The sequence below is a fragment of the Littorina saxatilis genome, linkage group LG6 (genome assembly GCF_037325665.1).
Source record: "Littorina saxatilis isolate snail1 linkage group LG6, US_GU_Lsax_2.0, whole genome shotgun sequence".
NCBI lineage: Eukaryota > Metazoa > Mollusca > Gastropoda > Littorinimorpha > Littorinidae > Littorina > Littorina saxatilis.
The window spans coordinates 43,919,109-43,990,630 of NC_090250.1; the positions used below are offsets into that span (position 1 = coordinate 43,919,109).

The 71,522-nt window shown below is 41.5% G+C and overlaps 4 protein-coding genes across 7 annotated transcripts in view; 1 reads left to right on the forward strand and 3 right to left on the reverse strand.

Moving 5' to 3' along the window:
- Positions 1–7,978: 7,978 nt before the first annotated feature.
- LOC138969303 (uncharacterized) lies at positions 7,979–11,892 on the reverse strand. The gene is made up of 4 exons (XM_070342061.1): positions 10,920–11,892; positions 10,110–10,212; positions 8,822–8,872; positions 7,979–8,114 (listed from the first exon to the last, which is right to left on the reverse strand). Exons 2-4 carry the CDS (start codon positions 10,185–10,187, stop codon positions 8,004–8,006), a joined length of 240 nt encoding a protein of 79 aa, XP_070198162.1. The 5' UTR covers positions 10,188–10,212; positions 10,920–11,892; the 3' UTR covers positions 7,979–8,003.
- Positions 11,893–11,976: 84 nt separating this feature from the next.
- Positions 11,977–35,284, reverse strand: LOC138969302 (jupiter microtubule associated homolog 1-like). Its single transcript, XM_070342060.1, has 4 exons — positions 35,125–35,284; positions 28,914–29,092; positions 16,277–16,347; positions 11,977–14,298 (listed from the first exon to the last, which is right to left on the reverse strand). The coding sequence occupies exons 1-4, from the start codon at positions 35,178–35,180 to the stop codon at positions 14,155–14,157; spliced, it is 450 nt and encodes a 149-aa protein (XP_070198161.1). The 5' UTR covers positions 35,181–35,284; the 3' UTR covers positions 11,977–14,154.
- A 1,388-nt stretch (positions 35,285–36,672) lies between these two features.
- LOC138969301 (protein cramped-like) lies at positions 36,673–57,356 on the forward strand. Its single transcript, XM_070342059.1, has 20 exons — positions 36,673–36,832; positions 37,219–37,559; positions 39,281–39,411; positions 39,626–39,779; positions 40,243–40,311; positions 40,679–40,727; positions 42,104–42,160; positions 42,411–42,466; positions 42,767–42,963; positions 43,762–43,912; positions 44,477–45,168; positions 45,695–45,922; positions 46,803–46,943; positions 48,712–49,006; positions 49,421–49,464; positions 49,976–50,126; positions 51,131–51,193; positions 51,865–52,019; positions 52,527–52,802; positions 53,636–57,356. Exons 1-20 carry the CDS (start codon positions 36,765–36,767, stop codon positions 53,750–53,752), a joined length of 3,435 nt encoding a protein of 1,144 aa, XP_070198160.1. The 5' UTR covers positions 36,673–36,764; the 3' UTR covers positions 53,753–57,356.
- A 5,729-nt stretch (positions 57,357–63,085) lies between these two features.
- The window catches only part of LOC138969300 (E3 ubiquitin-protein ligase HERC2-like), a 156,792-nt gene continuing 148,355 nt past the window's right edge, over positions 63,086–71,522 (reverse strand). For all 4 annotated transcript variants that reach the window (XM_070342057.1, XM_070342056.1, XM_070342054.1 and 1 more), the window contains 5 exons: positions 69,339–69,473; positions 68,667–68,829; positions 67,552–67,657; positions 67,062–67,274; positions 63,086–66,025 (listed from right to left, as the gene is read on the reverse strand). In XM_070342057.1, the coding sequence (XP_070198158.1) occupies positions 65,750–66,025; positions 67,062–67,274; positions 67,552–67,657; positions 68,667–68,829; positions 69,339–69,473 (893 nt within the window). In that variant the 3' untranslated portion in view covers positions 63,086–65,749. The remainder of the gene's footprint in view (positions 66,026–67,061; positions 67,275–67,551; positions 67,658–68,666; positions 68,830–69,338; positions 69,474–71,522) is intronic.

A 71,522-nucleotide genomic window follows, 5' to 3' on the forward strand; every position in this document is an offset into this window, starting at 1 on the left:
TGGACGTTCTATGTGACAGGAGAGTTTGCTGATTTTGTGTTAAACATTGGAGAGATCGTCTGCTAGAATCAGAGATAGGTCGCTTCAGATTGCAGCTTCTGGAAATTTGCAAAGTTTGTTGCCTGTTAAAGAACTGGATTTTACACGTAATGTATGTCATGTACAGTAAGCAACAACAAAACCACACACAAAGCAAATGGCATCGTCTGTCGACTTGTCACATAAACAAACCTGGCGAGGTATGCGTGTACTTTATACACGTGGAAGAAACCGGAACCATGCGTCTTTGTTATTGGCAATATGCTTTTGGATATTGGCAAAAATGGCCGACTTCCGTAGCATTATGCTTTGATGATCGGAAAAGGGATGTGTGAGACCATCCAATCACAGCCCCCGAATTCCCCCACGTGTCCATCAGAATAGCTATATATTTATATGTTTTTTGGAATCAGAAAATGATGAAGAATAAGATGAACGTAATTTTAGATCGTTTTATATTTAACAAAAATTTAATTACAATGTTCAGATTTTTAATGACCAAAGTCATTAATTAATTTTTAAGCCTCCAAGCTGAAATGCAATACCAAAGTCCGGGCTTCGTCAAAAATTGCTTGGCCAAAATTTCAATCAATTTGATTGAAAAATGAGAGTGTGACAGTGCCGCCTCAACTTTTACAAAAAGCCTGATATGACGTCATCAAAGACATTTATCCCCCCAAAAATAGAGAAAAAAAACGTCTGGGGATATCATACCCAGGAACTCTCATGAAAAATGTCATAAAGATCGGTCCAGTAGTTTACTCTGAATCGCTCTACACACACACACACAGACACACATGCACCACGACCCTCGTCTCGATTCCCCCTCTATGTTAAAACATTTAGTCAAAACTTGACGAAATGTAAAAAGAGAATTAAGCCAGGGCTCCCCACGGACACCCGTCCTAGTGGGTCCTGGGACCCCCACTTTTATTGTTTAGAGGGTCCATGGACCCCATACGCGGAGTTTTAGAGGGTCCCAAGAGTACATGGTCCCCAAACCCCCTGTGTAAGTGTGTTTATATAACGCATTGTTATCGCGAATTGTGTGATACGAAGTGTCTTTTTTCATCAGAATATTCGAAGAGGACACTTCAACTATACCTTGTTAAATGACACACACACACTCTTTTCCATATCGTTCCGGCGGAAAATTGGCATTTGTGCTTGCACCATAATTGACCGACGACTACAGTCTGAAAAGAGTACCTACAGTACAGTACGTACGATAGCGGAAATTTAGTGCGTCCCGGGACCCGCTTTTTGACTCACATGCGAAGCAAAAGTGAGTCTATGTACTCACCCGAGTCGTCCGTCCGTCCGTCCGTCCGGAAAACTTTAACGTTGGATATTTCTTGGACACTATTCAGTCTATCAGTACCAAATTTGGCAAGATGGTGTATGATGACAAGGCCCCAAAAAACATACATAGCATCTTGACCTTGCTTCAAGGTCAAGGTCGCAGGGGCCATAAATGTTGCCTAAAAAACAGCTATTTTTCACATTTTCTCTGAAGTTTTTGAGATTGAATACCTCACCTATATATGATATATAGGGCAAAGTAAGCGCCATCTTTTGATACCAGTTTGGTTTACCTTGCTTCAAGGTCAAGGTCACAGGAGCTCTTCAAAGTTGGATTGTATACATATTTTGAAGTGACCTTGACCCTGAACTATGGAAGATAACTGTTTCAAACTTAAAAATTATGTGGGGCACATGTTATGCTTTCATCATGAGACACATTTGGTCACATATGATCAAGGTCAAGGTCACTTTGACCCTTATGAAATGTGACCAAAATAAGGTAGTGAACCACTAAAAGTGACCATATCTCATGGTAGAAAGAGCCAATAAGCACCATTGTACTTCCTATGTCTTGAATTAACAGCTTTGTGTTGCATGACCTTGACCTTGGGTCAAGGTCACATGTATTTTGGTAGGAAAAATGTGTAAAGCAGTTCTTAGTGTATGATGTCATTGCTAGGTTTAGTTATTTGACCTTGACCCTGAAGGTCAAGGTCATGTAATGGTCGAGGTCAAGCATGTGAGTCCTATGGGCTTTGCCCTTCTTGTTATAGGTTTAGTGCGTCCCGGGACCCTCTCAATGAATTTCTAGTACGTGATTTCGGCTTCTAGTGCGTATAGGACGCAGGGACGCGCACTTTGGGGAGCCCTGATTAAGCCTTCTATATATAAATACAGAAAATTAGAGCTAAGGGGAGCCAGATGTCCAACAGATCATAGCCTTCCTCGCCAGAGCAGTTCCCAAGAAAGGCTCTTACCCACATTTACTCGAGCAAATCTAGCCATCTGACTGTGACAATAGGCATTAAATGGACAAGCTATTTGAACACTTTTTTGTTTTTTGTTTGAAAATTAAAGTGGCAAAAAACAGCTCTGCATAACTTCAAATCACTATTGTTTCAATCTAGAGTGCTTTTGTCCCTTTATAATTGATTTTGGCAGTCTTCATGACAGGGACATTCGAGTCAAGACAACACAGTTACAACAGAATGTGTCCTTTTGTGGTAGGTGTTTTCTGATTGAACGTGCCCGACATCACAGGTACTACTGTACAACATTACGATAAAGTATATATATATCCTTTGTTAAAATGGAAATAATATCATGGATTTACAGAGAAGATCTCACAAGAAAAATGTCTTGAAAGAGAACAAATCTTAACATAAAATGTCATAAAACAGAGGTTCCACAGCACAATCAAAAACACATTGCACACGAGTGGCAAATTGTAACATTTAAAGGATTTCAAATACTGACAAGTAAATGCACACACACACAAATAAAGTAACATTAATAATATGTAGCACGACAAGCAAAAATGCTTAAAGCTGAACACACATAAGATTGCACATGTATCCATATAATACACACTTCACAAAATGCACAGTTTTTTGGTTTTGCTGGTTTAACCTGAAGCACAGTTTTCTGTGAAATCCTTCCATATTCACAAAACTGTAACTACATGTAATAAAAATAATAATAATAATAATTGTCAGTAAGTACTGGTGTCACATGACTGATGTGAACCAGTTGATTGGCTAATGGCGATGCGCTAAAACTGTTAGCGCACTCTTGGAGTGCGCTAACTTTTCCACAGAGCGTATTCTTCCGCCCTTTGCCTAAGCGAGACTGTGCTCTCATCCTCAGAATTAATTAATGACGTGTAGCTTATATTCTCCACAATACCAAAATACTATAAATTCCTGCTTCTCAATTAAAGCAGAAGTGGTTTTTTTCTGACAGATTGCATGTGCCTGTGCCACAATCTAAAAATAGAACCCGCTGTGTCTATTTTTCAGTTTCGACTTGCGAAGAATCTTCTCATAATTATGCCGTAGCTTATTATCCACATTACCAAATGATGAGTTAGTATACAATTCCCAGCAGCTAACAGAAAACACAAGTGTTATTCCGATAACGTACCACTGAACTAGATCAGCATTTGGAATATATATACGTAGCAGACTAGATTACACTGAAATACGACTGCATCAGTTCAGTACTGAAATGAATGGTTTCCGAATTATTATTTCAAGGCAACAACAATCGGAATCGAAAACGTGTAGGGTTAAGAACGTTCTTACCATGTATAAAACTTATTACCAGCGTGCCTCATGCGTGCAGACGAGCAATTGTTGTTTTTGAAATGAGACTGCAGTGCAGTGCCGTGGTTCGCTTGCCCTTGCCGCCCTAGCAGACGACATAAACCTTGCAGCAAATTAACATGTTGGGCAAATGTGAACAAGCAAACGATGGGGACATACTACGTGTAGGGTTCACAGCATTCTTACGGTTCATATATAATAGTACCAGTCTCCCCGATGAGTGAAGATACAACAGAAGAAACATACCACATTTACTTTGAAAATCCGAGTCTGCTAACCGTGGCCTTGGCCGGAGTCAATTCAAGGGGCAACACTCTGCACAGTCAATCTGTCGAAGCTCGATGAAGGTTTCGAATCGCAAATAATTAAGAGTACAGTCCTTTCTCCGAGTTTAAATGAGGTCTCTGTGAAAGGTCATCACTTTTTAGCTTAACGCTTCACTGGAATTTACCAACAGAAATTAAAACAAGAGTTTGCGTGTGACGAAAGCACGACACACTTGAGACATCCCACACAAAAGTAGATCCAGTGACACAAACCTGACCACACAGTTACGCCTATCCAAATGCGCGTTGCAAAATGTGCGCTTTGAATCTTCTTTTTTCTCTGGCGGTACTGACAATATCGTTATTGAAACAATCCCAGTGCACTAAGGGATTTATAGAGCAAATCTCGAAAATAATTATTGAACTCAGCGCTATGCGCTTCGTTCAATAATGAATTTTCTCGATTTGCTCTATAAATCCCTTAGTGCACTGGGATGTCTCAATAACTTAAATAATAATAAAAATATAATAATGAACAATTATCGGTCACCCCTTCTAACAAGAGCTCACTGCAATGTCATTAGTATCTTGAGTAGTGTGTGACACACACTTAGATATAAATAAAGGGTCAAAACCCATACCATCCAAAAAATGGATGACCTACATTTATTAGCAACCCCAATTCCACATTTGACATACTCATCCCAATCATCTGCACCATATCTTTCACGTTATCAGACCATCCCACTTTTAAGACCCTTGCCTAGTTTCTCAGATTTTCTGTTCAAAACGTCAGTAAAGTCCTGATTCTCAGTGTTTGTTGACTTACACTCTAAGAGGCAAAACAGCAGTATAAAGACGAAGTGACAACACAGCCAGTGTGTAAAGAAATTAGCTAGCAAAGATTATTTGAACACAGTGTTTAAAATTTGAATCATAAAACATTCAATCCCTGTTATATCATGTTATTTTTTGTTGTGACCTCAGTCCAAAACCCCAAACCAAACTGTGAAGCTATTGGGTCGATTTGAGACATTTTGACCACTAGTATCCCATTAGCGGTAGCCGAGGTACGGTTCAGTACGAGTACTTATTGATGTTATCACAAGAAGAAAATGTATGTGGACAACATAGGGTACTGCAGTTAACTAGTTGAAAGAAACCATCTTAAGCAAACTTGTTTTTATTTGGTCAAAGCACTTTCAAGCATCTTCAGCATTCATTGTATTTAACTCTTGATATGACGGGCGCAATAGCTTGGTGGTAAGACGCCGACCTCCAAAGCGGAAGGTTGTGGGTTCGAATCCTGGCCGCGCCTGGTGGGTTAAGGTGGAGATTTTTCGATCTCCCAGGTCAACTTATGTGCAGACCTGATAGTGCCTTATCCCCCTTCGTGTGTACACGCAAGCACAAGACCAAGTGTGCACAGAAAAGATCCTGTAATCCATGTCAGAGTTCGGTGGGTTATAGAAACACAAAAATACCCCGCATGCTTCCTCCGAAAGCGGCGTATGGCTGCCTAAATGGCGGGGTAAAAACGGTCATACACGTAAAAATCCACTCATGCAAAAACACGAGTGTACGTAGGAGTTTCAGCCAGAAGAAGAAGAAGAAGAAGAAGAAGAAACTCTTGATTTATCGAGTTCCGGCAAACCGTATCGATTTATCGTATCAGTACAAGTTCAAATCAATATGTATCAATTGTATTGTGCAACATACTTTAGGCAGTCAAGGGGGTCAATACATTGCCATTAAAGGCACAGTAAGCCTCCCGTAAACCATCACAGATACTGTCAGCCTTTTACACACAGTACAAACACCCTTTCATTTAAACACTCACCGCTTGAGAACATCTTAGGTGCCCTCCGTAAAGAGCGAGCAATTTTCAAAGAATTTATTTTTGAGTGGTTTATCTTACCCCTGAGTCATCGTGAACCCGTGTGATCCAGTTTTCTTTTTTTCACAATGTAGTCATCGGTTTGTGATTTCCAATGCGACTCGCTGTAAGCTTATCTGCAATAGCACGTTATTATGTACCTCTGAATCTAAACGCACCAAACAGCTGTGATTCACACGGACTCTAGCGATGGCTTTTGACTGTTCAGAGGAACTGGCGATAGGCATTACTGTCGTCTGCTACGAGAACCACGACCTTGCGTGACCCTGCTTCCGGGCTTTTCTTTTTTCAAACTTTCAAAACTTCGAATTGTTCTGATCTTGTCTTGATGAAAAAAGAATTCTTTTATGATTTAAGAATGTTTGTGTAACAAACTGTCAATTTATTATTTAGATTTTAAAGGTACTGAACTTGTCAAATCCAGGTGCACGGAGCCCCTGTTTTTTTTTAGTCATACCTCAGGCAGCTATCCGTTAGAAGAACTACCAAGTTTCATTGACTTGCACCCAAAGAGTCAAGAACTGCGATTTTTTTACGAATTAATTTCGTACTCGGACCCGGCTGGTCTTGACCTATTTTTGGATCTAAATTTAGATCAGGTAGATCACCACATCATGCACAAAAAGACACGTCATTAGCAAACTATGTCAGACGTCATCATGAGTTTATGTAAAACAAAATGGAGGCCGGAATCACTCAGTTGAATCGAACTCCGACCAAACACCACGTAATAACTAGGTTAATTTATGCACTCGCGTGAACAAGAAACTGTCGAGCTTCACAGATGTCGTCGTTGGGTAGTTTTGGGTTTGTTTTACTACCATAGGAGGATTTTTGAACTGTAAATGCACTCAGCTGCAACAAAAACGCAAAACGTAGGCTGTGAGCTGCACTGTGCCTTTAAAAGTTAGGTCTAGCGCCAAAAAGCACCGTCCAATTTTGTTATCAGACAATCCGCAAAATTAATTCTTTGAAAATTGCTTGCTCTTTACATAGGGCACCTAGAATGTTCAAAAGCGGTGAGTGTGTAAATGAAAGGGTGTTTGGACTGTGTGTAAAAGCCTGACAGTATTTGTGATGGTTAACAGGAGGCATATACTGTGCCTTTAAGACGTACATGAACATCTGAATCCACACACGTTAGGTACACTATCATTGCCTGATCTTTGACTTTAAAGTGCACATGTCAATTTCTAGTATTGTTAAAAGTATTGTAATGCCCTTCTTTTTCCCTGTTGTATCATACATTTATTGTGAAAAACACAATACCTTCCTTGAAAGTTATGTCAATTTAGTTAATAAAATGTTAGGTTAAACTGTTTGAATAATACTCTTAATCAAAACTAAAACACACACATATGTAGCTAATACCTGACTTTCAAAGGCATATAAATACAGTGGAACCCCCCTTTAAAAAAACAATTTAAGACTTAATCCCTTTTAAAGGTGGTCGTCTACATTTTTGCTTTTTTTCAATAATCTTATGGTTAGATTTCGCTAAAAAGTTATGTCAGATGATGAATGAACCATGGGGAAAAAAGTTATAGAAAAAAAAATATATGTAAAAAAAGATTTTATTTTGGGGTAGCGTGACTCACGCTTCCAATATTTTGTTTTCTGTTTGCTGAGAACATGTGCTTTGCCTAAAAATACTGACCAATCAAATTCATGTCACTATGCTTATAGCCACGCCCAAACAAGTGCAGCAACAGTTTGACACTGGAGCGCTGTCCACGCTTTTTTTTAAACGCACGAAATGCACGGGATTTGAGAGGAGTTTTGCGCTTGGCATTTTCCAAATAAGGATATCCTACTATGAGTACTACGCTGGAATACTACAATGAATTTTCAAACAGCTACACTGGCTTCGTCTTTCCTGATCGAAAGGGGGTGTATTAATGATATTTGTAGATAATAGACTCTGCATTTTAATGGTCAAATGGCGATTTCGTAATAAAAATGTAGACAAGGACCTTTAAGACCTTGTTTTCACAGATTTTTTGTTCATAAGCTCTGTAAATATACCCCAATTTGAAGACTCCCTCCTTTTTAAGACCTGATTTTCTCAGATTTTTGGAGGTCTTAAAAGTGGGGTTCCACTGTATGACATAATCTCATCTCACTGTCTTTGTTTGCACCAAACACAATGTTCTGGAATGTTACTGATGTATGTCATCCAATGATGGGTGTCTGAATGACCTTGCCTTCTGCATCTACACAAATTCGCACTCTGTCCGGTCGTTCGTTGGGCGTCACCTTGATCCCATCTCGAACAACCTGTACCTGCAATAAGAACACACACACACACACACACACACACACACACACACACACACACACACACACACACACACAATGATATGATGTATGTGTAGTATGACACGCACACACATAGACAACACTCACAGTGAAGACGTGTATATAAGTAATGATTATATACACTGTATTGTAGATACAACTAAAAGGTAAGGCTGAATATATACAAGCACAAAGTAGAGAGTACTGCTAGTAATAGACTGGAGGCTGTGGAAGCTGAATGCAGACTGCTGTCGAGGCAGGGCTATAAGCTGAGGCTGGCTGTGTGGCCAGGTAATATGGATAATCATGACTAGTGAGCAGATATCACTACAATACACACACACAGACACATAAGTAAATAAAGATTTTCTTTCAAAGATACATTTAGTCAAAGAGTTGTGCCCCAGCTGTTAAGATTGTATGGTTTGATTTTCCTTTCTTTCACTGCTCATTTATCAGCCTGTTTATGTTTACGTTAATACAAACGTTATTTTGAATGATAATAAATCTGAAATTTAGATATGATAATTAGAGCGCACTTGAGAAAATAATCTCTTTTTTTCCTTTATCCCAAAGGTGACTGAATATAATATGTGCAAAATCTGCACAGATGCTTTACTGCTCTCAAATTCACATCGATTTATTTTTTCTGCCTGGCTTAACTACAAATTTGATGCAGACAATTAACTCACCATGATATTTGGAAACTCCTTTCGAATATATGCACAAGCCTCCTGCCAGGGCTGAAAGAGTTCCAGAATTTTTTTTAATTTGCAATGTATAAAACGTAAATGACTTTTCATTTTGGGGATTTTTGACTGGTGTGGACAGTCAGCAAAATGCGGACATTTATTTCAAATCACTGACACTTTTGCCGTCATTGGGCACAATTGCCAAACTTTTTCAACTCGGGGGGAAATTAAGTTATGTGGTGCCAAGGACTACCTAAAACCTTAAATAAATACCAGCAACATCCTAGCTGGCACATATATTTGTGTTGTACACATGCAAAAGTATCAAAATAGTCATGCAAACCACATGTATATAGATACAACTCCTTGGACAACTCCTTGGACCCAGAGTAAAATAATGATACCCTATGATTTGAGAAATCATTCCCCCCCCCCCCCCCCCCCCCCTATCTGTCCAATTCCCTCAGTATCTACGAGCCTTCCCGTTCCCTCAGATCCTCCTCTGAAAAACTCCTCCGCATCCCCAAAACCAGGACCAAAACCTTTGGTGAAAGAACCTTTCGGCATCGGATTCCCACCGTGTGGAACACACCTCCAAATTCTATCCTTGACTCCAGTAGTTTTTCCTCCTTCAAAACACAGCTCAAAACATACCTGTTCCGTAAAGCCTTTACTTAACCACCTCTAGACTCTCCACAACTCTGTTTCTGCCCTGTATGTCCTAGTTTGCTTGGTGATTTTGTTAGGCCAAAAAAAATAAATAGTCTGTTTACGGTAACCCGACCGACCCTATTTTTTTTCGCGCGACCCTAGACTTTTTTTTGGCATTTGGGGAAAAAAAAAAAAAAAAAGGGTTTTTTTGCAAAATAACGTAAAAATGTGGTTTTTTGGAGAAAAAAACACACAAAAAAACATCCCGACCTACCGACCCTATTTTTTGGGCCTATGTTACCGTAAACAGACCTTTTTTTTTTTTGGCCTTATTGTTTTATCCCAGTTATTTGTGTGCTTTGTATGCTCATTAAATGTTTGCTCGTTTGTTTTAGAATGAAATTGTAAAGCGCATGCATGGAGCCATGCAATTGCTGGGACTCGCGCTATAGGAAAAGCTATTTATTATTTTTATCATTATTATTATCAAAAAAATTGTCATCAGTGGGGAATTAACTTCTATTTGATCAGACAGTCTCAACACATAAACTGTCTGGAATCACTATTTATTTAAATCAATTGTTTTTTTCTAATCCAATAAAGTTTCTAATGGTCAAACTGATGAACCAATACTCACCCTGCCCGTCAATTCTGGCCAGGATGATCGAGACATCTTTATGGGCTTCCCTTGCTGGATTAAGAAATGCGTTGACATTTATATCATCTGCATGCTTTTCAGGCTGAAAATGACAGCATCATGTTACGTATGTTTCCCAAGTCTCCTGCTCCAATACAATATGCAGAAATGTAGTACACAGTGAATCAAAAGGTTCATGACAGAGTTAAACCGCTGAAAACTGCAAATGACCAATTAGCTAAGATACAATCATAGACTTGATCATTAATTATCCTCAGGCTGCGCATTTCCAGACTAAAGCTTTGCTTCTCACTAACAGAATCAGCAATATAATTGGAATTATTTACTTGATATTGTTTACTTGATAATGTGTCAGCAGGAAAATTACAAAGTAATGATGAACACTGGAGGCAACCCTGATTCAAGTAATCAATCTATTCTGGTGCATAAGAAAAGCCTGTCAGTGTAACCCGATACATGCACTCTGTCGCAGAAACCTGACATTCACGCCCTGCGCTGTGAAAAGAAAATGTACTGAGCTGAAATTACATCTCGCCAGCCATGCAAAACGCCACAAGTCGATATCAGTACATGTGTGCTGTACAATGGCATGCTACTTGATAAATGTATAACTATAAGATGATAGGAAAATAATCGAGAAAGGATAGCAGCCGAGTGACACTGACAGATGTTTCTCTGTCGACAGCTGAATGAGATTATCGATAGATGCAAAGTATGGACATCCGACACACAGCACTTGTATTAAAGGGTTCCTGTTGAAATAGATTGCCGTGTAAAAACAGCCCCTACCTGGCTTCATTCAATGTTTTTTTTTCTTGCAATTGTGTCGAAGCGAAACCATTGTTTACTACAGTTGCGGCCCTTGATGCACAGACGTGTTATTCTACTTACCCCCCCTGCTCCGCATGGTTACATTGGAAATCATCTCCCGATTATTTAAAAAAATAAATGTTTCTCACAGATCACTGTGTGGGGTGGGGTGATATTTTTAGACAGCATGTCACTGTCAACTAATAAGATTATTTTGTGAACGCACTGCATGGTGTGTTTGTTAATGTGGGCTGATTGTTTTCATCGGAACACTGCAAGTTATTCTACAGTGGTACCAGTCTAAAGTGACCACCCAAGGGACTGAGCAAAGGTGGTCTCTTTAGAGAGGTGGTCTTTATGGACAGGGCCGCAATTTGGCAAACACCCCACTTCCTAGAAACGTATGTCACACGTCACACTCGCAGAGCACTTTATCGGCTTGGTTTTAATGCCAGTGCTGTTAACTTGAAAGATGTTCGACATCTTCTCATTATTCATCCGAACAATTGCTGTTTATTTGGGTTGGACAGTTCTTTGCTGTGGTAAACTGGAATTCCCTGCCCACTCAGATTCAACACGCCCCCTCATTCTTTTCTTTCAAAAAACTGTTAAAAACACATCTCTCCCGTCTTCACTGCAACTAGGAAAACAATTCTTCCCCCTTACATTGTGTAGCATTGTAAATATAGCCTTGTTTGTGCCCGCAAGTGCCTGTGTGTGTGTGTGGTGTGTGCAAAAGTGTCCCATCATTATGTGTAGCGAACATCTGAGACTATAGTTAATAACGAGATTCATTTGAATTGTGTATGTGATTGTGTTTCCATTTATTTAAGGTTTATTTGTTTTTAATGTGTATTGTTGCTGTTATTAAGATTAATATATTTAAGATTGTAAGGCACTTACAACTATTTTAGGATTTGCGCCCTATAAATACCCTTATTATTATTATTATTATTATTATTATTAAACATTGGCTGCTTTCACATCTTCGCAACCACCAACACACAAACACATTCTCAATGAACAAAAACACATGGTATTTTGCTGCCAAGCAAGCCAGAGTTATATTTCTCAAAGCTTATACATGCAACTTCAAATTAGTTATACCTGAAATGAAACTGTGGTACAAAAAAAACACGCCTTCAAAGCATGAAATTGAACAAGCTTGTTAGTGTGTGCAGCAAAGTCTTGAGATTCGAGGACAGAACTGAAACAAAAACCGCACCCAGATGTTAAGCTCTATGGAAATTATTTAGCATCAAAAGAATTAGCTCAGGCAGTGAAACGGTTTTTGAAAAGAACATGCGTGTCATGCACTTCTTTCAGGTAGTGAAGGAAGTAGGTGTATGTTTTATAATTACAAACCAGCAGCAGTAAAGTAAATGTGCAAAGTGCCTTCAGCCTTCTTTGTGTTCTGACATTTTCTCTTCATACTCAGATATCATATTTGAATTTATACAAACACTTGACAATCACAACAGAATTGTCCAAGAACCAAAAAAAGGTTTAAAAGTCTTCAGTTATCAGTGTATGAGGCATCATCTTCATCATTAGCGTACCAGGCACCCTTCTACTTTGTCATTCATTCTCAATGTACGAGGCACCATTCTTAGCATTGTAACATAGTCATTGTCAATATTATGAGGCATCTTTCTTTGCCATTGTAACTTAGTCTTTCACGATCAGTTTGCAAGGCACATTTCTGTGTCTTATCATTTAGTTTCTCATTATCATTCTTTGTCCTGTATCTTTTCATTATCAATGTTCGAGGCACCATTCTATTTAGTACCAAAGCTGGATATAGCTGCATGTCTGAGGAGAAATGAGAGATCAAAATAAAGAACATAGAGCAAGAAAAATTTTGGCGACATAAGAAAATATAAATTCAACATTTGTAATACAACACACCCTGGCAAAAAGTATATACACACATCTAATGCCTGTGTCAAACTGTCAATGTACACTGTAGAAACATACAAAATACACATAACTCTAATGACCTGCAAAGCTTCACAAATTATATTCTCTCCCCGCAAAAACAAGAGGAAGATGGGAAACTGAAAACTTACTAATCTAGTATTAAACGAATGACACAATTTCCAAAGTGAAAAAGGTTCTAAGATTGTCACCAATATAATTTCATCATACACTTTACTCAGGTGTTGAAGATTTAACACAAACACTCGCAAAACAAAAGCTAACCTAACTTCTGAGTTTTAACCATCATTGCACATGAAACACCAACTGAACCAGTGCTGAGAATTATTCTAGATACCCTTCCTTCCAGTCAGAAGAATTCAAGCAAAAATCAAACATTCACAACTCGCAGGATTAAATTTTAATTCTCCTCTTGGCAAGAAGGACCGAATATTTAAGCAAATAAATACAATCACAAGAGAAACCACATTACATTTCAACATAACCACATGGTCAACACATCATGATGTAATTTGAAATTGTGTCCATGCAGGCTACTTGATACCAGACACCTCTGTATTTTCAGACACACCGTGACAATTTGTTCATTTATTTCTAGCTTAACGGCACATTTTTTTTTCAAGTCAAAGCCAAATGAATCAATGTAAGAGCAGCATCCATTAAAAACACATTTTCAGCTAGATACACACCAAAAAAACTTGAGTATCACAGAGAGCAATTAAGCTTTACAAAACAATGAGCATGACTTCAATTTTAAAGCATATTTGATGTAGACTGGAATACACACCACGAGACTGACTCTGTGCAATTGTTGTACATACCAAATTCAAACCAAAAGCATGGCCTGAACACCAAAGTATTGTTACGTTTAATGCTGTAAGCTTTGGATAACTGCTTACAATGTCCGTTCAATCGTCACTGGCATCATAACCCCATTGGGTATACAGAGCTGTGTCAAAACGCGTTTGCTGTAACCCGTTTATGACGTTATTCCTCTTTAAACCGATTATCACAGACCTTTGTTCATTTACTGAACATGATCAGTTTAAACTTGTGACCGTCTTCTGCCGAAAAACAAACATAAACTGTAACTTAGCACAAACATCACAACTTACAGTGTCCCTATCAGAAGATTTTTTTTTTAAAAAGGACACTTTCACTTGATCTGCTCTTACGTAAAAAAAAAATGCAAGACCAGATTCAGATCATTGCAAAATCTCTTCCCTGCAATTAAGAAACACGGACAGAGATAATGTCTTTGAGTGCAGTACTGTGTCTACCACAACTTGGTAGTCTTCCCTCCAGGTGGGTTGGTGACGCGGGTAGAGGTCTGAACGTTTTGCATCTTCCCTCCTCTGGCCTGGTACTGGTCATCAGAGCATGGCAGTGGTGGCTGCTCCTTCTGGGCCTTAGGTGTTTCCTGGACAGGGACATTCGAAACAATAACACATTTTAGTCTCTGATTCTCCTTGCAACCAATTCAGGACCTTATGAACAAGCAATGTAACTATTGCAATTTAAATGCATGCCAAATTTGCCTCCAAATAGACATTTTCCAGAAATAATTGTGTCAGGATTTGTAAGCAGTGAGGCAGAGTAAGAATCTGTTTTACTGACCCAAGCCTTTCAAAGCGAGTCAAAGCAACAAGCACACGGTGGACCTGCTTTAAGTTTTAACTTGATATCGCCACTAACAACCAACTCTGATGTGTATGTTATGCAGTGTATGCTCAATATGATACCCTTTTCTTTTAAAAAATATATATAGCCACATCAGGGCAACGAATCGCCACCGATTGCTTGCCGATAACTGGGAGTGATCGCTAAGAACGCGTGTTTTCTTAAACTCAGATGACAGTCAAAACATGTTGTCAGCTATCAGTGCAGGCCAGCAATCATTGCAGCAAAGAATTGTGACATCCGATCAGTTCATTTAAAAAAAAAAAGGGTATCATATTCAGTGCATGCTGCATAACATACAAATCCGACTAGTTGATCGTCGCCATGACAGATTAAAGCCAGCCAGTAGCCAGCTACCTGCTTCACCTCGCTTTGAAATGCTTGGGTCAGTAAAAGGGGCTCTTACTCTGCCACACCGCTTTAAATCCTGACACTTATTTGCGAACATCGTCTATTCCTGCTAGAAGTTTCCTCATATCCCATTTCATTTAGCAGGCAAAACACATAACAGTAAAAATAAATAAACCTTCGCAAAATGCTTGTTCATGACTTGCTACTACAAATTCATTTGGTTAATGTGTGCATCAAGCAGTTGCTCAACTATCTGCCTAGTATGAGCCATCTGCAACCTGCCAGTCCCCTATTACTGTCCCCTGGTTATTGGAAGAGCAAAGTCACGGAATGTCAGCCCTTGCTCTAGGGTGTCCAGGGGTGAACTTGGTATCCATCAACTACTGTAAACGTAACCATATATACCCAAAAGTATTTTGTAAGTGTTCAGTGTCTATCATGTAAGTCAAATACTGAGCTTGAGGTATGCGTATAGTTCCCAGTTATTGTCCATTCCCCACTGTGGTGTGGTGTGCTCCACTCAGTGAACATATTTTTCTTTGATAACCTTATAAACTTATAGAGCCCCATACGCAAAACAGGCATTTCGTCTGAGTGAATGGTGACAAGATACTGTGAAACAAGGTTAAAACCATCGAGTTCAAACACTCAGCATCAGGGTATGTGGACAACAATGCCAAGAGAGAATGAAGAGTTACAGTTAGGAGATTTTTTTGAAGTTGAAGAGTCGACTTTGAGTGATTTAAGCAGAAGTGAACAGACTGGTCTTTTATAATATATGCTACGCTGTCTCAAGGGAAGAGGCCGTCTCTCAAATACATTCTATCCCCGTCTTTGCTGGGCGACAAATGTGATCTTTTGTGTGAAGGACGCAATTGCCTAGTGGATTAGACGCCAGCCTCCAATACGGAAGGTTGTGTGTACAAATTCCAACCAAGAATGGAGATTTCCCCAATCCCACAGGTCAACTTATGTGCAGACCTGCTAGTCCCTTCGTATGTACACACAAGCACAAGACCAAGTACACACGGAAAAGATCCTTCAATCCATGTTCGAGTTCGGTGGGGTACAGAAACTTGAAAATACCAAGCATGCATCCACCTAAATCATGTGGCTGCATAAATGGCAGGGTAAAAACAGTCATACACGTAAAAAATCACTCCTGCGAAACACGAGTGTACGTGAAGAGTTTCAGCCTATGAACGCCAAAGTTTCACACTTGCAACAAGTGACTTTCGTTTACTCTCTCGACTCCTGAAGTTAAAGAGAGTCGGCATGAAAGACCATTAGCTAGTTGTTCCACATTCTTTTCTAAATTAAACCACAAGCACACAAAATACAAGTAACAACATCGCGGCATTACTTACTTTGACATGCAAGGCATGGTGGTTTGGAGCCAGGTCCTTGTAGTCGGTGCCAGTAATGGGGTTGTACGCACCTGTATTACAAACACCTAATCTTGAAAATCTTAGTTGACACACCCAAACTCATTATGTCAGAATCGACTACATATTTGACAAGTTTCCACATGCTGATTCACATACAAATCTTGGTTACAAAAAGCACTGTCAAATTCCCCTTATCAGAGGATTAACTTTAAGTTTTACCAGCAACCAAAAAACACACTTTACAGAACATTGAAAACTGGCTGCTGTAAATATGTAAGTTACAGTTGTTTTTTAAACAAACAATCTATCTGCATTACATGTTTGTGCAAATTACAGCACTTTGCCACCGTCCAAGATAAAACACTATAAAAGAGTTTTTTTTAAAGTTAAGTCAAATGAAACTGGACTGGATATTTCTCCAATAAATTAATTATGTACAAAACTACGTGGAAAAACAAAACGAACAAATCCCAAATGCTTACAAGCATTAAGGCACGGAACAACACAAAACACAACATGCAATAAATAACACAAACTGGCAAGAACAAGGTGTAGGCATGCTGACTTCATCTCTCACTCACTAGTGACTAGGTCAGGTCAAGTTTCTCCAGACCAATTATAATTCTTTAGCGAGTGATAACGTTAGTGCTTCTAAATCAAAGCTCATATTATGAACAAGTTGTCAGTGCTTAATTTAAGGATGTTGTTATTGTTACGGCTACTTGTCAAGTATGAACAGAGCTTTTGTGAAGTAAAACAAGCAAGAGAGACACTGCTAGCAAAGCTTCACACACTTGCATAAACAATTAACATTCCAAACCGCAAGTCAAATTTACTTTCTTTGTTAAAACCCAATACACGTACTTGTAAAGCTTGAATACTTACCACAAATAATATTTAACAATATCATGCAATTTATCCATTTGTTAATCTAATAATACCCTTAACCTTACCCCAACCAAATCACCGACTAAAAAAGATGTAATGAAGTAAAATTGAAAATTTCAATAATAAATTTTCATTTGATTAATATACTTACCCGAATCACAGATAGCATTGACGCAGTCTGAGATGCTAAGGTCTGAAAAACGCTACCCGTCTTAAAATATTTAAAGGGAAGCAACCCCACCACAAAAAGTGTAAACGGATGCGTTGGTAAGGACGCCAGACCACGGGAGTTATCTCCCATTGGTATGTGTGACGTCACTACCGCTCCCAAACACGTGGTCTAAGTCATACGACTTTTTATAGAATACCGATCTCCTCACAAAAAGCGAGAGTGACACCTGAGTACCTGATACGAGAGTCCTTCTCGATGGAAAAAAGCTCATGATAGAGCATAAGCGTTCCTGAAGTTCCTTCACCTTAAGAACGCTCACCCTCCTATGAACCGAGGCGGTGAAAACAGACTGTTCCGATCCGGTTAGCCAAAAGTAGGCTCCTGCTGGTGCATGGCCTGCTTCGAGTGCTTACCCAAGCATGACCGGGAGTGTGACGCCGTACTGCTTTTCTGCGTTAGAGTCCGTGTCTAACCAAGACAAGGACTCATTGTACTCATGGGTTGTGACAGAAAACGCCAATTAAAGAACATGGCTGTGATCTTTGGACGTCGTTCCCGTCGAGTAAGCTTGACAAGGGTGCCGTAGACCGGCAGTCCTGTTGCGCTCAGAAAAGAGATGGTCGGAGGAACTGGAAACCAGAACCACCCGACAGAAGAATCTTCTACCACTTCCTGCCTCAGAAGGCAAGGATGGTAGAAGGTAGCAGCTTGCCACAACGGTGTGGTCGGCGTAACCGTATAACGGAAAACCCAACTGACCGCAAGTTAATCTCTACCAATCCATGCTAACGCAGAGGGAGATAGAACTAGGAAGGAGCGACTTCCAGTTGTGCGTCAGCAACCAGAAGTGCTGAAAACACGGTGTTTGTTTGTTTTTGCTGGGACAAGCTGAACTTCTTTAACCCAGTGTGGGATTTTCAGTGGGGCGACCACCCCCAACCCAGCGCGTCCCCGGGTGGCGGATAGGGGAACGGACTTCAGATATGAAGACCAGCCGCTTGCGGCCGCGGACCAAACTGGCAGTGTTTCCTACAAGGTGGAGTGGGGTAGCAGGCGGCACTGCTACTCTCTTCGAACTGCTACTCTCTTCGACGGGACTCATCCAATGCGATTATGGGCGCATTAAAACCCTAGCTCCGGGTGGGATCCCGACAAATCCTCCCCCCTGTGCTCTCAGGGTAGGACGTACGGGCCATGAGCTAAGGGTGAGGTAACCCCAACAGAAACCTCGAGTGCTGAAGACTGAGGTACTGGGCTGCATGGCGCACTGTAACAAACCATGGTACCACGCATCAACGCCAACCAAAAAAACGGCGAACGCAAAAAGAAGAAGAAGCTTAACGCCCAGCTGACCATGAAGGGCCATATCAGGGCGGTGCTGCTTTGACATATAACGTGCGCCACACACAAGACAGAAGTCGCAGCACGGGCTTCATGTCTCACCCAGTCACAGGACCAACCAGTACTGGCACTAACCCCATAATGCCAGACGCCAGGCGGAGCAGCCACTAGATTGCCAATTTTAAAGTCTTAGGTATGACCCGGCCGGGGTTCGAACCCACGACCTCCCAATCACGGGGTGGACGCCTTACCACTAGGCCAACCGTGCCGGTCTGAAAACACGGTGGCCGAAGCCTGGTGTGACTGGTGACCATGAACAAAATAGCTGAAAGCCGTAGTGCCCGTAGGTCAGTCTGCTTGTAGGCAATTGACTGTGTATCAAAAGCCAAAACAGAAATCAACGAAAAGCTGGTCGACATAACCGGAAACCGGGAAGCCAACCTGCCAGAAGCCTCCAAAGACGAAGTGTTCTTCGCAAATATCTGGAAGTTACTTTCGCCGCCAAATCAAGTGCCTCCCTGAGTTTGGCCGAAAAACCAGAACGCGTCTGTTTATCGCTGAAAGACTGAGAGTCAGACGCGGAGACCGACGGGCAAAGCCGTAGTCATAGTTGCCTATGAAGGTAAGAATTCTTTCTTTATTTGGTGTTTAACATCGTTTTCAACCACGAAGGTTATATCGCGACGGGGAAAGGGGGGGGGGGGGGGGGGGAGATGGGATAGAGCCACTTGTTAATTGTTTCTTGTTCACAAAAGCACTAATCAAAAAATTGCTCCAGGGGCTTGCAACGTAGTACAATATATGACCTTCCTGGGAGAATGCAAGTTTCCAGTACAAAGGACTTAACATTTCTTACATACTGCTTGACTAAAATCTTTACAAACATTGACTATATTATTCTATACAAGAAACACTTAACAAGGGTAAAAGGAGAAACGGAATCCGTTAGTCGCCTCTTACGACATGGTGGGGAGCATCGGGTAAATTCTTCCCCCTAACCCGCGGGGGGTAAGGTAAGAATTGTCGAAATCCAAAGCCACAAGAACAGAGAGTGCAGTAGCCGACACCGCGGACGGGTGGAATGGCCAATGCACAGGCTGAGGCTGAAAACCCGGGTGCCCGTAGGCCAGCCGTAGTTCCAAAAAACCCGACGTACATACGTAACCATCAGTGAGAGGAACAACATTTCCGGTCAGAACCGGAAGTGTGACAGACGAGGCAGCCAGTGGCTGAAACGACTGTTCAGACACGGGATTCAGAAAAAGTGATAATTAAGGAAAAAGAAGGTGGGGGTCGCAGAAGGCCCCCAGAAGCTGAAGGTTTTTAGTGTTTTAGACACACAAAAATGGCCCTGAAATGTATATTTCAGCTTAATCATAGAGCTTCTATATCAATGGCAATAACAACAATTCAAACAGCAGGGAAACATATGAAAGAAAATTGATTTTTTTTTTTACCTCACCTTGAATTAAAGCAGAACTGTTTTCCATGAGTAGAAAATAGTTTGTCAGAGTCCACGGCAAGTTGATTTTAGCAAAAGCATCGCCAACTTTCACGTCTTGTGTCTTCTGGCCTTTCTCGTCTTTCCAGCTCAATGATACAACTTCATCGAGCCAGTCGAATCTCCAGAGATTTTTCTTGTACTTCTGCTGGTCAATTTCCCGGGCTAGAACGGTTTCGTCTCGCTTTAGCTTCCTCATCATTTTGGCAGGTGGCTCGAAGCGATGTAAAAATGGCGCCGAATCATTCTCATACGGTATGCTTATACTGAATCCCCGATAGCTACGTTGAAACGGTGACTGTAGGAGACAAAGAGCGCGTTCCCATACGGATCGACCAGCTGGTCGATCCGTATGGGAACGCGCTCTGACCGTTTTAGGAACCAACCGTTCAAGAATAGTATGGAATGGAGCGTCGCGATCAGCGGACCGGCCAAAAAACTTGGGTCTATACCTACATATACCCCCAAATTTTCTCAGCAAATTTGCACGAATCTCAAGAATGATCCCTGGAGCCTAAAAATTTACGGAATTCCGTAAATTTACGGAAGAATCCCATGTCTGACTGTTACACGGACTGAGGCAGAAAGCCAGAATGCCCGAAGGCCAGTCTTAGATCCGACCCAGAAGAGACCACGGCGGGTGCTCGAGCCAGTGGACCTTGTTCTGCACTCCCCAACGTACACACGGAAGCATCAGGGAGAAGAACGGAATTTCCAGACAGAGCCAGAAGTGCGACAGACAAAACCACTCATTGCGGTAGCGAATGTTGCACGGACTGAGGCCGGAACGTTGAGGAGACCAATTCCAGCAGGAGATGGTCTAGCCAAAACCTGAGAAAGGTGGTAAGCCACCGAAGGTGACTCCTTTTGTTCCTCGTAGCTTCCTCAGTAAACTGAGAATGAGAGAGAAACAAGTCCCTCCGACACATAACTGTGTGCGCATAGTGTTGGGAGGAAAGCCTCATTTGCTCTTCATTCACCCTGGCAAGGGCGGACAGAAGAGTAGACACGTCATCGGCGTCCTGTTCCCCAAAGAGCGTGAAGGGATCCAGTGACTCCGTGAGCGCGCGAGAAAGCGCCCTGAGGATGGTCTCCGAAATGGAAGCCAACTCCTGAAGCTGACGTCCTATGTCCTCCGAAGCGGCAAGGGTGTGATCTGGGAACAGAACACCCGAATCCTTCATAGGCTGCGTCGCCAAAAGAGGAAGGAGCTCTTGCGGCACCGGTAAAGGTGCGCGCGGGAGCGCGAAGGACTCCAACAAGTTCCGACATTGCTTGGGCAAAGTAAACTTCTAAAACCAGTGGGGACAAAAGTCGCCACCTGTGTCACTGAAGCTAACCAAGGCTGAGCTTGTTCCTGAGATGAACCATGCGGAACAAGCAGCGGAACCGGAACGTTGGGGAGACCATTTCCGGCAGGAGATGGTCTGGCCAAAACCTGCGAGAGGTGGTAAGCCACCGAAGGTGACTCCTCGAACCGGAAGTAGGAGTCTTCCTCCTTCCCGGAACGGAAGTCGGCCATCGCCGAAGGAGCAACCGAAGCGGAAGCCGCCGACGACGAGGCACCCTCCGGGAAATATCTGGAAGTCACTTCCGCAGCAGCCTCAAGCTTATGCGGAAAACCAGAGTGTGCCCGATCACCAGCGAGAGACTGAGAGTCAAACTCGTCAAGCGACGAACAAGGACCGAAGTCACAGTTGCTAGTGGCCGACTGTTGACCGGGATAACCGGAAACCGGAAATCAGCCCGACCGGAAACCGTCCTGACTCACACCCTGACTAGCAGGAGGGTGAAGGTAGGTGGCATCAACACCCGGGGCCACCGGAACTGAGAAGGCAGTAGTCCCCACCACGGACGGGTTGAGTGACATATGCCCTGGCTGAGGCGGAAAGCCTGAATGCCCGTAGGCCAGCCGCTGATCCGCACTCACCGACATCCGTGAAGGAGGGTCGGGAAGCGGAACCGCATGTCCGGATGGAACCGGAAGTGTGACAGACGAAACCACATATTGGGAAGCGAATGTTGCACGGACTGAGGCCGGAAGCCCGAACGCCCGTAGGCCAGTCCTAGGTCCGAGCCGGAAGAGACCGCGACGGGTGCTCGCAACGGCGGACCTATGCTTCCGGTAAAAACCGGAAGCGCAGCTGCCGAAAACGGCTGCTGCCTCTGCCCCGAATGTCCCAGGGTATCCATTTCACTGGTGACCGACGGGTCAGACAAACCTGGCAATGGCTGCTGCCTCTGCCCCGAATGTCCCAGGGTAACCATTCCACTGGTGAGAGACGGGGCAGACAAACCTGGCAGGTAGTGACCCTGCTCTGACCGTATCTCCGAGGAGACGAGCATAACCATCTCAACCCGGATGGGGGAGACGGAATACGCCGGCCAGGAAGAAGCCTTTCTCCGGAGGAGAGTGTCTTATTGTATCACGAGTACATACAGACAGGCTTGTGGAACCGGAAAAGCTGGCAGCAAAGGCGGAACCACAGGAAGAAGAAGAGGCACCGGGGGAAGAATCCCTTGGAAACGTAGCCGCCGGCACCTTCAAAGCCACCAATGAACTCCTATCTGCCACAACAGGGGAAAGGAAGGAACTGGGAGACGGCAAGGTCCTCTGCATCTCGGCATGACCAAGATCATGAATATCTGGAATGAGAGAACCAAACAAATACGCCACCCGAGCACAGGACTCGTGTGGTGACGTAGAGGGCAAAGAAACAAAGACCCAAAAATGGGCGCTAAGTTCATTTGCAAAACATTGAGAATGCAAAAGACATGGAAAAAAAACGCGTCTGAAACCACAAACTCCGGTAATTTCTGAAAAGAAGACTAGGGCTAGGGAAACCCTTACCCTAGCCTCCGCGTATGCACCGCGCCAGACTGACACGTCAAAGATGGCGGCAAAAACAATGCTACTGAAAATTCAGCTATGCAAAGTGCTTGACTGCGCCTAAAACTATAAGTCCATCCGGGGCAGAAAAAGGCACAGAAATTACAATAATGTTAGCGTCGCCAGAAAAGACAACAAGAACAGGTGGAAAAGCAGAAGACGCCGAAGATATAGGCTTAGAAACGCCTTTACCCTTGACATCCCCTTAAGAGCCGCGCTCTAACAACGTTATCAGCCATGCTGAAACCAAAATGGCGGCCAAACAAAAATGCTAGTGAAAAGTACAAGTCCAAAGGAAGTACAATGACCCAGTAGCCAAGACAAAATTCCTGTCAAAACGTCACAAAATGGAAAGAGCTCACCAACTAATGAAGCAGAAGGTGAATAAGACAGGTAGTGGCCGGAGGGAACCGAGCAAACAGCAAGGCAAACCGGCCACGAGAGCGAAAAATATCAAGACCTCCTCCTCCGAGCTGAAAAAGTCGTATGACTTGGACCACAAGTTCGGGAGCGGTAGTGACGTCACACATACCAATGGGAGATAACTCCCATGGTCTGGCGTCCTTACCAACGCATCCGTTTACACTTTTTGTGGTGGGGTTGCTTCCCTTTAAATTTTGTAAGACAAGTAGCGTTTTTCAGACCTTAGCATCTCAGACTGCGTCAATGCTATATGTGATTCGGAGTAAGAATATGTAATTTAACTAGAATGCGGGAGTAAATCATTACTCATTGCAGCAAAAACTACTCTTGTTACTAGAGACCTATATAAAAGAGTTATTTGGTTCATACATTTGTCTCCAATGCACCAATGAAGTTTGAAAAGTTTGTAGCCCCTAAAGTATTGCACATGACAGGTTAGTAATGCTGGGGGCTTCCTTGAAAGTTGACAGTTAGTAATGCTGTCTTTACATCATAAGGCCAAATGATCTGTTTGATATTTAACTTCCAAGAGGAAAATATATGACATGATGAGAACATTTACAATTACAACCCTATCAATGTGCATATATGGCATCTGCAACTCTACATAGTAAGAAATGAAACACCGACTCCTGAAAACAGTTAAAAAGGACATAGCAAAAATAAAAAAAACAAATGAACTAACATAAAAATTAAAATAGATACAAAAATAAAACTGATTTTCTACGCAAAGGTCTGGCCAAGCATCTACAAACAAAAAAGCTATAGTTTATACCCTGGTTAAACTTGAAAGTCACCATCTTCATGACAGGTCTGCCTACCCTCCAAGTGAAGCTTCAGGGACAAAGTTCTGTTAAAGATTAAAATAAGTCGAGGTTGCGCGAAGCGCAAGCGAGTCGGCTAGGGGGGGTCCGGGGGCATGCCCCCCCGGAAATTTTTTTGGCCAAAAGGACACAATTGGTGCAATCTGGTGTCATTTTACCCTAACATTGCCTTCAAATCATCTTGCCAAACTTGAACATTGTCACTGTAAATGTCACTGAAAAACTGTCTTGTTCTTGCGGATCACCAAGAAAATCCTCTCGCAGTGATTTTACTAGTATTGGTGTTTGCCTTTTCGCGTGTTTCTTTATTCTTGATGTGATTCGGGCCTTCCACATGTCGTCGAATGTCATCAATGCCGCCAGATTTACAGCCGAATTCACTCCCAGATTCCGCACGCTCAGAACTAAGAACAGTTTTATTCCAAAGTCAATTGGCTTTTTAAATACCTAAGTTAATTAAAACTAGTATGTGTGCCGGTGAACATATGCACTGATTTCTGTGATGAATATTTTTTATATTCTTTGATGTGCACCCTTATGCTGAGTGTGATAACCCTCGAATGACTAGTCCTGTGATAAATATTGTTCAATGACATATCTAGTCCTGTGATAATGATAGTTTTTAGCGGTAAACTTTTAGCTAAAGCTGACGGCAATTAACCTATTTGGAATCATGTTACTATTCCTGTTAGTGTACATATGCGTGCGCGAGTGTAGTATGCTTCGTATGGTATTTTTATCTGTTGTCTTATTATTTGTTTTGTCTTTTAATGTGCACCACACTGAAATTTCTCTGTATGAGATAATAAAGTATTCGTAACACAAATCGTGCACAAAACCTTCGTTTCGACACTTCCTGGCTTGATACACGGGTATGTCTCTGTATATTTCTCGATGTATTTCTGCGGACGCTTCATTTTTTTCGCAGGGTTATTATCGGTTTCACACACAGCGAGATTTTCTTTCCTTTTTGACGCTATCTTTTCTTCGACCTTTTCTTCTTGCAAGAAGTTGACGCGCATGCGTATTAGCTACAAAAAGCTGCTCGGCAATAGTCGGAACCCGCCTACGTCATTTCTTAGCTGTGACTTCGGCAATTTCCGGAAGTCATTCACCAGGCAATCTCTCTCGCTCACACTGTTGTGAGCGTGTTTGGAATTTTTTTGAGTTTCCGGGACGCATTTCGAACATCCGTATTTTCCGGAACACTTGATAAAATTTATTGATTTCCGGGACAAATACGGAAATTCCGTAACGGTAGGCAGACCTGTCATGAATGAAGCACTGAGTAAGCAATTAGTTACATCATGCAGGTGTTGTCTAGGAGTAATGTGAGTCTATGACCATACTCTAAAAACAAAACCACTGCACTGAAGAATGCCATTGTCAATCTTTCCCAGACCTGGGAACCCCTGTTTTGCACTTTTGAGTAACAGCATTTGAACATCTATGATTCAACAAGAAGGGCAAAGCCCATACGACTCACATGCTTTACACATTTTTCCTACCAAAATACATGTGACCTTGACCCAAGGTCAAGGTCATCCAAGGTCTTGCAACATAAAGCTGTTAATTCAAGACATAGGAAGTACAATGGTGCTTATTGGCTCTTTCTACCATGAGATATGGTCACTTTTAGTGGTTCACTACCTTATTTTGGTCACATTTCATAAGGGTCAAAGTGACCTTGACCATGATCATATGTGACCAAATGTGTCTCATGATGAAAGCATAACATGTGCCCCACATAATTTTTAAGTTTGAAACAGTTATCTTCCATAGTTCAGGGTCAAGGTCACTTCAAAATATGTATACAATCCAACTTTGAAGAGCTCCTGTGACCTTGACCTTGAAGCAAGGTAAACCAAACTGGTATCAAAAGATGGGGCTTACTTTGCCCTATATATCATATATAGGTGAGGTATTCAATCTCAAAAACTTCAGAGAAAATGGGAAAAATGTGAAAAATAGCTGTTTTTTAGGCAACATTTATGGCCCCTGCGACCTTGACTTTGAAGCAAGGTCAAGATGCTATGTATGTTTTTTGGGGCCTTGTCATCATACACCATCTTGCCAAATTTGGTACTGATAAACTGAATAGTGTCCAAGAAATATCCAACGTTAAAGTTTTCCGGACGGACGGACGTCCGGACGGACGTCCGGACGGACGGACGGACGGACGACTCGGGTGAGTACATAGACTCACTTTTGCTTCGCATGTGAGTCAAAAATGCTTCACACGCGTCCGTCGCACTGTTAATTTAGTTTACCAATACATTTCAAACAAATGCTTCGTTCAATGTTTACTGTAAAACAAGAAGAGCAAACGCTCAATCGAGTCACTTTCGCAGTTCTGAATATTATATGAGGCATCAGATGGACAGGAAGAAATTGCTATTCACAACACAATGAGTCACATTCACATAAAATTTGAGCCCGGTCACTTTTATAGTTTCCGAGAAAAGCCCAACGTTAAGTTGTGTGTTGCTGAACAGAAAAGGCTAGTTATCTCCCTTGTTTTTCTGATAACGTTCGTAAAAGGCTACAGATGTAAATACTTTGATGTAAAGAATAATCCTACAAAGTTTCAATCACATCCGATGAACTTTGTCAAAGATATAAAATGTCTAATTTTTCCTTTGACGCTGACCTGTGACCTTGAAAAAGGTCAAAGGTCAACGAAACCATCGTAAAAGTGTAGAGGTCATTGGAGGTCACGACTAAACAAAATATGAGCCCGATCGCTTTGATAGTTTCCGAGAAAAGTCCAACGTTAAGGTGGTGTCTACGGCCGGCCGGCCGGCCGGCCGGCCGGACAGACTAACACTGACCGATTACATAGTCACTTTTTCTCAAGTGACTCAAAAAATGTAATCCTGTGTTAAAATACTGGATAGGCTTCAGGATGCACTTGTGAAGAAACGTAGTCTAGGAATTTTTCTCGTCGTATTTTTTCCACTGACTGTACTGATCGTATTTTAGACAATCATGTGTACAAAATACGGAAAAATCGTGTTGATTCCCAGGTCTGCTTTCCATACTACCCAACCCATTACCAGTGACACCGCTGTACATGCAAACTACAAAACTGAGCAGCAGGAAAGAGGCAAGACAACCACAAAATGAAGAACAACCAGGACGAATAGAAGGAGGGAAGCAGGGTGAGTATGTACTACGACACTGACAGGAGTATTTCTGGAAAGTGGTGAGTGGATAAAACATGGACAAAAGTAGTTAGAAGAAAAAGAGGTCACCATGCAGTGCAACAGCCCAGCGGTCAGAATTCACCAGCAATTTACTTTAACTTCCCTATCATGACTGCACTTCTGAAAAAAATATCCGGTTACATCATCTTTTTAGCAAACTGGGGAACTGTCTTCAAAAGCAAAATTATTTGAAATGTTCCCAAGAACATGATTTTTCCTCTACTTATTTCTAAATAGTCTGGCAAGACATGTAGAGATGGATGAGGGGGTGGAATACTGAGAGTGGGGAAGCGGACGAGAAGTGTTAAAATAGGGGATCTGGAGGCCTAATGAAGAATGGGACTAGTGTGAATTTCCGATGAACACACAGAGCAGCAGACTGTCAAGCAAAACAGCACAAGTTTTCCCGTAATACTGGCAGCTGCAAAAAGATCCCTCATTCTCCCCAAGAAGACCAAGGCTCAGTGAGGCAGAACACAGCAGCAGTATACCTATATTTTACCCACAATCCCACAGCACAGCTGTCAGCCAACCCTGAAACACTAGCAGCAGCACACTTCAGTCGCAGCTTCCAAAACCCATGTCATTCAGTTTAGCCGTACATAACCCTAACACATCAAAAAGCTTTAAACATGTTTTTATCCATGCTTATGAATGCACTGTTTGAGCGATCACTGAATGATGATTTGAACACAGAAGTTAATGGAAAACTGAAGATAAATGTACTAAAAATCAAAAAGGAGACCGATAAAGATCATCATTTTCTCCTCTCTGATATTCACTAGCCAAAACAGAGAGAAACAGATTTTGACAGGTATTAGAATTTTAGATTACTGCACACCTTACTTATGTGTACCTCAAAATTCAGTTATACTCCTTTTAAGATAGATTTCGGCAAGTTAAAAACAATGTGTCAACTGTCATGTGATGCCTATATTATGCATTTCCAAATGAAATGTGAGCTTCAAACGTGACTAATAACAGAAACTTTCAACTGTTAATTGGAAAACTTTTGAACATTAACTTTCCCCAAAATGTGAAACACAACCAAAATCGGTGACTGTTAACTTTAACAAATTTGGATTCCTGTGTTTAAAAGCCAAAACAGGTTAACTGTGCGTCTAGGCAGCTGCATACCCCTTCCTTTGCCAGAATATCTACCAGTAGCTTTTGGCCCTTCAGAGGCCGTGTCTCCAAAAATGTGCTGATAGGAATTGCCGCTCGCATTAGGGGTGCTGGGTTCAGGGGAGCTTCTGGTGTCCCCAAATAGGTTATCATGAGTATTGACCCGCTGGCTGACACTTGTGCCTCTACTGCCCAGAGCAGGGGAAGAAGCGGTGTTCCCAAATATATGGCTGAAGGAATCATCACCATCACGGGCTGCCCGCTGACCACCATTGCCCTGCCCGGAGCCTGCCGATGAAGCGCCAAAGATTGCTGAGTCTGATGGCTTGCCGCCACCCGCCGTGCGTTGCTTGGCACTAGCAGCAGGGGCTGGATCAGGTGCCCCAAAGATGTTGCTGGAAGCACCTCCTGGAGGCCTCAGTACCCTGGAAGACAAAAATGTTCAAAGCATGACTCATATGAAAGACTTATTCCTTAATTCAGGGCTACCTCTGTTTTGAGATGCTGAAGAACACTGAACAATTTGTGTCTGTTAATACAAGGAGTTTTACAATGTGTGTGTGAGGAGGGGGCAGCAATTTACTGTTACTATTAGTTTAACTATTAAGAGAAAGTCTGAGAAAAAAAAGCCTTGCAATAGCCAACTTGCACAATATCCCCGCTTGGATAGCTCTCCGGTGCAAGAGATAAGAAAGGTTCACTTCCCTGCGAGCATACTTTTTGCTCAAGAGTTATTGTTCCTTCTATACGCTACAATGGCTACCGAACAGCAGAATGTTCATGCGATGCAATTACCAAAGTTGCAAAATTACCTCAGAGAAAAAGAAGACGATATTCAGGATACAACAAACAGCAACTGATACAGTTATTGAACAGACAACGGAGTACCGGGATAGCTCGTAATTTTGACGTCAAAGAAAATTCAGCCATCGCTTCACAAGCACTGGTGTTCTCTGGATTATGTAATAAAAAAAAAACCTTGATCGCCTTTCCTTTGTGTACCATGCTTGGGTACTTTGAACAAACTTTAGGAATATTCTTGCGGCTATCATTGCTGAAGCCCACTGCTGCACAGTGCAAATTCACCATTTTCAAGGCAAAGTGTCTGCACTGAGACGCAACCTCTCACAGAGCTCTCAAAACATGCCTGCAGATTGAGGCAGATCTCGTAAGGTCATGCTAGATAACGCGGATCTATTGCGTGGTTTCGTGGCTGGCGCCAGATAGGGCAAGTCGCCTATTAAGTTTAACTTAAGTTAAAGTGCACAGAAAGAGCTTTAGCATTTTGATACTTCACACTTATCACTTCCCTCACTTGCTTTTACATGATTTTTTTCTATTCCGAAGGTACTCTGGTAGAACTCAGGTTTAACATAATGTAAAACACTGTAGATAGTACTGTAATGAAATTACTGTTTTGAATTCACAGCACACATGGCATTGGCAACCTTATGTTTGCAATTGCATCTTTGCTCCAAAGGACTGTATAAATGACTCAATGAGCACTCAAGTATACAACAGAAAAATGTTCTGAAATAACTGTCAAGTTTTTATGGGTTGCGAGTTGCTTTCCTTGGTTTTCCTTGGCAACACGTAAAATATTGTAGGCCAATCACCAGCGAGAAGCTTGTCTCCACACATGGTTGGCAATCTGTGCCAGTGCAATCATTTAAACACTGACCATGACATCCATCTCCAAGTGAGAATTAGCCCTGATCTCGGCTTTCTCCACTGTTTAACTCAATACATACAAATTACAACGCTCGTTTCATTTGAAAGTAAGCACATCAAAGCCGCCTATCAGCATTACTGATTCATGGGTGAAACTGATCAGAATTGAAAATAAGGAAAATGAGGCCGGGGTCCAGGGGCCGCCCAGGCCCTGGTGGGGTGCAGGGGCAACGCCCCGCTAGGTGGCCCAGGGAGGCAAAGCCCCCCGGAAGAAAACGAAAAATCAGGCTTTTAAGGGTAAAAGTAGGCCTATCCTGGTATATCAAACACACAAATTTGCACATCAAACAATGTAACAAATGCCAAGCTGTAGTCCGATAATTCGCGCGCCCAGTGAAACAAAGACTCAGCGATGTCCGGTCACTGTGTTAGGAGAAATACGGATCGGATCGCCGGCGAAAAAAAAATAAATAAATAAATAAAAATTTTAAATTAAAAGATTTTCAAAATAAGGAATTCCTTATTTAACCAATTTCATTTGGCGGATTTCCGCCCTGAGGCGGAAAAGTTTCACCCATGCTGATTGATAGCGCTTCTCATTGCAAAGAATGGGGGATCATGCTTGGAGACAGCTACTGCTAGGTCACTAGTGATTGGCCTACAATGTGTAGCTTGCCTCTAGTCTGTGTTTCTAAGAAAAGCAACTCTTCCGCAACAACAAAAACCCGACATGTACTGATAAAGAGCTTTGACCGGAATTCATCTCCTGGGGCATGTGAATAATGCATTAAACTCAGAGCCGAGTTTGGTCAACCTACACAACCGCCATCTTAAACATAAACAACTTGATCACGCAAAACTTGTGTGACTTTGAGTTCATGTCTTTTCAGAGTAGTATAACACACTCTGGTCTCATTCAAACCTAGAATATTGCTAAATTGCTACCTTAACACTTTCGCGACGGGAGGTGACTATATTAGAAATAGCGCTGCAACGCCCACGGACGGGAAGTGACTATTTTAGTATTAGACATACAAGGTACACGACTCGTGATCGCTTCCCGGTTTTTGAAGCTTGCAGTAAATTGAGTTGTTTCCCTTGACACACTTGGTGTGCCCTTCCGCCATATGCAAAATTAGCCTGGTTTGTGCGGTTTTTTCGAGAGAAAAAAATGAATCGAAGGCGAGCCTTGTCACGGGAGGAGATTCTCCGGATGTTGGATCTTGAGGACCCTGTAGATCATGATTCCGACGTGTTGTTTTCGCCTCAAGAAAGCGATAATAGCAGTGATATTGAGCAAGAAACAGTCCTGTTGTTGCTGCTAGTATGAGTCGGCAAACTACACGTGTTAGGGTGGTACTGCATGAATCTTCGAATGTGTAGTTGCAAGGGGGGCGTGGCAGCACTGATAACAATGGATGGCTGGAGCCTAATCCTTTTGGAAATGTTCATAGGTGTACAGTTGGGACTTTGTTGTGAAAATGTGACTTATATTCAATATGGATTACCTAGACATCATTTGGTGAGTGTCACAGTTTTGTTTCATTTGAGTCAGGATGCTGTGAGTGAATGCGGGATTTGCTTGTTTTTTTCTTTGTACTGTCTCCTTATTTCTGTGTAGAATTTTAACAATATTTCAGCTAATTCATAGGTTTTACACCTTGTTTGGTTATAAAATTATTTATAATACTTTATGTTAAAAAATAACTTTTAAAAAAGCAGTGGAAAAGAAAACACAAAAAACCGTAAAAAACACAAATTATCCCCCTTTCACCCCCCCTTTGCTAAAACAAATTGCGTGACAAACTTATAAATAGCACGACTGAACTGGGCATCCATTTTTTAATTAGTACACAAAATTTGGTGGTGATTGGACTTAATTCAAGCTTGCTAGACAGATTTCTTTACAGTTACTGTTTTTTGGGAAGTTTCTTGGTGGCAAGCTTGGGCAGGCAGGATGTTAACGCCGTGGCAATGCTAGTCACAGTAGTGTTAAGGTCACCGGGACCCCTAAAATTTACCATTTTTAGGGTGCCCAAGGACCCCTTCAGAGGAACTATAGAGAATCCCCAAATCAGGAGGACATTTTGCAGTTTTGTGAGACCTTCACAAAAGTGTTATTGGTCACATTGGCTAGATTTGCTTTGCAAAGTGGCGACCAGCAGAAAATGTTCTCATCTTAAAAATCCAGCCAAGTACCCACGGTATGCATTCAGATGAAATATAGATTTAGTGTGTCCTGGGACCCCCATCGAGAGTTTCTGTGTGCAGGAATGCACAGATTGGGGAGCCCTGGTGAGTAAGTACTTTGCACTATCAAGGCTAATTTTCTAAGTTCCCTGTAATTTGTAACTAAGGCCCACTTAACCGCTAGTATAGCAAAATGGTTTTGTTGGGGTCAAAACCATTGAAGCAAGCACCTTTACCTCCCAAAATCTAAGCCTCCATCAGACACTCGTTCAACTTCAAGTAGTCGGAAAGATTGACTGAGTGATTGACTCATTGAGTGATTGATGCAGTGTATGTCCCATCAGGATTCACAAAGTTCTGTGAGTGTGACAGGACATGCTGATTTTATGACTGAACAGTTAGCAAACAAGTTAATAAGCCAAGGGTGACACTTTGCTTCCGAGGGTTGATACCCGCTCCTGACGAATTTAACAATAGACGTCAGATCAATGATCAAAACCACATCATACACATGTTGTGAGTGGGACCACAGGCGAAGGTGTCGTTCTCTGGACCACTACTTCCATAGAAAGACTACAAGGTTTGACACTCAGCTTCGAGCCTTGCTCCACTAACTTCAGAAAAAAATATGCAAAAAATAATTGCCAATGTCAAGAATCTTTGTAACTTTACATATGCCGTGATAAATGAATGTTCTAACTAGCTGTACCTTTTATATTTAGCTGCCTGTCCGCTGCATGTTTTTAAACCGTATTTTGTGCGACCAAACGTGTCTGCCAACGGCATACCACTTAGACCCTGTGAGTACGATGCCCGTCTATGTCCGAGGAGATAGTAGTTCGATGCGATCATTGGTTAATAACCGGATATTCGATGATTATTTTCCCTTTGCTGCAATATTTACATATGTTTTAGACCAATGAGCACTGGTATGCATATTCGGTGCGGATGCATAATTGCTTGCAACCTACAGGGTGGTGGTTTGCAAACGAACATTCGTCCAAATGATGGTTAAAAACAACCTGCAGATGACGGAAGCTGAAAATTAAAGGTACATACAGTAAAACCTGAGTCTAGCGGACCCTTGTTGTAACGGCCACCTGCTACATACGGACAGTTTATCATGGCACGAACACGATTTCAACAATAACTAACCTTTAACGGGCGGACACCTGCCACTTACGGACGCGGACACGATTTTTCGGACCGTAGGAAGTGTAAACACTGTCACAAACGGACACAACGTACATAAAAACGCAACTTCGAAAACTCGACTGTTATGCAGTCAGTGCTCGGCAGCCGTAGCCGTAGCACAAATGGTTGTTGATTGGTTGTCCTGTCCCTTTTCTGACCAATCGGTGGCTTGTTTAGATGGAGACCCCTTTCGCTCACTTACTTTCGCTTTTCCGCATTGTGGATACAGTCACAACCAAAAGCAACAGTAGACTACTGTGTTTGAAAATGGAATCTCCAGCAGGAAAAAGAAAAGCGTTGACTTTAGAGCAGCGTGTCGCTGCCTTGAAAAAACTAGATAGCGGCCGAAGGTGATGGGATGTGGTAAAACACAGATCGCGAGGATCAAATCGGAAAAAGAAGACGTGATGAAGGAGTGGGAGTCAGGTGCGCGAATCGACCAAAAAACTGTGAAACGTTGGAAAACGCAATATGAAGACCTGAACAACGTGGTATGGGAGTGGTTTTGTACTGCAATGAAACAAGAGCTGACCCAATTTGGTCGAGACACACTGCGGAATTTCCTGTTGAATGACTGATGAAGAGTCAGCTATTTTTAGCTTTGTGACGTCCGACTTGCGTAAGTTTGAATGCACAGTGTGTGTAGGGAACGGGGAAGGTGGGGGGGGGGGGGATGTTGTTGTTGTTGTTGTTTGCTACATGTATCATTTGTTTACTCACATTTTCAGTGAGTCTCATGTTCAATCCAATAAATACATACTACAGGACTGACAAAATGTGACTTGTTCATTTTACGTGCTCTTTGTAAAATATTGCCCCGGCCCCTCCACCTGTGAAGAAGGGACACCTGTCTAATAGGGACACTATTACCATTCCCCAAGGGTGTCCGTTAGAGACAGGTTTTACTGTACAGTTAAAACAATCATTCAACTGTATTTATTTGACCTCACACATACTGTAGGAAGAGACAAACCGTCTTGAACAAATAAATTGTCCGCAGGAAGCGACTCCAAGAACACAGACGACTCGAAGCTGAGTGTCAAACCTTGTAGTCTTTCTATGGAAGTAGTGGTCTAGTGAACAGAGAACGACACCTTCGCCTGTGGTGGGACTGGGAGTAGGATTGGGACAAAGAAACGTAAGAAGCCGAAAATGTACTGCAGTTGCGTGGCAACCAGAGTGAAGAAACAATATATCATGCATCAATTGTTACATAAGTAGCTTTTTTATTGACAGCTTGATACTGTCTTGCTCTGTTTCAACAATCCCAGTACCCCCTCAACTGTTTTGCCCTGGGAACAGAATAGAATGCCAGTTGCGATGCGCCCAAAAATGTCACGGCTTCCGTTTAAAAAACTCGTTACTCAAAAGTCCTTGTGAGATGCAACTTTTCTTATAATACCTGGAGGAGGGCTTTGCTTCGTCGGTCAAACCACTGAAAGTCGACGTCGTTGACATCTTCGTTGTCTATTCCGTTCTGTCTTGCAGTCAGTGTTCAAGCAGTTTTTCGAATGGCGAACTACACAGGCAGTATCGATGATGTCATCAAAGTAAGGGGGCACAAGTTTTGTTTTAATTCACATAAAACAATTTAGAATTACATCCACCATGATTCCCGGAAAAGAACACTTAAACAATAACAACAAAAATCTGTTCAGATATTTCAGGTTTTTTATGCTTTGGATAATAAAGGAGATTAACTATGCACACTTTTAAACCAATAGATTTCTAGTAAATATTCTCACCTAAAAGTACGTCACGCTAAAGCGCCATCCAAACGCATATTATTTTCTTTACAACCGACGTATGATTGCATTCTAGTAAATACGCTTTTTCGTGCTATACTAAACTATAACTAAATGCTGTTCATTTTATAAAAATGAATAACAAGGAATTACAATTTCCCCATTGACGCATCAGTAGGTGATTCTAGTCATGTGACCTTTGGACCAATGAAAATATGGGATTCCCTGTTTTAGTTCCCGCCAGCGTCAGCTTGTTTACCCCGCCTCCTTCCCACAGTGTTTTGCTTGTTTCTGTTGTCAAAAATTACACGTAACTGTGGCTTCCAAAATCAAGCTGTTATGATGGACATAGGTGGTCGCGATAAAGTAAATTGTTTTAATGGAATAATAGTCAAGAAAGCAGTGCCTAGGCTTAGTTTTCTTTGTTTTAAACTTTAGACTATATATATATGCTATATCAGAGACATGGTATATAATAGTACAGTCTAATAGTGAAAATAAAGCTGGTGCATTGACTTTTTTTTAATACTTATTATAAAAGACCGTTGTTAGCTTTTTGATGAATTTTCACATTGCTAGCTGTCATTCAGACATTCTCTCCGGAGGCTATTTGATGTAGACACTCGGTAAAAAAAATCAATTCTTGAGTATTTCATCAATATAACGAGTTATTTTATGCATATCTACTAAACATAGGTTCAAGAATGTTGACAATACACACATACCCACCTTTGCCGATTATACAATGCCATTCGCGTTTAGTTACACAAGAATAAGTGACTCTCATATACTGACTTTAGCAACAGTAGGTTGTTGAGTTTGTTTTTGTTTTTTTAAGTCACACAGCTTTGGAACTTGCAATTGTTAGTAAATGTGCATGTTTTTAACTGACAGTGTACTTTTGTACCAATATTATAAACACCTTGTACCAGAATGAAAAATGACATGTTTCAGGATGGGATGATAGCTAAACGTTTGGCTGGGAACTATTTCATGAATGGCATGATAACACAAAAGAAAAGAAATTAATATAATAATAAGTCATTTCAAAAGCAAATGACACATCCTTAATATTCAAAACTTATAGTTGTTGGGTTTTTTCCTCACGTGAATGGGAAAAAAAGTTTTTCTTTGAAACAAAAAAAATTACACAAATCAACGCGTGTAATGTTGTACATTGGCGGTGCTTCTTTACTCACTGATATCGCAGCCCAACAAGGATCTTTGCTCATGTTGTGGCAAGTTTCAACCGATTTTGCTCATCTCACGCTCAGCCTAACGAAAGAAAAGTGTACGCATGCCGCAGCATAAACGAAGGAAGTTATCTCTAGAGGAACAAGATGGAAAAGACGTCGAAAAGAACAGGTAAAATTGTCCGTTTACTCGCAGACAAATTCTGTTGAGTCCCATAACCCGCCATGTTGTTTTGTTTGTGATTGGATTTTGCGCCGATGATTCGGCTGATCGGTCGTCGCTGATACACATGTGACGGTCGAAAGCTTGGGGTTTGAATGGTTTTCTTCTTCCCTATTTAAAATATCATTGTGCTCGTGTTCCCAGTGTTGTCTAAAACGACCAGGCTAGGTATGTCGTTGTGTGTATGTGTTGTGGCAGCCATATTGAATTTGCTCCGTTTAATGAGTTTGTAGATATCTGCCGAAAAGGCTAACTTGTACGTAATATCTGTTATTTTATGTGTGTGCTGTGGTCAGTTTGGTGATTCCAACCCGTCGCTTCTCTTTGGTTTTCAGATCGGCACTGGTATCGAGCGATGGTGCAGTAGGAAAACACGCGGGCAACGATGCTGGCAGTGGCAAGGAGGGCTCGAGTTCGCAGTGTGAGAGGCGAGTGCCGAAGAGTGAAAGGAAGACAGAAACGACTGCGTTCTCGTCGGTGTCGTCGCTGCCAGCAACAGGCGACGACGGCAGAGATGGGACGATCGCATCATCTGCTGGTGATGCTACAAGCAAGGTGTCGTCGAGTGGCCGAGTGATTAAACAGACAAAGAAAGGAAGATGTTTCACCGCTGCCAGAGAGGCTGCTCAAAACAAACAGACCACTTCGACTACCCAGGGATCGGGCAGTGGTTCAGGTACCAGCGCTTACCACATAGCTTGGTGCACATGCATATAAGAAATAGCAAACACTTGTACCCCAAAACTTCATCTGATGCAACGTTGCTTAATTTCCCCAACTGTCTTTATTTTAGAGGGATATGTGATAGACCAAAACACTGTCTCCAATAGCCCCGACAGCTATACAGTTCGGGTTGGGGGTTGTATTTATGTCACCACACACCATGAATTGGTTGAGCGCCAGGTTATTCAAATTTGAAACGGCTGTGTTTGGATAATGTTTTAAGACTTAGATTTCTCTATTTTGCCCTCTCCCAGAGTCCTAACGGTGTCATAGTTTTGATTTCTGTCCTTATAATTAGTCCCTGAGTCAGTCAGTGAGAGGAGCCTGTATTTCACATACGTATGCTTTTTACAGGCATGGGAATTATCCGCCGAACGGCGGATTTCCGCCGAATTTTTGTTTTGTTCCGCCGAAAATGCAAAAGTGTCCGCCGAAAAAATAAAGGGGGGAGGCACACAAAAAAAAGCACCGGTTACTTTGGCCTTTGCGCAAAAGCCCGCGAAAACTTTCCGTACTTTGTTCACGCACTGCTACCGCCCGCCTCAGTTATTGAACTTTTATGTTTAAAAGTAAACCAGATTGCACAGATTGTGTTACAAGTTACATTTTCCTGTTTGTTTCAACAGATCAATTGTTTTTACAAATTTAAACCATATAATACATGTATATATTTTTTTTCTTCAAAAAAGCAAAAATTGGTACATTTTTGTACTAAAAACTCTGATTCTAAAAACGAATTTAATGGCAAACTTGGAGCTCAGATGACACCAGATTGCACCATCTGGGTTCTTTGGAGAAAAAAAATGTTCCGGGGGGGCATGCCCCCGGACCCCCCAAGTAAGGCTATGCGCTTCGCGCCGTCGAATTGACGCTTTGCGTCTTCAGTTATAAATTGTCCGTCTTTTTTACAATTTTCAATTCCTATGCCTGTTTTTAATGTTGCTCCCTATCGCATGGGATTTGCCTGTGTTGGCTAGTTCTGAATAATAGGGAATTCAACAAGAGTAGCCAGTATTTCACAGGCTTTTCAGTGTTTCTAGAGGTACAGATTTGAACTCACCCAAAGAGCTACAGAGTTTGAATATATTATATGTCATAACACTTACACAGAAGGTTTGCCTTAGAATTAGTGTTTGAGCGTTTTGTTATTCAAATCTTAATGCTGTGTTAGGTGGCCTTTGAAGATGGGCTATTTTTTCCAAAGGACAGTGTGTTTGTTTATGCTATGTGATGCCTTTTACCCCCGTATCGCATGGGATTTGCTTGCGTTCGCTAGATTACAGATTTGTTTTGAATTCCCTAATTCAAATTTTTTCATCTCCTTAGATGAATGCATACCCAGCAGTACCGAATAGAATAAGACAAACAGTCCAGGTTCCTGGCACAGAAAAGTAACATGGCAGGCTATTTTGAAAATTTAACCATTCATTTTAAAAGCTGAAGACTCACATTATTTACTTATTTTGTCAATTTAGCTCGTGTTTGACAGAAGAAGGGCACACCATACAGCCGGAATCCACCTGACTCAGTGACTGAGACTAACCTGGATAATGTCCGCTGACAAAGTGACATGAGTCAAATGTGTGATTTAAATCATTATTTTGAAGTTAAAGATAAATAAATGTTGGTCACTGCAATGATCTTTGGTATTGATTGTATACTTTGACTTTGCAGCCCACACTCACTCGAAGCCAACCGTTTCCAAAGCCAACACTCCAGTGCGTGGAAAGCGAGGGCGCAAGAGGCGGAACTGGGATTGCTGGAGCAAGTTTGAGCAAGATGTCTTTTTTGAGGGCTTGTTTGAGGTGAGCTGTCAGCTTTGCTTTGTTTCTGTTTGACTTTTTAGTACGCACCCACATTCTCTTGCTTGTAATGTCACCCTGATGAATGCTAGTAGTATATAGTAGCTGTATAATTAGAAAGTGAAGTGTTGACTGCTAAATGCCATGTACAATTATGTACATTTTTAATCTGTGGTTTTACTTTTTAGGTGACCTTGGTATTTTCTTCTTGTTTCAGCATGGCAAGGACTTTGATGCCATCCATACCTTGCTGGTATATCGGAGCAAGAAGCGTGGCATTGAACAGTCGCTCATCAAGACCAAGGAGCAAGTGCGTCACTTGTACTACCGCATGTGGCAGAAGATCTCCAAGCATGTTCACATGGGAGACAGTAAGAACTTTTTCTTTCAACTTGTTTGTTTGTTTTTTTTGGGGTTTTTTTTTTTTTTTGGGGGGGGGGGGGGGGGTACTTCTTTGCTGCTTATTCACTTGTGCTCTCTTCAGGTTCATGGATTGTGATAAAGTTTGCGGGTAATTGGCCTCTGTTTGAACAAGTTGTAAAAGCCATTCAATGCCTTCAAATTTATCTGTAGATTTTGAAAGGCAAGTACATCATCAGTATCTTCACCCTTTTTTCTCTCATTAACTTTAACTTTAAACCCATTAGAGGGAAATCTAAGTTGCATGTTGTCTTTGTTTTTTTCTCTCGGTACCGGTACTGAACGTAAATGTAATCTTGTTCAGTACTTGTTTTTGTTCGTGGCTTTTTTTTAAAGCGTCTACGTCGTTTTTTGAGTCTGAAATGGGTAGGAATGGATTTGTCTCACTTTTGTCATTACTTTCATTCTTCACAGGTGTGAAAAAGGAAACTCAAGAAATATATGGATTGGTAAACTACTACTCCATTCGCAAAATTTTCAATAGTAAGTTGTTTTTTGTTCACTGTTTATGCTGTACACAGTTCTACTCTAGAGTGTTTTATAGATTAGTGGAGGATTGATATTAATAAACATAAAGTACGGAAGCTTGAACCAATTTTGTTGTATTCAGATATGAAGGCATAAACCAGTCCTGTAATTGAAGTTATGGGTTATTCACACAAAAAGTTGTTGGAGACTTATCTATTTTGGAAAGAGTGGTTATGTCTTTATCATTTGTGACATAATACAACTCTAGAAGTATAAATGATTTAGATGGTATGCAGTCCAGATGTCATACATACAGTACACGTACTTTGTTTTGTTGTTTTATTCCCACTTGGTATGCACCGATGATGTTCTTGGTTTGCAGGATTAGATGAGAGGGCTGTTGAACATCTGAACGAGCTCATTCACAAAGGGTGAGTCCAGTGTTTTCTTATATTTGCAAACTTTTCTTTCGGAAATTTCTACAGGGATGAGATTTGTACTTAGTCTAAGTATGAAATAGCCAGCTAGAGGAAAGGCCCTAATTACCGGACAGGCGCCTAATAACGGACACGCGATATCTCAGAAATGGGAGGTCACAACAAAGATTTTTTTGCGCGAAACGATTCAGTGATATCCCCTTACACTTCGCATCAAAATAACATGGCGACTGAACGCACGCATTCTGCACAGTAAGTGGTTTTCTGTTTTTCACACTCTCACTGTAATTTTAGACATTTGTAAACTAAGTGCAGCAAGAAGTTACGACTTTCTAAGATGAATTGATTGGTTGAAGTAGATAGTACATGCACTCTATTAGTAAATACTATGCAATACGACGTACTCAATGAATGCATTTTTCAACAGCTGCATTGTAACTCCAACTAGTGGGGTTTTCCAAATACCGTCCACCACGTGCGCCCAAATAACGGACTATGTAATATGTGTAATAATTATGTAATAAATATGTGTGTGTGTGTGTAGTTGAACGTGCGGTTAATTCGCTTGACTAAAAATAACGCATAACCCTTCCTCGAGAAAAAGATACATATATCTTCATAAAAACTTGCTTTTTGACTGACAAAAGTTGTAAAAACCAACATAATAATTAAATGTAAAAATACATGAACGTACACGAAAAAGAAAACGGTTGCAATTGTTAATTAAAACATGGGTTCTGCAATTTTTGTTACTCTATTAAGCAGCGAATTTCGTGTCCGGATTTTGGTGACCCCCTGTCCGGATTTAGGCAGTAGGTTTCCCAAAACCGGACAATTTGCCAAATTCTTTTCAACATGAAGATAAAGGTAGGTTAGATCTACAATAATCCGTTTTCAAAATTGCGCTATGTTATATACTTTGTGAGAAAAATGGGTTTAACCTTAAGTGTCCGTTAATTGGGGCCTTTCCCCTAATTTATAAGAATTTCTCACTCTCAGAGGGTTGCACAGGAGGAGAGTACGCTTCTTCATTTCTATCCCTATCCCATCCCTGTTCGGTTCCTACAGCTTTCAATGAATCTCATTTTGGACGTCTTCTGGTTGGAAGATTTTTAGCTGCAAAATATTTCTTTTTTTTCCAACCCTGTTCCTACAACTTTCAGTAAATCTCAAATGGGTCATTTTCTGGTGGGAAGATTTGAGCTGCAAATAATTTTTATTTTCTGGTTCTCAAAAAGCTCTTTAAAGTGACGTTGCCAGATTTCATAAATCTTTATACAGATCACTAGTTCAATTTTCATTTGAAGGATATGGGTTGGAAATGTGTGATTGTGACCTTATTACATGCTAAAATTTTTTTTCTTGAACAGATTCAGCAAAGTAAGAGACCCAAACATATCTGGCAAGAAAAACAACAGGAGAAAAGTGTGAGTGTTTGTCTGTTTTGTACTATTTTGTTGCAAAATGTTGAAGTATTTTATTTTGATTTCATAAGGAAATCCTTTGTCTGCATTGTGTATTGTCAATGAAGTAAGAAGAATCTTGGAATTAATCTACCCTCACAAAATCTATAAAACATTTTTTGTGTTAGAAAAAAAGATATATATGTCAGTAGAGAATGCCACTGAATTGAAATTCCAAAATTTAACATGTTAATTTAAATATTTGTGTGTGCAGAAGAATCCTTCGGACCCCAGTTTGCAATGCGCTGAAAAAATTGAACAATATTGAAGGTGAGATGTCCGCATGTGTTTGTGACTACTTGGGCACTTTCATTTGTTTATATTCTGCTGCTTTAGATTTTACTTAACAGTGAAGAAAGTCTCGGCCAGGTCTGACATTAACTGTATGAATAGTAATTTTATTACTGATTTTTTAATACAAGCCTCATTACCTAAATCATAAATAAGAGGGTGGGTTTTTTTTCTTAGCAATGAAATATATTTAGTTTACTCCAAGTGTATCTCAACTGCTACACCAGCATTTTTATAATGACCACAGATTAGTTTGTATTCATCCTTTATGTGAACCAGAGTCGAAGGAGGAGTTTGTCACAGAGCTACCCCAGCAGGTGACAGTGGAACTGACGCCCAGGTGTTCAGCCGCCTGGCTCAAAGTTCACAACCTGTCCCAGAACCCCAGGGTTCGCTTCCAGGTGTCGGTGAACCGTAGCGTGGCCGCTCTAATGGAACACCTGCAAAAGAAGTGGATAGGACCGACTGACAGAGCTGTATCCTTTTGCAAAAGACGAATTTCGAACGCACTTGTTTCCTTCACACCCCTTGCTAGTGATTGGCCCCTCCAATGTTTGTATGAGGTTTTGCAAGAAAGGGTGTCTCTTCCACTACCCATATAACCCCGACAGTTATTTTCCGAAAATAGTCTATTCACATCTTGTCTGGGAAATCAGCTCAAAAGTCTGACAGTTTTGGACAGCTGTAAGATCACGCAGTGATCTGTGAAAATAAATCAGGCTAGTCAGATATGGGAAGCAATGTACCTTTGTACATTTTTTAAACCATCCTCTGACTAGTTCATTGAGAGTGTTAGTGTTACTACCTGGATATTAAAGAACAGGGAAGCCAGGCCAGTGTGATACCATGACCAGGTAAGAAGTGTAGCTATGAAAACATTTTATTTGCCAAAAGTTTTTTCTCTATTCTGTAAACTACATTCAGGACTGGGATTTGAATGCAAAACTAGCTTGGAGTGGGTAATAGTCTAGATCGACAGGGGAGTACGGGAGGTAGGTATTATACAGACACTTAAAGATCTGGGTCTAGCAACACAGTTGACAAGTGCTGAGCGTCCAGTCCGCATAAAACAAAACATATATTAAATCTGCATGAAGATCACAAAATGCATGATAATAATAGTAATAAGGATATTCATGTGGCGAAAAACCTAACATAGTTTTAAACGCCTTACAAAACAAAAACAAACGGAAAACCACAAATAAACCACAGTCATGAAGATGATGAACCTTTCAAATAAGCAATGCATACCTTGTCCTTAACCCTCCTCTCAGCGAGGCAGCCTTGGTGGTGATGAGACAGAGGTTGATGAGCTGGTGGTGTACCCCCACCATCAGTACATGCTGGCACCTGTCTCGCTCGCCCCGCAGAGAGCCACCAGTGTGGACCTCGTCACTTTCTCCAGCTACAAGAATAACATTCTAGGTGAGCGTGCTGTGATCTTCTTCTTGTCATTCGCCTTTACACTTGGAGCTGGAGGAGTCCAGCTCTGGAAATGAAGTCCGTGGTCTTATGTAGAGCCTCCACAGGTCAGCGTGCTGTGATTAATTAGAATGTTGTCTTGTTAGGGGAGAGGAGTGGATGTTTGTGTTGTGTGTGTGTGTATGAAACCGTTCTTAGGATTTGGAGAAATTTCAATTGTAAGGTTACTGTTTGAAAATTCTTTTAAAAAGGCTTTAACACATTTGTTAGGTTTAGCTGTGAAGTAAAACTAAAAGCATTCTGTCTTTAGCCTCTGACAGGAACTGTTTTTCACCTTCATCTTTATTTATGCATCCCTTATATTCAGGTGTTGAACAAACCTTGTTCTGCTTTTATTTCCACTGACAAAGATTTTACTGTTATTAAATCAAGAAGTAATACACTATGCCTGGTTTGTTACGCTAACCGTAGCATTTTTTCAGTCAATGTTCGCAGAACAGAATGGCTTAGATTAAGGTATTCAGCGTTGTAGTATTATTTTGAAGGTCTGCTTTTCTGTTCCTGCAGATTCTCCTCATCGTGCCAGAAATTTGGCAAAGAAAACCAGTATAGAAGAACTAAAAAACAGCGAAAATTCCTCAGAATGTGATGGACACGGAGCCTTGGAAAATTTCAGAAACATGAAGAGCAGCGTGAAAACCAGTCTCCTGCCCAAGCTCACTGAATCTGTTGCTCCAGTCTCTCTTTCTACATGTGAGGATGAAAACGCCATGTTTCCCGACGCTTCATTCTTCTCCTCCCATAGCAAAGACTCTGTGGAAACAAAAGTGGAAACTGCATCCCTGGCAGATTCTACCACCACCGGAGACGAGGCGACGATTACGTTGAGCTACTGCGAAGACGTCGACCAGAAAGCTCACGAGTCTTCACCCGAGACCTCTCCAACCTCGAAGGATAAGCACAAGGACTGCAGAGAGGTGGAGAGGGAGACGGACATGTTGAAACTGGTGGAATCTGCCACCAAAGGTTTCACAGCGGAGACGTGCAGGCTTGTGACTTTGGCGCAGCTCTCGCTGATGCTGGACAAAACGTCGCACCTCAAGCTGGAGTACGAATGGCGGCCCAAACCTGTTGCTGAGGGGACCGCAGGGGTTGGGATGGGGGCTGGTATCGTTGGGGAGGTTGAACGACTGACCAACATGCTGCGTCGCCTGTCCAACCTGGCTAACTTGGAGTACAGGGATATCATGCAGAGAGCAGTGAGTGCTGAAGATTGCATTCTTTTACTTGTTGTTGTTGTGTCTGCTGTCTTCATCCTCCTGAAAGAAATAAAGGAAAAAGACTTCACAGTTTGTAGAAGATTTAGATGAATGAATACGAATTTGCAACTGAAAGAAGAGGGGGGAACCGTAAAACAGTTCTCGTGATTTTCTTCCTCTTTCATATTGTATCTTGAAACCTGTGACTGGTGACTTTTTGCTTTGCTTCATGTTCTTCTTGAATTGTACTTGTATTGTTTTGAGCATTCAAAGCATAAAGATCTATGATTGAAATTGGTGTAGAACAAAGGGGCATGGTGTTTATTTAAACAGAATCAGCCGTTTAGATTAAGACCATCAAATCTTGAAGGTTTTGAGCACAGCATGAACAGTTATGTTGAGAATGGGAGAAGACTATGTGCCTACCTTTCGATATTTCTTAAGGGTACCATTCCAAACTTTAATGCATAATGTGTGCCTAATAACTTTGTCTAACTCAAACGACGTATTCTTTCTACTCAAACAGAAATCAGCAGCAGGGAGCAAGATGTCCCAGTGCACGTTGTGTGGACACTCTCTAGACAGGTCAGCCACGCGCAGAAGGAATTCTGCGGACGTCGCCACGGAGACGGACCCTCTGATGGTAGAGGCAGTGGGCGGAGTTAACTTGGCGCACCCAGCAAAGCTCAACAGCAACGGTACCATCGTTGGAATGGCAGCTAAATCAAACTTCATCACCACCACCAAAGATCTGGTGAGGGAGAATGAGTCTTCAACACTGATGTTTTCATTTGAATGCAAAATACTTCTTGAATAGTTTGTAGAATTGAACTCACAGAATATTGTTAATTTTTTTAATGTCCATCATTATGAATAGCTAACATCTTCTAAGATTAAAAAGGGTGTAATGCACTTGCAGCAGATATTTTTAGTTGTAACATTGGTTAAACCAAATTTTGACTAGCAATAGCAAATGAACCCCCCGCGTGTTAGGGGGAAGAATTTACCCGATGCTCCCCAGCATGTCGTAAGAGGCGACTAACGGATTCTGTTTCTCCTTTTACCCTTGTTAAGTGTTTCTTGTATAGAATATAGTCAATGTTTGTAAAGATTTTAGTCAAGCAGTATGTAAGAAATGTTAAGTCCTTTGTACTGGAAACTTGCATTCTCCCAGTAAGGTAATATATTGTACTACGTTGCAAGCCCCAGGAGCAAATTTTGGATTAGTGCTTTTGTGAACAAGAAACAATTAACAAGTGGCTCTATCCCATCTCCCCCCTTTCCCCGTCGCGATATAACCTTCGTGGTTAAAAACGACATTAAACACCAAATACAGAAAGAATAGCAAATGAGAAAGTGTGTCCCTATAATGGTGGTAATTTTACCTGTCAGTGTTAGGCAAAGGTTTGTCCTGACTAATTTCTTTTTTCTGGAATCACTTGGACAGTGCAAATCATAAAAATCATGAAATCATGTGCATGGCAACTACACATCTAAGTCTGAAGAGAGAGAGAGGGACGGAGTTAAAAAATTTTCAAGATCAAATTGTCAAAATTTACCAAATTATTTTTCTTCAAGAAATAATAGGGAAACAATGAACAGGCCTTAAGACAATCTATTGTTCTGTGTGCCAGATGCCGGACAGAGACGGCGTGTTCAGGGTACCCATGCCTGTCCCCATGGCTGTTCCTGTTCGCGGCAGCTGTCCACAGAGGATGACCACTCAACCCTCCTTCAGCCAGCTCATTCGACCCCCAGAGTCTGAGACAACAGAGGTAAACTTTCTCTGCGTTTGATAAGACAAGATAAAGTCTTCATCAGAAGGATTTCTTTGAACGAAAATTAGCACTGGTGGTGCTGACTTTGAGGGATTTGGTTGATGTTCAAGACCTTTCTTACATCAGTGGTACGAAATAACATGTACAGCACCCGAAAAATGCAATAATTATGCAAAATTGTACAATGAACGCAAACCCAGAGTTTAGTTTAGCTGTGATGTTTGTTTTTGACATCACTCTGTGTTCATGATGGTTACAACTTACATCTGAGTGAGTTTTATTTTACTTTTTTTTTTTAGGCTGTTAAACAGAGTGTTACATTCATTCACCACAGTCAGTTCAACTGCCTCAAGGCTGAAACTGAAAAGGCAGGTATAGACAAAAATATTTTGATGTGATATACGTTAATTATGAAAAAAATGTTGTTAAAAAATAACGATTCTATTTCTTAGAGCATTTTATGAGTACAATGGAGTCCGGGTACAACGAATCTCAAGGGAGATACATTTTAGTTCGTTATATCAGTAATTCGCTGTAGAGTTTTCAACCCTAAATGGCCTCAAGACAAGTTTTCCCACTCACCTTCAAATGATTGTCCCATCGATCTTTCCTTGGAGAGTACAATCTCTGCATGCTTCATAATATAATCCATAGAGAGGCATAGTTCAAATGTTCACTTTACTGTAATTTTAGAAGTAAAATTTAAAAAGTCGTGTAAAAGCATGTACGGTATTTTCCGGGTCATAAGGCGGGACTTTTTTTCCTCGAGTGTATCAAAATAGAAAAAAATCAAAGAGACCGCCTGAGTACCAGTCAAACAACTTGTGATAATGCATGTTTCAGCTGAGACATCAAAGAGACCGCCCCATAGATTAAACTGTCACTGACCCCGGTGCAGGAAGTGTTTCCTCTCTCATATGACAGGGGAACCACCTCTCATAGCTAAAACTGGGTCATTGACCCCTGGGAAGAAGGTCAGTGTCTATAAAAAACGCTCGCGCTGGACCCGAGTACTCTTCAGACATTCACACACACACACACACACACACACACTCTCTCTCTCCCTCCCTCTCTCTCTCTTTCTTTCTTTCTTACACACACACACACACCACACACACACACACGAGTACAGACTCATGCACACGCACACACACAAACCCACACACACAAACAGTAACACTAACACATGTGCACAAAATGAACACACACACACACACCGCGCGAGAGAAAAAGACTACAGGGAGGCATTGACGTCAAAGACTTTCGACCGTGACGTAATTACGTCACTATTCTTGGTTTACGGTACCATTCCGCGGCTTTGCTACGAGTATGCCATAGTCTTGGTTGGCCGAGACCTTGCACCGTTCGTTGTAGCCTTGTGACTTTTAGAGACAAAACTGCTCTGGGGGGATGAAAACGTGTTTGTTATAAGAGGGGTTCGTTATGCAAATGAGTTCAAAAGGTTCGTTGTAGCCCGAAAGTAACAAGTAAGAAATAGAAGGCTGTCTGCCGGGAAATCAATGGCAGTTCGTTAAAAGCGGGATTTCGTTATACCCAGGTTCGTTATAGCTGGACTCCGCTGTAATTGAAGATAATTGTCTTTTTTTTCTTCTTCTTTTTCATCTGTGTTCCTGAGCTTTTGACTCTCTGGGTCACCTAATGGTAAGAGTTTTGTGTGTCACACTGTTTTTACACTGCATGACGTCATTTTCAAAGATAATTAATTGTCAACTTATCTATTTTTTGAATGATTTTTAAATTGCAGCCAAACTACCTGCTCCCAAAGAAGAGAAAGACACACAGAAAACCAGTCATGAGCCAAAGAACACTTCTACCCAAGGTCCCCCCCGGCCACGTTATTCTAGTCCCAAGCAGTTTACCGCAGAACATGGTTCCCAGCTTGCAGCCTGCTACGACGCTCGCAGAATCTCAAGTGTCAGTGATGTCTCCTGGAGCTTTTGAGGATGTGCGGCCAGTAGGGGAACATTTGGATATGGATGTGGGCATTGCCATGTCAACTGCTGCAGCTACAACTTGTGCAGTCCAGGAAGTTGATGCAGGTAAAAAGCCTTGTATCTTTTAACAGCTGAGACTAGTTAGTTGTAAGTGTGTGTCACTGTGTGTGTTTTGAGAAGACAGAGTGTAAAAGAGAACGAGAGTGTGAGTAAAGTATGGAATTTGGAGCTAAAGAAAGAGACCCAAAAATCTGTTGAATTTAGGTGTAACAATGTTAGTCACTGTGATGTATAGTATTTTAAATATCATGTCGGACACTCCCCAACAAGTTTTCATTGTTTTTGGTATGGACAATCTTTAAAGTCTTTCGTGCTTGATGCGTGAAGTGTTGCATGTAATGATGTAAACTTGTGTTGCTCAGTGTGGAACTGTGGAAATTTCTTCTGTGAAATGGTGATACTGTACAGTGGACAAATATTGCGTATGTGCTGGGTGAAAACTTTTGGTTTTGTTTTCAGGAACACCTATTGTTTCTGTGGCAAACTTCCTGAGGGAGAAATCTGTAAGTATTGCAAAGCCTCTAGTTATTCAAAGGTGCTCTTGTTCAGTGTGAAATTAAAAACATGTGCGGTGGTAAATGCTTTAATGAGCTGTTGGGGAAAACCCTGAGGGTGTTATGTGTTTGTTTGGTTTGATTGATTTTATTTGATTCCATTGTCGTTGATTTTGTTGCTTGAGAACAAAGTTTCAGGTGTATTTATCATTTTATGCATGCCCAATGATGTCATCTACATAAGTCTGCTTGTGACCGAGTACTTAGTCATGCCAAGAGTCCAAATGGAATCTTTGGTTTTTGAGTCAGATGGGATGGGGACCCGCTGCCGAACTGCTGAAGACTGCGGAATTCATAGCAGCCACCGATCTGACGATATGACGGCCATAAATATCGAACGCAGAAGAAGAAGAAAAGTCAGATGGGATAAAATTGTGGACACTCCTTTATTTTAGTTTAAGATGACTGTGCTTTACCAGCATTTAAGCTAACAAATATTACAACTTTTTTCTGATTACAGTCTGACATGTTCGCGGGCAACCTACATATGCCAGTGATCGTCACGACAACGTCATCACCACAGAAATCCACACAGCAGCTGATACAAAACAGTGTTTCCCCTCCCTCCCTCTCTTCCATGCTGGACATTTCTCTGCCTGCTTCATCTAATCGTAAGTTTGACAGTTATGATGTGATCTGGTCGTTTTCTTTTTGTGGACTTTTAGTGGTACAGTGGAACCCCCCTTTTAAGACCCCCCAATTTAAGACTCCCTCCTTTTCTTCTTCTTGTCGTTTGCTGTTAGATCGTCAGTCCGGACTGCAGGGAAAAACGTGCTGTCACTCCCTCCTTTTCTTCTTCTTGTCCTTCGCTGTTAGATCGTCAGTCCGGACTGCAGGGCGAAACATGCTGTCACTCTCTCCTTTTCTTCTTCTTGTCGTTCGCTGTTAGATCGTCAGTCCGGACTGCAGGGCGAAACGTGCTGTCACTCCCTCCTTTTCTTCTTCTTGTCGTTCGCTGTTAGATCGTCAGTCCGGACTGCAGGGCGAAACGTGCTGTCACTCCCTCCTTTTTAAGACCTTGGTTTCTTAGACTTTCTGTTTGTTTGTTTGTTCGTTCATGGGCTGAAACTCCCACGGCTTTTACGTGTATGACCGTTTTTACCCCGCCATTTAGGCAGCCATACGCCGCTTTCGGAGGAAGCATGCTGGGTATTTTCGTGTTTCTATAACCCACCGAACTCTGACATGGATTACAGGATCTTTTTCGTGCGCACTTGGTCTTGTGCTTGCGTGTACACACGGGGGTGTTCGGACACCGAGGAGAGTCTGCACACAAAGTTGACTCTGAGAAATAAATCTCTCGCCGAACGTGGGGACGAACTCACGCTGACAGCGGCCAACAGGATACAAATCCAGCGCACTACCGACTGAGCTACATCCCCGCCACAGACTTTCTGTTCATAACCTCTGTAAAATTACCCCCATTTTAAGACTCCCTCCTTTTTAAGACCTGATTTTCTCAGATTTTTGGAGGTCTTAAAAGGGGGGTTCCACTGTTCAGTATTGGGAAAACATTTCCAAGTAACCCACGTTATTTTGGTTACACATTCACAATATTTCAAAATGAAATTGATATTCTACTGTCCTTGTTTTTAGTGTACAATCATGTTTTCAGACACCCCTGATGCAGGAGACAAGTTTCTGGATCTGGTAGTCAACGGCAACACTGGGTTTTCAGGTAACGTGAAAATACTTTTGTGTCAAATTAGCAGTGCATTGTTGCTTGTGTACAACAGCACCTTTAATCTGAGCTTTAGCAAGGAATTTAGCAAGTCATGAAATAGTTTATAACTGTGTAGTTTTTTATTCAGATTGAACTTTCCAGTAAAGGCACGATCATTGAGAAAAGTGTATTCAGTGGCATTCAGGGGGCCTGGTAGCTCAGTTGGTAGAGCACTGGACTCGTGAGCCTTGGGTCTAAGGTTCGAATCCAGGCCTGGGTGGACGTGTCAACTTTATGGGTAGATTCAGAGACGGTATCCATGTCCCACCCCTGTGTCACCACTGTGGCACATTAAAGACCTGGGTCACTCTGCCAGAAGTGGAGGTGGCTGAACACACCGGGGTAGTACGATTCTTCTTGCTGCTAGCTTTCCACTGGTGGGAAATGACCCCAATTTCCCAGAAATGAGATAATAAAGTAATGAAAATTAAGTTTTTAAAAAACGGTCAGTTGTGTTTGATGAGTGCACTTGCTGTTGTTGATTTAAAGCCATTCTTCACTGTATTGTTATTTCTTGACCTAAAAGTTAGTTTGATTAACTCAGCAGCAGTCGGGACAGTTATATATTAAAAAGTGAGAGATGTAACAACAGAAGTAAGCTTGCAGTCTGGTCTTTTGTTTTGCAGATTTGTTGAAGTCCCAAGTGAAAGAAGACCAGCCAGTGTCAGAGAGGGGAAGTCACTTGACATTAAATACTCCTCAACACTCCCTCAGCACTCCCCCAGGCAGCCCTCAGCGCTGCCCTCTCAAGGCTGGCGCAGAGACACAGTGGTTGAGTGAGGTAAGGTGTTGAGCTCAAGAAGTACACAGCATGCATGTACAATCATGATATACCTCAAAAGATGAACAACATCACCAAATGTTAAAGTCTACTCTCTATTTGCATTTTCAGCATTTAGCAACAGGCCTTTGATCAGGCCGTATTGTCACATACCATCCATCCGTGTATCGCTTTCCAACGACTCTTCCGTATACACATTGCAGCTTATAGTGCAGAGGCCATAAAAGCTGATAGGATGCTACCGTTTATTTTGCATTCTTCTTCTTCTTCTTATTCATATTCACCTTCTGTGTCTTGTTTACTTTCTTAATGATTTTTGTCTTAATCATTTTTTTTTCATCTTCTTTGCTGTTGTTCATGTTATTTTATCTTTGTAGTTGAATGCACGACGCTCTTTGGATCATAATGTCTCAGATTAATTGTTACTTTACTTTAGAACTAATTCATGCTGTTATCTCTTATCTAGCAAGGTTCATAACCTGCGTCACACAGTACTTTGTGTTTCAGACCCCAGACCTGCACTTCCTGAGTTCTCCCGTCAAGAAACAACCTCTCATGGACAGCGGAGTAGAGCCTGACCTTGCAGGGCCCGACCTGTCCTTGAGTCGATTTCTGGAGTCGCCGGTCAAGAAGACGGAGCCAACAATAGGGTGCAGCGTCCCCATTTCCACGCTGAGTGTGCCCACCACGTCGTCCTGTGTCATATCCAGCGCCTCCTTTATCCCCGCCCCACCATCACTCTTTGGAGAGAGCTCGCAGGATTCTTTGGCAGCCCGTCTGGATGTGAGTGATAGGATTGCCTTTTCCTGGTGCTTTCTGTGTGTGTAAGGGGAGGGGGGACTGGGGGGACTCTGTCCGTAGGTTTGTGTATGGGATGCAAATTTCAAACACTGATGAACAGATTTGTTTCTGTTGTCTCTCTAGGTATCTTCTTCTTCGTTCATGGGCTGAAACTCCCGCAGTGGGGCACTGCGGTTATGAAATTAAAGGCCCCTCCTGTTTTTGGAACCGCAGGAGCTTTCTAGTTTGCTGTTAGGTAGATTTTTGGTTCCTCTTTCCTGTCATGCTCTCTTTTTCTTCATGAATTCTTTTCTTTTTTCTGCCTTCTTGCTCATTCACCTGTATTTTTTCCAAAAATCTCTTCTCTTGCCGCTTGTCTCGCGATTCATGTATAGTTTAATCTGTTAGTGTTCTGATGTAAGTCCAGCAGTAGATAGGTTAGGCCTATTTTAACATACTGGAAACTGGTAATCTTCCAGTAGGTATTAATTTAGTTTTACTAAAGCCTGCTGGGACACAAGTAATGGGTTAGTGCATTTGTAAACAGGAATCGCTTGACAAGTGGCCCCCTTCATCCCCCCTTCCTCGTCCTGATATGGCTCTGCGTAGTCGGCTGGACGTTAAGCAACAAATAAACAAACAAATCATGGGCTGAAACTCTCAGGTTCACTCATGTTTTTGCACGAGTGGGTTTTTACGTGTATGAATGTTTTTACCCCCACCATTCAGGCAGCCTTACGCCGCTTTTTGGGGCTCTCTAGGTATATACATGTGTGTGTGTGTATGTGGAGTGCTAATCTCAAAAACTACTGAAGGGATTTTCTTTGTGTCACCAGGTGGAGACGGCACTTCAGAGCGTGATGATGGAGAGCTCCATCGACTACTCCAGCAAGTTTGAAAAGCTTGCCCAACACTTGGCAGACAACACGGACGCTTCTCAACCACACATGTGATCCTCTCAATAAAGCAGAACACCCCCCCCCCCCTCCCCCCTTTGCCTGTTCAAAACATGCTTAGCACAGTTGCTCAGACAGTGGTTGCGGTCCAAAGAAGAATGTTCCACATTGAAAACCTGATCAGCAAATGAGACAATGAGTGGTCAGTGTGTGACTGGCAGATCACTGCTGTTTGGTGAGCTATGATCAAACATGGTTCTTCTTTCAAATGGGGACAGACAGAGGAAGACGGACACCTGTCACTCTCAACCTAGTCATCACATTGTGACAAGATTCGTTCTTGGCCTGGCAGCATAATTTATGATGAACGGTTGAACACGAGGCTTTCCAAGTGCAATGTGTGACCGGGAAGCCACGAGTATGAATGTTGCCTATGTGTGACCGGGAAGCCACGAGTATGAATGTTGCCTATGTGTGACCGGGAAGCCACGAGTATGAATGTTGCCTATGTGTGACCGGGAAGCCACGAGTATGAATGTTGCCTATGTGTGACCGGGAAGCCACGAGTATGAATGTTGCCTATGCATATGCTGTCCCCAAAATGGCTGTGTATGTCGGGTTGAAGACGGGTCAACAGAGTAACACCGAAATTGACAATGTATAAAATGACAGTTTGCAAAACCTCTAAAAGCTGCATGTTGTACAATAGATGGCCATTCCGCAAGCAAGCTATGCTTTTGGGTGAGCTTTATGCCAGCACATCTTCTCAAAAACTTTGACTGGACTTGGATTGAATAATGTTTGCAATTGTCTCTAGTCTGGATGAAGAGTTACTTCAACACTTATCATGGTCAGTTTTGACGAATGGATTGTTCAGTACTACAACACTCAAACTATCTTGAATGGACGTACAAACTAAAGTGGTTCGTACGAGTATGATGAAAAGACACTTCCAGGATTAGCCGAAAGTGTGCCGACAGTGCGGGTGGCATGTCATAACAGGTACATTTTTGTCAAGATAATAGAAACAGAGACTACAAAGTACAGTGAAACCCCGCTTTTAAGACTCCCCAAATTAACACTTTCTACCCCACCTATGTTGACCAAGTTGTTTTTAGCCGAGACCAGCTGTGCTGCAGCAAGTCACTCAGAATTGTAGTAACTGTATAGAAACTGTGTATCAACACGATGGAATGCAGGTGTTAGATCGACGTTACGTGAAGCGACTGAAGTGACTGTGTGTACGGATATATTCGTACCAGGTCAGATAGAGCAATATGAGTCGGTACGGATATATCCGTACCTGGGAGGCAATGAGTTAAGACCTTGGTTTCCCAGATTTTCTGTTCAGAACCTCTGTAGATTTACCCCACTTTTAAGACCTGCTTTTCTCAGATTGTTAGCGGTCTTAAACGGGGGGTTCCACTGTACAAATATTAATTAGAGGTGTCTCTTCATTGGAGGAGTCTCACACCAGAGGTACCACTGTATACCTGCTGTGAAAGGACACCTGCAAGGTAGGGACTCTTGAGGTGTTCCAAGGATGTTCTTTACTCACCGGTACCACTGGACATGTTGTTTGCTACTACGGCCACTGTTCATGAGTGGTCAAGCTTCGTTATGGAGTGAATGCTGGAGCTGGTCATCGCTACCTGTGACTGTTTTCATGTGACATTCTCTATTACATTGTTCCCCGGTGTGTATGACGGTCAAATTGAAAAGTGCGTGAAGACAGTTGGATGTGTTTGTGTGATAACGGAAGGGCTTGAGAACAATCATGGAGAACTGGCTGGTTTTTGAGTGCCGGTGCAAAATGTTTGACTCTAAATGTGGGTGAACACTGGGAGGCTGAACACTCAGAGCTTGTTAGCTTGTGACTCTCGAGTGCCTGTGCATATGCCTGAACGTCTGTGATAAAAATGCAATGGCAGTGAACGTTGGAGTAAATCAGCTTCTGTCAAAGCAAGAATTGATTCTGCATGCAAATTCTGTCAGTATTGTCTGGTGGTCTACACTGAACAAGAAATACTCTCCATGAAAATAAAAAGTTGTTTGTTTTCATAAATCTCCATGGAACTTGACTCAGTATCTGTTGCTGCAGCCACGCTGCCAGTCAAACTTAGAAGTAGTGTAGTGACCACAAAACAAATTGACTCAGTATCTGTTGCTGCCGCCACGCTGCCAGTCAAACTTAGAAGTAGTGTAGTGACCACAAAACAAATTGACTCAGTATCTGTTGCTGCCAGTCAAACTTAGAAGTAGTGTAGTGACCACAAAACAAATTGACTCAGTATCTGTTGCTGCAGCCACGCTGCCAGTCAAACTTAGAAGTAGTGTAGTGACCACAAAACAAATTGACTCAGTATCTGTTGCTGCCACGCTGCCAGTCAAACTTAGAAGTAGTGTAGTGACCACAAAACAAATTGACTCAGTATCTGTTGCTGCAGCCACGCTGCCAGTCAAACTTTGAAGTAGTGTAGTGACCACAAAACAAATTGACTCAGTATCTGTTGCTGCAGCCACGCTGCCAGTCAAACTTAGAAGTAGTGTAGTGACCACAAAACAAATTGACTGAACTAGGAGCATACATACTGATGAACCCGTGACAATCTGTAGGTAGACTGGACAAGACTTTAGTTGAACTGTTTTGCCTGATGGCTGTACGTGTAGGTAGTTTTGCCGGTTACAATCCATGTACTGGCTGAAACTCCATAGAAATAGTCACTGAACTCATGCGTAGTCTGAGATGTGTATCAGCAGTTAAAGGCACATTCCTTCTCATGAAATCAGTGCGACTCACCGTCTCAGATCAGGCTTTTTACATAGAATAAGACCACTTATCCACTTGGTCATATACCCAAAATCAACACCCTCACTGCTTGCTGTGGTGAATTGGAATTGTTTTATTTTATTGATTTCTTTAAAAAAAAAAACTTTTTTACGAGAGGGTGCCTTTGAGTGCATTTATCTAGTTATATATATGCTCAATAGGAATGACAATTCTTTATTTAACAAGGGTAATAGAATACAGGTGTTTCTTGTAACCAGAGAATGAACTGTTCAACCAGTACCTGGGAGGAAGTACATCATAAACTTAGTGAATTGGCTGCCAAAAGTTACTCCATAAGTTTTTATTGTGCCTAGATAGAGGAATCAGTTTTTGTCACAAACTCCGAGGCAGCAAGGGTATAGCATTGACTCAAATGTGCAAAAATCTAACAACTAGTCAGTATTATAGCCAACATCTCAAATGCACATGCACATGCACTCTTTGCAAAGTTGCACACTTTACATGTGTTAACATGACAGTGTGACACCATGCCAAATTGTTTTTGTACCTCCCCCTGTACCAGGGTCGAGTACTACTTCAATACCTAAGCAATAAACTGAAGTTAATGCTATTTATGTGAGTTGAGTAAGTATATTAATTAAATAAATTTATCTTTGAAATGTTCGAATTAAGACTTTGGGTTATCTTCCTACCGAAGGCAATTTGAATGATAATCCCAATCTGTAGATGATAGTGAAAAGCCAACAAGAAGCAGGGTTCACCCTTTCAGTATCACTCGTTGTATGGTTGGCCATCAAGGTTGTCGAAGATCACTGACTCATGGAATGAAAGATGCCCTTTGCAATGCGCCAGAAATTGTATAATGGCCCCCCCCCCCAAAAAAAAAAAAAAATGTTGATTTAGGGTAACCGAACTGACCCTATTTTTTTCCCGCCGACCCTAAAACTTTTTGTTTCATTTCTCAAAAAGAAAAAAAACTGTTGGCACATTTTGCGAACCATACCGAGTCAAAGGGAAGTAACCCCCTTCGAATTTGACTAGATTTAGAAGGGGAAACAAAGAAAAAGCCTACCTACCGACCCTATTTATTTGTGGTCACGTTGCCCTAAACCATCATTTTTTGTTTGTGTGCCTAACATGTACATTACAGGGGAGACTGAGTAGTCAGGGTCAAGTTTTCAGTAAAGCATGATGAACCGTAGCATGTACACTGTGATATATGCTACAGTTTTGCTACGAATGTGTGCGGCTGTCTTTATTTGACTACTGTCTGTCATAAATTACAATTAAATTGTATCATAGCAACAGACAGGTGCAAAGAGCAGAGGTCACTTTATAATGGCTCAACTGACATACTTGCTACTGCTAGCAAAGCAGGGTTTTTTTTAAAGTGCAAAGTATTAGACAAATGCAATTGCAAAGAGTCATAACGGAAAACAAAACATGATTTCTGTTTTAAATTTTATTTTATGTTTTATGTTGGGTTTGATTATGATTGATTATGAATACCTGTATTAAATAGTGGCCATTGCAAAATGAATAATGCGAGAAAATTGGAAGAGTAAGTATCATATTGTACACAAAAAAAAGATTTTTTTTTATTGGATACACTGGAACCCCTCTTTTAATACCTAAACAAATCTGAAAAAATCAGGTCTTAAAAACAAAGAAATCTTAAAATGGGGGTACATTTATAGATGTTAAAACATAATATCTGGAAAATGGAAAATCCCCCCGCGGGTTAGGGGGAAGAATTTACCCAATGCTCCCCAGCATGTCGTAAGAGGCGACTAACGGATTCTGTTTCTCCTTTTACCCTTGTTAAGTGTTTCTTGTATAGAATATAGTCAATGTTTGTAAAGATTTTGGTCAGGCAGTGTGTAGGAGATGTTAAGTCCTTTGTACTGGAGGCTTACATTCTCCCGGTGAGGTGATGTATTGTGCTGCGTTGCAAGCCCCTGGAACAGTTTTTTGGTTGGTGCTTTTGTGAACAAGAAACAATTAACAAGTGGCTCTATCCCATCTCCCCCCCTTTCCCCGTCGCGATATAACCTTCGTGGTTGAAAACGACGTTAAACACCAAATAAAGAAAGAAAGAATCTGTAAAATCAGGTCTTAAAAAGGAGAAAGTCTTAAAATGGGGGGTTCCCAAAAGAGGGGTTCCACTGTAATTCTAATGTATGCAGCATGGGAGATGAAAACAATAGTTATATATTCAAACAGGTTTATAACCACCACCAAAGGCATCAACCAAACATGGTCATTATACTTATAAACATGTGGTGCTTTTTGATAGGTCGCATAGGCAAGTTCCAGTGCATGTGTAGGTAGGAATCAATATTTTCAGAATAAACATTTTAAACAAGATAATTATATTGGGTGTTCAGTTTTACAGCTTTTACTTAGCCACGGAAAGAAGAGAGAAGTAGTAATCATTCACTGTGGGCGCCATGCACGTGGTTTTCATGCAGACAAGATTTTTGCAATTCAATAAAAGGGCGACCACCCAGTAAAGTCTCGGTTCAAGGCTGTTCTTTTTGTGGTTTAGTGGCTAGCAACAATGTAACTGACAAACTTCAAACTGAATTTTGGTGCTTTCCTCTAACATATTTGAAAAAAATCAATGTTTACCTGTGTCAAGTTTCTTTTTTTGGGAGAGTATATGATAATCAAGTTTAGTTGCACAACACTGTAGTGGATTAGCTTTCAGATTAAAAAGTAAATGTAATATGTTTCAGGCTGATTGAACCTGTAGCATAATTTGAATTTTGATATTAAATTGCTTTATACAATACAGGTAAAAGTGTAATATCCAGTATTGATTCTTACAGATTTTTTTCCAGGATTATTTGTTCGCTCTGCTTGATTGATGATTTCTCGCTCATCTTTTCAGTTCAGCGTCATGCTAATGATTTCTGTCTCATTTTGCTTTGCTACCAGTATTTTAATTGCCAAGGATAGGCTTTGTGCTTAAAGGCCGTTTTATATTCTGCTTTATTCCTTTTTGAGTGTACAGCGGAACACCCCTATTTAGACCCACAAAGATCTGGGAAAATTAGGCCTTCTTTCTTTATTTGGTGTTTAACGTCGTTTTCAACCGTTCAAGGTTATATCGCGACGGGGAAAGGGGGGAGATGGGATAGAGCCACTTGTTAATTGTTTCTTGTTCACAAAAGCACTAATAAAAAAATTGCTCCAGGGGCTTGCAACGTAGTACAATATATGACCTTACTGGGAGAATGCAAGTTTCCAGTACAAAGGACTTAACATTTCTTACATACTGCTTGACTAAAATCTGTACAAACATTGACTATATTCTATACAAGAAACACTTAACAAGGGTAAAAGGAGAAACAGAATCCGTTAGTCGCCTCTTACGACATGCTGGGGAGCATCGGGCAAATTCTTCCCCCTAACCCGCGGGGGGTAATTAGGCCTTAAAAAGGAAGGAGTCTTAAAATGTAGGTATATTTACAGCATGTGAAAAAACTTGGTCTTCATGCTTAAAGGGGGAAGTCTTGAAAGGGAGGTTCCAAGGTAGTTTTGGGGCAAGTATTTTATCAGCTACCCCCCGCGGGTTAGGGGGAAGAATTTACCCGATGCTCCCCAGCATGTCGTAAGAGGCGACTAACGGATTCTGTTTCTCTTTTTACCCTTGTTAAGTGTTTCTTGTATAGAATATAGTCAATTTTTGTAAAGATTTTAGTCAAGCAGTATGTAAGAAATGTACTGGAAACTTGCATTCTCCCAGTAAGGTAATACATTGTACTACGTTGCAAGCCCCTGGAGCAAATTTTTGATTAGTGCTTTTGTGAACAAGAAACAATTGACAAGTGGCTCTATCCCATCTCCCCCCTTTCCCCGTCGCGATATAACCTTCGTGGTTGAAAACGACGTTAAACACCAAATAAAGAATGAAAGAAATTTTATCAGGTGTCTCGGACATATTTGCAACTTCAACTTTATGCCTGTCTGCTCGACTTGACACTGTCAGTATCTTGCCAGACTTCTGAGACAGGTATTCACAGCATGTGTTCAGTAATCTTTATTTCAAACTATTTCATTGCATTCTTTTATGGATCAGTGATGATTTTAACTTACTATATATCCTATGAATTTGAACGTAAGCCCCAAAAGATTGATCAAGATTAAGTGATCACTGATGCTTTAACCTACATTCCTTCCCATTGAACGGTCATGTAAAAGGGGTGTATCAGGGCCTAGCATTGTAAGCCGTTTGGCGTACTTTACGCCGAAATAACATCTCCAGTACGCGGAATTCGATTTGGTGTACGCCGAAATGCAAAAACCTGTTATTCCCAAACGGTAAACCCAAACAGTCCCAGCTTTCGTTTTGTGCGCCGTTCGGTTCAATTCTCAATCGGTTTGACAGTTTGCTTGAGCATGCACGTCCTTTGGCATCATGCGAGCATGCTTTGTGCCGGTGTTTTGTGGCTCTAGACTTAAAATAATGTCTCGAAGCGACATTGTTGAACGTGGTCAGCCATTCAGTGAGAAAGAATCCAGGTATTCCTGGAAGTGGGAATGGCTGGATTTCGTTCCGAAGGCGGAAGGCAAGTCAGAAGAAGTAATGTGCCGATACGGACTATGGCTCCGAAAGGTTGCTATTTCTGTGAAGGCATAATTTAGTTGCTCAATCTTCTTTGGGGGGGGGAAGGGGTCATTTTAGGTAAAACAAATCTCGAACAAATCTTCAAATTCGGGGGGCTTTGCCCCTGGACCCCACTGGGGGCCTCCTGTGGCCCCCAGACCCCCGCCTTTGTAAGCTGAACTCACTTTTTCCAATGCTAGGCCCTGGTGTATTAATTAACTTAATTTTTTTAATGAAAACAGCGTATCCATTATTAAGAGTTTTCCTTTTGTAGGCTAGCGACACCAACATACCATCACATCAGTAGACTGACAAGTTTGGTTGGCTTCATTTTTCAAAAGAGCTAAGTAAGGTGTGGGATCACTAGGCTATGTCGCAATCATCTTAAAACTATGGGCTCTGCCCTGATTAAAAATAACATATTTTGTTTTTGTTTTTTGAGGGGACTCTGAATTGAACAGTGCCTCCTTGGTAGAGTTATGGGGGCCCGGTAGCTCAGTTGGTAGAGCATTGGACTTGTGATCGGAAGGTCGCAGGTTCGAATTCGGGCCAGGACGGACACGGGTCAACTTTATGTGCAGACCCAGAGACAGAAGCCATGTCCCACCCACGTGTCACCACAATGGAACGTAAAAGATCTTGGTCATTCTGCCTTAAGTGCAGATGGCTAATACCACCTAAACACGCATACACTTGTGTATCTCGTCAAAAGCCATGAGGGCGTTAAACTCGAATCATATCTTGTCCTTAAGAGGCGAAATATAGAGCCTGTAGGACATAAAGCATTCTCTCTTTCCTGGTGGAGTTAACCCCCATAACCTGTTCCTTGTAAAAGCTTTCTAGTGTAGTTTTACTGAATACAATTTAACAAAAATTTGAACTTGAAGTTTTCAGTTTCTTTCTTTTGTTACTGGTTGTAATCCCTTGGGCAGGGAAACCCTTGCAGCTCTTCAAGTGCCTAATTCTGAAATTGGACAGTGTTTGGGCGAGAAGTAGATGTGGGGGAGGTGGGGTAAATCATCCATGCCTATAAAATGAATTTATTAACTAAGATGCTAAAGTAATACTGAAGTAATATTACTTAGGGCAGTGTTGTAGAAATGTATCACGTAAATTTAGATCGATCACAAACATTGTCTGTGAATCGTTTTAGTTGCCCCTTTTGTGCGTGTGTGTGTGTGTGTTTTTGTCAACAAGTGTTGCCTGATGCTTGCATGGTAGAACAAACAGCCTTCTGTTGGTGGATTTTACTTATCAATATTTGCCTTTGCTTTTGGCAGCATGTCACATGAACGTAAACAATCTTCTTTTTGTGGGTGTGTGTGTCTCTGACTCTGAAGATATGTTCATGCATGCAAGGGGTCAGACCGGTTCCTGCATGCAAGGGGTCAGACCGGTTCCTGCATGCATGTGTGAGTGTGCACACTAACTGTGATCTAAGGCTTAAATATGTTCATGTATGCAAGCAAGACTATATGGATGGAATATATGTAATGAGTGATGCGACGTGTGTGCATGCATGAATACGTGTGCAAGATGATTGTTTTCAACATTCAGTTTTGTATTACAGTATTATATTTATTTCAAAGATTGCTTCAGTTGCTTCATGCTTGCTTGATACAATAAGTGAAACCAAACGCCACTTGTATATCATTAGCAACTTTTTATTCATTTTTTATTCTGTTTTTTTAATCAAAGAGCTAAGAAGCTTTGCCCAGCAAGCCATTGTGACATTGTTTGAATTTGACAGTGCATGTGTCTGAATTATGCACATAAAAACAGTGGAAATGTCAACATGAACTGTAACTGGTGTATGGTGAACGTGTGTGTTATCTGTGTGTGTGTGCGTACGTGTTATGCTACCAAGCTGCAGAATTGTCACCAACTGTTCCCACCACTTAATTTTCCCATCACTTAAACTTGACAAAACTTTCGTTCGGATAGCATGTACTCACACACACCCACACATAATTGCAGAAATATCAAATCAAGTGTCACTCAATTTAATTTTCCAAGCTCAAATGACTGAACATGAGTTAAGCAATTAGCTTACATCTGGCCAATCACGCTGTCACCTTTCAAATTAATTAATCAATCAAGAATTAATCAATCAAGCAAGCTGTGAAATTCCACTCATCACTATGGTCAAAACTTGTCGAATATATACACCTGTATTATTTTATTTGTTCTGTCTTAGAGTACGCAAAATACGTAAACAATGAGCACAGAAATACTTCGGTGCAGCAATTGATAATAAACATATCTGCTGCTAAACAAAAATACACAACAAAAGCAAAACAGCAAAGACAGTAAAAATGATCACAGTCATGTATGCAATACTGAATGTTTCAGTGACTGTATTCTTGTGCTGACATCAAAGCAAAAACCATCCATGAGATTTTCAAAAACAGTGTTCCCGCTACGGCTAACTTGGCTAGTATGCCTGCAACAGGGACACCAAATATTATAATTTCAAATGTACACTCAGCATTGTTATTCTTTTCCCATGAAGATACAAAAAACAGAAAGCAAAATTTACAACAATCAACTTTATTTTTACAAAGTGATATGGATGAAAAGACTGAGAACTTCGGCGCCACAGAAAATCAGCACTGATAAATATGCACACACGCTTACACTCCTAGTAATACACTGTGATTCCACTTGCACTTGCCATTGTAAATGAGAGAGGTTGTGGGAGGGGGGGGGGGGGAAGGAAGAAGGGGGGTTGAGGTCAATTACAATACTCTCACAAAAGCCAGAACGGTTGTTGCAGCCGAACAAAAATCTATACTAGTATATGTGTACCATTTTTAAGCTAATATATGGGCAGTTAAAACACACTTTCTCAAATTGTTTTGATCATTACCACACATTTTGTGACTAATTCAAACACTCTAAAAGTTACGAAACAAACATAACGCACAGCAAACAATCCTAACCAAACTCAAATTACATCCCCCGCATTTTCCTCAAGTGAAGTCTTCGAATTTCGTTTGGGAAAATGGAGGTGTTTTTTAAAAATTATTTTGTGTTTCTATTTCAAAAATACATGCAAACTTTTTTTTAAATCATTTAGCTGGAATAAAACTGCACACATATCAAAAGCAAACTTAAAACTTGTAGAATGCATTCAAAAGCAATCACACTCATTCACTAATTTAGGGTTTTCATTTTGTCTTGTTAGTATTCTAAAACAAATACATGTAACATTCTTTTTCTCTAATGAGTCATGGATCGGCTATGGATGATTTATAAGTACATGTACATGTACTTGCTTTTGTGTATCCAATTAAAACCATGGACAGATTGATTCTTACAATAGCTACAAGTACATGGGTAAGAATACATTGTACATGTACGATTAATGTATATCACCTAATTGACTACCTTTCTATTAAACTTTCCGGCCTCTTTCCAAAATTTTCTTCAAAAGTTTTTTTTTTTTTTAAATGCTTTTTTTTTTTTACATCTAACAACTCTACAGACTATGACTACAAAGCGTTCATTCACAGAAGAGGACAAAAAAGCCAGATAAAAAAATCATATTTATAGTTTATCTTTTGTCTTGCACTCTTTTATTTCCTTTATGTACTTTTTGCTCTTTTTATTATTTCTTCTTCTTGTTGCTTTGCTTTTTGCAAGCACTTGTTCTTCTGGTTCAACCATATCGTTGACTTGAACCTTTATAATAAATTTGTTACAAATGTTTTAACATTTAACGCACACACTAAATCCGTTACAGCATTTGCTCCATTCATGTCTGCCATTTTCTAATACAAATAGTCTGTATATCTTGTGGATTGAGGGTGAGTGAAAGTGTGGTGTACTGTAGGGGGGGGGGGGGGGGGGGCAGAATTCAGAGTTTGTGCAAGTGTAACACTGATTCAATCTCTTATATCTTTATTCTCTCTGTTGTTTTCCAAATTGCTTTCACCAGTAGATGTACAACATCCAACCCACAGTCACAGGTCTGTAAACATCCAGGAATGCTAGAAGACAGTAGAAACAATAAATCCCATTTCTGACGCCAGAGAAGAAACTGGCCTAACTAATCTCAGTTCTTGCAGGATCACAGACCTACTGGCATCAGAATCCAGAAGTCTTTGAATCACGTAAATCAATGTCCTCAGATTCTCACACCTACCAAGATCTCTCCGCTGACTCTTACAAGTTCAGGCTTTCTGCACATTCTGGCGACTGGCGGCAGAGTCTCTGAACCTTCTTACTTCACGGATGTCTTCACTCGAACATCTTAAACCTCATGCAAAACTCTTATGTACAGTACTGTGGTGTGGTCTTCCATAAAAGTAAAAACCAGTCTTCCTTCCGTTGCAATCAATCTGGTCAAACTCCATTCTTTCATGTGACAATCTTTGCTTACTTCTCCCTCTTTGCTGGACTGACCATGCATCACAGTTGTGGGCTCAAAACTCAAGGTGGAAGTCTTTCTTTAGGCAGAATTTACAACCTCTCTCTCCGATTCGGTTTCACACCCGTCTAACTTTGCTTTGTCGGGTAGCATTCACTCAACGCGTTCAGGCAGCAGACTAACTTAACTCAACACGCTCTCCCTCTTCCACAAGCGAGCCCTAGCTAAATCTGAAGCATTCAGACGGCCGTTTCAACTCGACCCGTCCCAGCTGGTCATCTAACTTCCATCAGAATCCACAATCTCTCCCTCAGACTCCAAGTAATCCATGTCCACGGAGTCTTCGCTGGCTTCAGGCGTTTCCTCATCCAAAACATCAGCGGTGAGGGCCACGCGGGCGTAGTCGTCTGTGTCGATGGACTTGCAGAAGTGAATAGCGTACTTGAGCTTTTCCTTCAGCACCAGTTTGTCCGAGTAGCGCGGCATCTTCAGCAGGAAGAAGCAGGTGTAGCTCTCGGGCAAGAAGTGGTCCGGCGGGTTGTACTTGTCCAGTACCTGAAAGTGTCAAAGGGTCTCTGACAACTATTCACAAACCCACATCTTTACCATCATTAACTTTACCTGATGTAAACCAGTTTGTAAAAAGTAAGCAGTAAAAAGTAAAGACCTAAGAAACAAAGGGATGTAAGCCTTCTAAACATAGAGAACAACAGTCATTGAGAGCTATGCGGAACCAGTCTCCTGGCATCTAAGAGAACAAGAAGCATCAAAATAACCATACAGTGGTACCTGCGAAGTGGGGCCCCTCTCATGAGACTCACTGACACCTCCCCAAAAAGGACACATTCTGAGGTCCCTTTGTCTATTATCTCTACCTTCTTCTTCTTCTGCGTTCGTGGGCTGAAACTCCCACGTACACTCGTGTTTTTTGCACGAGTGGAATTTTTACGTGTATGACCGTTTTTTACCCCGCCATTTAGGCAGCCATACGCCGTTTTCGGAAGAAGCATGCTGGGTATTTTTGTGTTTCTATAACCCACCGAACTCTGACATGGATTACAGGATCTTTTTCGTGCGCACTTGGTCTTGTGCTTGCGTATACACACGGGGGTGTTCGGACACCGAGGAGAGTCTGCACACAAAGTTGACTCTGAGAAATAAATCTCTCGCCGAACGTGGGGACGAACTCACGCTGACAGCGGCCAACTGGATACAAATCCAGCGCGCTACCGACTGAGTTACATCCCCGTCCCCCTATAATCTCTACCAAAGTATACCTGTCATGACAGGCCACCTGCAATGTAGGGACACGTTTAGCTGGTCCCAAGGGTGTCCTTTCATCGCAGGTACCACTGTACAACTTTTACCCTCTAAAAAAGGAAATACATGTTCAAACAAACTTGTCCTTGCGACCACCTCTTAATAACAACCACATGTACCTGCCCATTATGATTAGCAAAAGGATCCTCGATGAGGTTCTTTCCTGTATAATTTCATCTTGCCATAACAACCACCTGTGTATAAGGACCATAGTCCCTTGGGTGGGTGTTATAGACAGGTTCGACTTTCTGACAAAACATAATAAACTGACCTGCAGGACAAAGTCCCGTCCCCTGAAGTCAGCGATGGTGCGAGGCAGACGGGTGCGGCCCCACACGAAGCGCAGGAAGAGTGAGCGCTCGGCTGTAGTGAACTCATCCATCACTTCCCAGAACCACTGCACTAGCGGTGCCGTCGCCTCAATGCCTTTGTATGTTGCTACAGACTTCAGCAATGTCAGGGGAATGTCTGGACTTCCACACACCTGTAATAAAGCATAATATTATTAAGATGAGGCTTACATTTTTGACTTCAAAGACACACACACACTAAGAGATACACACAGGCACACACACACAAGCACGCGCACACATGCATGCGCACACACACACACACAAGCACGCACGCACACACTCACACACACACACACACACACACACACACAAGCACGCACACACTCACACACACACACACACACACACACAAGCACGCATGCACACACTCACACACACACACACACACACACACACAAGAACACGTACCATTGTCTCTAGTTCGAATCCAGTGAAGAGCGAGAGCAGGGGTACAGGTATGACCCGTGACATGCCTTCCCTCACCCACCGCACCTGCCCGTCAAACTCATGCAGTCTGCAACAGGAGAATGTCAGTTTTATTAACAAAAGAAACAATTCCTTTACACTTATATCAGTACACTTGTGCAAACGTTTCTTTCACAAAGTTCCGTTTTGGATTTGCCTCAAACTTTGCTCGTCACTGCACCTCTAATTAAAGGTACAAATGTACTGAAAAGTCCTGCTCCAATTCAAGGTACAAATGTACTGAAAAGTCTTGCTCCAATAAAAGGTACAAATGTACTAAAAAGTCCTGCTCCAATAAAAGGTACAAATGTACTAAAAAGTCCTGCTCCAATAAAAGGTACAAATGTACTGAAAAGTCCTGCTCCAATTAAAGGTACAAATGTACTAAGAAGTCCAGCTCCAATTAAAGGTACAAATGTACTAAGAAGTCCGGCTCTAAATAATGTAGCTCTTTCATCAACTACCATGTCATAAAATAAACTGACTTATTCCTTTGTCTGCCATTTTTCTTGAGATCAGTCATGCTGAAATGGCCAGCCACTACAATAAAACAATGTTTTGCTAATGATACTTCCTGGTTGTCCTCATGAGGCAAGGTAAAAGAGTTATTTTGATTGGTTGTTTTGCAATCAGCCTGTCAAAACAAAACGTTCAATAAAGCTCTCTGGTTTTCTTGCTCTGGCACCCCATACTGTATTCCCAATTTTGAAACTGTCTACATGTACGGTTAAACCCTCCTTTTGAGACAAATTTAAGACTGACCCTGATATTAAGATTTTCTGTTGACCACCTCTGTAAGTTTACCTCCATGTTAAGGCTCTCCCTTTTTCTGATTTTCTCAGATTTACAGAGGTAGGTTCTTTGGGGGCTTTCCACTGCCCTTGCTTGACCTTCACCATTCATCTTTGTCTTCTTCATTCATGGGCTGAAACTTCCTTGTTCACTAATGTTTTTGCACGAGAGGATTTTTACATGTATGACCGTTTTATACCCTGCCACACAGGCAGCATATGCCGATTTCGGGGGATTTTTCATCTTTCAAATGTGTTGCCACCCACCTGTAGTTGATGGCCATCTTGATGTAGTCGCTGCGGTTGTCGGGGGTGATGCGGGCGTGCTTGTGGCTGAGGTGTGTCTCCAGCCCCGTGGCGCTGGGAACGCTGAAGGGCATGTCCGCCGCTCTCAGCTGATCCTCCTCCATCTCCTTGATGCAGATCAGACCTGTACACAAACATTGCTTGGTAAAGAGACTTCCGTACTTTTGGGACTATAAGGCTCAACTCTTTTCTTCAACTTTCACCCCTGCGCCCTATTGACGCAGGGGTGTATGGCTAAAGAAGAGTACAGGTATATCCTGATTACTCAGGGGAGTCAAAAATGGGGGTGGGTCCTTTTACAACGAAACGCCTTATAGTCCCGAAAAAACGATAATTGTGAAGTTCCTGCTGACTGATATTTGACTGATGACTCTCCCTCTCTCTTACATAAACCCTGGATAAAAACTGAGTCACTCTAAGTTTATTCACAAAACATAGCACACCGTTCATCCTAGGAATCTGCACATGAGCCCCAATTAAAATACCACACACACACAAATGATCACACACACACACACACACACACACACACACACACACACACACACACACACACACACACACACACAAATGATCAAGATCAAGTGATGACAGTAAGCGTGACAGATGTTTCAAAACAAATGCAGCACTTACCCGGCACAAAGTCCTTGTCCATCTCAGTGAGGTCGGAGATGGAGAGAGGCATGCCGGCCAGCTGTTTCCACATGGGTTCTGCGATGTTCAGGCTGAGTGGGCTGCCACTCCGTATCGCAATACCCATCAGAATACCTGAAATACCAAATGAATACATTGCCACATGAACCATTTAGCCTGAATTTAGAATTACAGAGTTATCAGAGTAATCACAGTTTGTAAATGAGCTTAAAACAACTAAATTATCACACAATAACACACACATATTACATAAGTAGGGTTGCATTACCAACCCCCCGCGGGTTAGGGGGAAGAATTTACCCGATGCTCCCCAGCATGTCGTAAGAGGCAACTAACGGATTCTGTTTCTCCTTTTACCCTTGTTAAGTGTTTCTTGTATAGAATATAGTCAATGTTTGTAAAGATTTTAGTCAAGCAGTATGTAAGAAATGTTAAGTCCTTTGTACTGGAAACTTGCATTCTCCCAGTAAGGTAATATATTGTACTACAGTCGAACCCACTTAAAACGAACACGCTAGTTACGAATTTTGACTTATAACGTATTAGTTTTAAGTTCCCAACTGAATACCTCTTTCTTCATGCTTAAAAAAAATGCTTAAAACGAATTCTTTGTAACGAATTTATGCTTATAACGAGCACTTTTTGGATTCCCAAGCATGCATAATGTCTGTAATTTACTCACGCTTATGACGAAATCTTTAAACTCGTCCCGAGATCGACATATCATGGGAATTTGAGAAGTTTGAATACATGTGTCAAAGTCTTCCCTTGCGTCGACTGCTTGAACCATTGCTCAACCGATCACTGAATAAAGTTAAACTGATTACACTGTACTCACAAAACAATTTCAAATTTAGAATCAAAGTGATTGATAGCTCAGACACTGAACATGAATGACTGACTGACGTTTATTTCCTTCGCGAATACCAAAAACGAAGGGACAAGGGAAACCACACTCTCAACGTTTGCGTTCGCCGGTTCGCGATAGTTTATCAGTCAGTCAGTGCTATCGATTTGGATTTGAACATCATGTTGCAACAAAACAAAACAAAAACTAAATTGGCCAAGGTTTGCTACCCGTCGCCAAGGTAAGTGATTCCGGACAAATGATAGGAACACCGCGAATGTGGACAGTGTCAGTGTGTGACCAAAAACGTAACAACTGGATGAAACATCTGTGTGCTCACTCTCACTCAAACTCAACAATCATCACTCAACATGAGACACACATGAACATGTAACTGAATATGTCACTTTATTGTCTAAACGTGAAGCAGCATGAAAGTTGCAAAAGAAACAAATTGAAACAACATAAAATGTACAAGACTTAAAAAAAAAAATAAAAAATAAATAAAAAATCAATTTTTGAGTCACTTGAGAAAAAGTGACTCTATGTAATCGGTCAGTGTTAGTCTGTCCGGCCGGCCGGCCGTCCGTAGACACCACCTTAACGTTGGACTTTTCTCGGAAACTATCAAAGCGATCCGGCTCATATTTTGTTTAGTCGTGACCTCCAATGACCTCTACACTTTAACGATGGTTTCGTTGACCTTTGACCTTTTTCAAGGTCACAGGTCAGCGTCAAAGGAAAAATTAGACATTTTATATCTTTGACAAAGTTCATCGGATGTGATTGAAACTTTGTAGGATTATTCTTTACATCAAAGTATTTACATCTGTAGCCTTTTACGAACGTTATCAGAAAAACAAGGGAGATAACTAGCCTTTTCTGTTCGGCAACACACAACTTAACGTTGGGCTTTTCTCGGAAACTATAAAAGTGACCGGGCTCAAATTTTATGTGAACGTGACTCATTGTGTTGTGAATAGCAATTTCTTCCTGTCCATCTGATGCCTCATATAATATTCAGAACTGCGAAAGTGACTCGATCGAGCGTTTGCTCTTCTTGTCTTAATAAGAATTTTGGTTAAGACGAACTTATTTCCCAATCCCCAGTGATTCGTCTTAAGCGAGTTCAACTGTACGTTGCAAGCCCCTGGAGAAAATTTTTGATTAGTGCTTTTGTGAACAAGAAACAATTGACAAGTGGCTCTATCCCATCTTCCCCCTTTCCCCGTCGCGATATAACCTTCGTGGTTGAAAACGACGTTAAACACCAAATAAAGAAAAATTGCATTACCAAACAGGCACATACAACACAT

Excerpts from the sequence above, each read along its gene's own strand:
- LOC138969301 (XM_070342059.1), top strand. The coding sequence starts at position 36,765 with ATGCCGCAGCATAAACGAAGGAAGTTATCTCTAGAGGAACAAGATGGA. Across the intron at positions 36,833-37,218 it reads AAAGACGTCGAAAAGAACAG|ATCGGCACTGGTATCGAGCG; the intron begins GTAAAATTGTCC and ends TTTGGTTTTCAG. Across the intron at positions 52,020-52,526 it reads AGACACAGTGGTTGAGTGAG|ACCCCAGACCTGCACTTCCT; the intron begins GTAAGGTGTTGA and ends TTTGTGTTTCAG.
- LOC138969302 (XM_070342060.1), bottom strand. The coding sequence starts at position 35,180 with ATGTCAACGACGTCGACTTTCAGTGGTTTGACCGACGAAGCAAAGCCC. Across the intron at positions 29,093-35,124 it reads GAAGCAAAGCCCTCCTCCAG|GGTACTGAGGCCTCCAGGAG; the intron begins GTATTATAAGAA and ends TTTGTCTTCCAG. Across the intron at positions 16,348-28,913 it reads TCAGCGGGCAGCCCGTGATG|GTGCGTACAACCCCATTACT; the intron begins GTGATGATTCCT and ends TTTGTAATACAG.
- LOC138969303 (XM_070342061.1), bottom strand. The coding sequence starts at position 10,187 with ATGTCAACGCATTTCTTAATCCAGCAAGGGAAGCCCATAAAGATGTCT. Across the intron at positions 8,873-10,109 it reads GGCCAGAATTGACGGGCAGG|CCCTGGCAGGAGGCTTGTGC; the intron begins GTGAGTATTGGT and ends GAACTCTTTCAG. Across the intron at positions 8,115-8,821 it reads AGGAGTTTCCAAATATCATG|GTACAGGTTGTTCGAGATGG; the intron begins GTGAGTTAATTG and ends TTCTTATTGCAG.